The sequence below is a fragment of the Pangasianodon hypophthalmus genome, chromosome 20 (assembly GCF_027358585.1).
Source record: "Pangasianodon hypophthalmus isolate fPanHyp1 chromosome 20, fPanHyp1.pri, whole genome shotgun sequence".
Classification (NCBI taxonomy): Eukaryota; Metazoa; Chordata; class Actinopteri; order Siluriformes; family Pangasiidae; genus Pangasianodon; species Pangasianodon hypophthalmus.
The window spans coordinates 9236476-9308564 of NC_069729.1; the positions used below are offsets into that span (position 1 = coordinate 9236476).

Here is a 72089-nt window from a genome sequence, read left to right on the forward strand (position 1 = left end):
ACTGCCAGTGACTCAGCTGTTCGGACATCTAGGGGAATTTCATTCCACCTAGAATGGTGCCAGAACAGAGAAGAGTCTCGATGCATGCCTTCCTTGTACCCTGAGAGATGGTGGGACCAGTAGAGCAGTGCTAGAGGATCGGAGGGAGCATGGTGCCGCACGAGGTGTGATAAGAGCTTTGAGATAAGTGGGTGCTGGTCCGTTTTTGGCTTTGTAGGCGAGCATCAGTGTTTTAAATCTGATGCGAGCAGCTACAGGAAGCCAGTGGAGGGAGCGCAGCAATGGGGTGGTGTGGAAAATTTAGGAAGGTTGAAAACATCAAGAAGTGTAAGCAACTTGTGCTAAAATGAAGGAAAGTGGAACGTTTCATGGAGCATTCTATTAAGAGCATGGAAGAAGAACCCAAGATATACATAGCAAAAAGAATTTTCACTGTAGGATTTAGGGTATTCTAGATAAAATGCTTTGTTATAGGCCGATTGGGCTCATCTCTCTTACCTGAGTAGCAGTGTAGTATCAGTTTTAGCAGAGAAGAAGAAGAATAAAGAGAAGAATAAGAAGAAGAACAACAAGAACAATAAAGAGACCATACATGACTTATGAAGTTTTGTGACAATAGCTCAATGCTAGTGGTGTGAAATGCCTGCTGAAGGCTGATTGGCTGAAGGTGGCCATGTGTTTAAAGTAATTCTGCAGTGATTAAAAATCCAGTTACAGATCAGCACATTGATGCAGCACACCAAATTTCAGCAAGATCAGACTTTCTCAGTTTCTGAGAAATAGCTATTTCAACTTAACTCTGCTTGTTTTCAATGGTTATGCTCCAAACTTTGCATATCACCTCTGAATCCTTTGCCATACATGCATTTCATTTTGTGTAATTCTGTGCAAGCATTCATGCACTACAGCTGTTTGAGTAACCCAGCTCCACCCCACTTGGGTTGATTTGGCATTTGGCAGCCATACTGTTTACAAATTTCAACATGTTTCTGATAATTATTAAGTTTTTTTACACTAAATATGTGACACTTTCAAAAGAGTATGTTTTGTATATTATGCAAATTATTGTAAATTGGAGTGGGTGGAGCTAAATTGTTGTTGTTTACTACTTTATTAATCCCACACGGGGCAATTGCATAGGGCATAGGCAGCACATCCCAAACTTCAATTCAAATATAGATAAAACCACACACACACAAAAAAGACATTTTTACACAAATTACAACAGTACAACATGCTTCATAGTAAATTCAACCACAAGTAAGATCTAAAAAAAAAAATAGTGCAGGACAAATTAAGAACCATTAATACTCGTCAATACTCGTTACTACAATTCAGGTTACAAATACGAATAGCTTCTGGCACAATAGTAGACTTATATCGATTGGTCATAAACTTAATACTTCTGAGCCGCCTTCCAGAAGGCATTACCTCAAAATGCTTGTGCAATGGATGCATGTCATCATTCATGATACTCCGAGCTTTCTTTAATATTCATTTAGGAGCCTTAGTGGCATACCAATAATTTTTGAACAAGTCTTAACTATGGTCTGGAGGTGATTCTTATTCTTTAGAGAAAGTGATGAAAACCAACATAAAAATGAAAAACTCAAAACGCTCTCAATAAAAGTATTATAAAAATACACTCGGTATAGGTTTTTGTACACAGAAAGAATTCAATTTCCTTAAAGCAAACATTCTTTGATGAACCTTCTTAATAATAACCTCTGTGTTCTGCTGAAACTTTAAAGTCGTATCAAAAATCTCAACTCTAATCTCAACTCTACGTCATTGCACCATGTAGTAAACTTAAGAAGTGCAAGACTATCATCATCTTTGATAACCTTGATAACAAGGATAGGAAAACTGTATCATCTGCATATTTAACAACATAACAATTATCCTCATAACTTTTACACTCCTTTGTATAGAGGGTTAAAAAGAATTGACGACAATACACACCACTGTGGAATCTCGATAGACGTAGTAAGTGTATCTGACAAAACTCCATTCATCCTAACCCTTTGCTGTCTACTAATTAAAAAATCCAAGATCCATAAAACCAGCCCATGATTGACATTAAACTCATTCACAAGTTTCTTAACTAAGATAATTGGATTTATTGTATTAAATGCTGAGGAAAAGTCAGCAAATAATAGTCTGGCAAATGAGCCCCCATTTTCCAAATGTTGATGAAAGTGTGAAGAAAGAGTTTTGCATCATCCACACCTCTTTTAGTGCGATAAGCAAACTGTAAGGGGTCTAATTTCTCATTGCAAACTTTCATAAGCTGCAACTTAACTCCCCTTTCCAGAGCTTTCATAACTAATGAGGTTAAGGCAATGGGTCGATAATCATTAAAAGAATGTGACTTCTCTCGCTTTGGGATGGGTACTACAATAGAGGCTTTCCATATCCGAGGAACTATGGCTTGATCCAGTGAGACTTGAAACAATGTGTGAAACACCCCACTGAGCTGCTCTGCACAGTGGTTAAGGGTTCTGCCACATATACTATCAGGTCTGGGAGCTTTATTAAAAGGTATAGACTTCAGCTGTTTAATTATATTAGGGAGACACAGTTTCACACGGGCAGAGGGACTCAATGTCTGTTTAAACTCTTCAAGTGCAGCACTTAAATCATGTTTTTCAAAACGCATAAAGAACAAGTTCAAGTCATTGGCTAAGGAGTTCATATCATTTTTATCCATTATACCTGGCCCCTTCTTGGATGTATTTATGTCTGCCATATTTTTGATACCTTGCCAGACAGCCCTCATATCACCTTGAACAAACTTTTCTTCTGTTTTATTTCTATAATTTAATTTAGCACATCTAATAGCTCTTTTAACTTCCTTATTAATATTTTTTTTCTCCTCATTAGTCCCTAATAGGAATACCCTTTTTTTCATATTAAGAATATTTTTAAGCTCTTTGGTTACCCATGGCTTGTTGTTTGGAAATACTGTCGAGCTTTTTGTAGGAATAATAGAATCAACACAAAAATCAATATAACTGGAAACCACCAAAACCTGATCATTCAAATCAGGATTATCATTTAAAAACAAGTCCCAGTCAGTACTCTCAAAGCAATTTTTCAGTTCTTTTATGCTAGAGACAGTCCAGTTCTTTATTCTTTGTATCTTTTCCTCTCTTTCCTCACGCTTTACCACTGGCGTGTAGGTCGAAGCTAAAAGTATTGTATTATGGTCAGCCGTTCCAAGCGGCGGTAAAGGCATCGACAGGAAAAATCCTAACAACAATAAGGTAAATAAAGTGAGTACAAACAGTGAAATGTAACAGTGCTGTTACACTAAATATCAGCACTCTTAGAATGCAGCTTGTCCAAACAAATTAGGGAACTGGACTGCTGTATAATAGCTAATCCATCATGTTAATCAATGTAATGTAAGTAGAAATAGCTAATGTAAGGTACCAACTGAAAATATACTGGTAAATAGCAGTCAACATTTACAGTCAAAACAACTTATTTTTTGAAGAACAAAAATCAATGCTCTCCATGATGTTCATCTAGTTCTAACACCTACAGTGACCAATCTGAGTGGAGGAGTGTGCTCTGTTATGCGCTGGTCATTCTGTTGAAGTTTAAAAGGAGTGACTGGCTAAACTTACCAACCTACTTCAAGTGTTAGCTAAGATCATATAAACAATAGTAAATTGTTATGAAGTTTAGCTAATGTTAGTTGCCTTGGTTTATGCTATCACTTCGTTCACTCGGTTTACTAATTATAATATCATTATGACAATCTAGTTTGGACATCAAAATAAGTAACATAATGGAAAAACCTCAAAGAACTTCATGCTAGAACATCTGTTAGAATAGTTTACAGCAGAATAAGACATGGCTTTACTACAGTAAATAATAAAAAAAAAATATTGGAGGAGATTTTAAGTGAAGGTCAACTGAATTTGTAAAAATTACAGAACACTATTCCCAAAAATAATTTGTGGAGATGTAACTTAAAATGTAAGCGTGGCTCCTTAAAATGTAAGTGTGGCTCCTCGGGCCCAGACAATAAGCGGCCCCATTGCTGAGGGGATCAAATTAAATTTTTATGAAGGCACTATGTCAAATAAATGTGAAAGCTTATGTGATTCAAATTAACACAAGTGTGAGTATAAAGGGAGGGGCTTGCCCTGTATAATCCAGGAGCAATAACTTTTACTTTGAAAATAATCTGATCATTTGAATTGGCTGATTGCACCCTTGTTTTATCTGCTATTGGAAAACAAATTATATAATGTGCCATGCTCTAGACTTAAACCCATTAATTCAGCAAGGTATGTTTAAATTAAAAGCTGATGCAGAGATATAAATTGCACAGTGAAAAAATGAAAAAAAAAAAAAAAAAAACATGTAACTAGAAAATATTAAAAAGGGGTGCCAGCTAAAAGAGTGTACAGAACCGGGCTCCCAGCACAACCAAGTGCCAACATCAGTTATCTGGAAATGAAGAAACCAACCTCGTATTCAGTAACATTAGGACAAAGCTGACCCCTGCAGCTCAGCGGATCCCGCCCAACAACACTGACTGCCCAAGGACATCTGCCAATGTTCTTCAAGGCAATAACTATTTTGGCTTCATTTTTAAACCCCTGTTATGACATCCACCCATATATACAGTCATTGAGCTCTACCCAAATATATGTGTTTTTTTTCACTGGGTCTGCTCAGCTAATCAGAAAGTGAGACAACTTTTTGCTAATACCCATGTTACTTCAACCAATCACAGCAGTATATACGCTCAACAAAACAACAGGTGCCAGGGAGGGATTTCTTCAGCCCATGCTTGGAGTGGAGAAATGTCATGTTAATGTTTCAGATAAATTTAGGAAACTTTTCATGCTTGTGAAATTAAAATGTTTTCTTCACAATTTGGTCTTGCCAATTCCCACCCACTAGCTGACTCTCCACTTGACTCTCACATGACATCTACCAACCAAGAAAGCTGGAGCTAGCATATGCTTCCTCCAAGATACGTACAGCCAACCTCCACATCTTTTCAAACTGCTGCTCATGCAGTGTCACAGGGCAGCATAACACACTCAGAGGAGAGCGCTATCTACCCTATTCTGCAAGCTCACAGATGGCAGCAGTTGGCTAGTGTCACTGTGACTGATAGAGGAGAGAGAGGTATGCCATCCCTCCCAAAGCAAATGGATGTGGTATCGTCGAGATTCAAACTTTTTTATTTTTATTTTACTTTTTTTTTCAGATTGTACACATTCAAGATTATTGTGGTCAGTCAATATCAAGAAAGGATACACTGCTCCCTTTAGACAGTGCCTCTTTTCTTGTAGGGCTGCTTTAAACTCTGAGTTCTACAAAGAAGGGGAGAGAAGGATCTGAGTGTTAAAGGATAGGTGCACTTCTGAATTGGTCTTTCAATGTCTGAAAGGCTGTGTAAGGCCTCCCCAGTCCAATGAAGTGTTCAGGCTTTCTCTTAGGAGGGAAGTCAATGGGGTGGTTATGGAGCTAAAACGGAAGGACATGGTTCACATGTTCCTCTTCTGAGGGTGAGAAAATGAAAATGTCATCACTATAGACAATAAAAAACTGATTCAGGAATTTTTCAAGAACATCATTCACAAATGCTTGAAACACTGAGGGAGCACTGAACAAGCTATAGGATATTACCAAATATCCATAGTGTCCTGGACGCAGTTTCCCATTCATCTGCCTCTCTGAAGTGGAGAGATCCAATTTTGTGAATATCCTGGTACCTCTAACTTGTTCAAGGGCTGATGGAACAAGAGGAAGGGGATACATGTGTTTGACAGTCACTCGATAATCAGACCCCTGTAATCAATAGTCAAAGTCAACGTCAGCTTTACTGTCATTTTTAGCATATCACATGGCAATGGATAAAAAAGAAACATAGTACCTTCAGAAAACTTCCGTGCAACATGTAGTAGACATTGACAAGGACTAAAACACACCAATAAATACGGACAGTAAACACAGACAATAATACCCTAAAGTACACAGAATCACACAAATTTAAGCAAGTCACATAAATAGGAAATATATGAAATGTATATAAAGTGTAGCAGCAGTGAGGAGATGATACATACAGTTTAAAAGAAGTGTAATGTATGAACATTGTATCAGTACTAAGTGAATAAATATATACAGTTATTGCACATAGTAATGTCATAATAATATTGCACTTGTTGAATGAGGTAGAGTCATATTATTGTTCAGTCTTTGGTTGGTAGTTCAGTCTCAGGCCATGGTAGTGTTAAAGTGACGATAATGCAGTCGGTGGTTATGATCACAGTCCTTGGGGGGTGGAGGGGGTGTTCACACTCAGAAGTCTGAGTGCTTGCAGAAAGAAACTGTTCCTGAGTCTGGACATTCTGGCCTGAATACTTCTTAGTCTCTTCCAAGATGGGAGGGGCTTAAACCAGTTGTAGGATGGGTAAGAGGGGTCCTTCCTGATCTAAGCTGCCTTCCTCACACTACTTGTGGTGTAAATGTCCTTAATGCCAGAAAGGTTGATACCAGTGATGCGTTGTGCCATCTTCACGATCCGCTGCAGGGCTTTCCTGTCAGATGCTGAGCAGTTTCCATACCAGACAGTGATACAGCTGGTGAATGCACTCTCAGTGACACATCTGTAGAAACCAGTGAAGAGGGAGGGGGCATGCCAGCTCTCTTCAACCTCCTTAGAAAATAGAGGCACTGTTGGGCCTTCTTTATTAAAGAGGAGGTGTTTAGTGACCTCCAGCGTTTTTTTCCATGAACAAGAAACTGGTGATGGCAGGGTATTTTGATGGCTGAATGTATCCTTAAGCCAAAGCTACTTTCACATAGTCCTCCATTGCTTTGCTTCTAAGAACTGGGAGGGGATATGCTCAGCTACGTGGAGGTGAGGTGGTTCTTAGTTCCCAGTGAGGTGGTAGCTTAGAGGGTTTGGCTTTGCTAAATATCTCAGCCAATTCCAGATATGGAGATAGAATATGCACACCAGTTTTTACCTCAGGGCTCTCTCCCTGTGTAGTGTGACAGGGAAGAGAGAGACAGGCAGATTGACCGTCTTTACTGTATGATAACAACTTACCTTTTCTCCATGAAATGGAGGGATCGTGTGTGGTGATCCAGGGAGAGCCAAGCACTACTTGGTTTTGGGGAGATTTGAAGATCAAGAATGAGATGGTTTCATTGTACAGTGGGGTCCATAAGTATTTGTACAATGACACAATTTTTTGTAATTTTGCCTTAGTACCCACAATGCATTTGAAATGAATCAATCAAGATGTGATTGAAGCGTAGGCTTTCAGCTTTAATTTAAGGGGCTTAACAAAAATGTTGCGTTAACCATTTAGGAATTACAGCCATTTTTACATGGTCTCTCCATTTTCGCAGCCTCAAAAGTAATTGGACAAACTAACAATTATAAATATAAAGATTATTTTTAATACTTGGATGCAAATCCTTTGCAGTCAATGACTGCCTAAAGTCTGGAACCCATGGACATCATCAAATGCAGAGTTTCCTCCCTTGAGATGCTTTGCCAGGCCTTTACTGCAACCGCCTTCAGTTGCTGCTTGTTTGTGGGTCTTTCTGCCTTCAGTTTTGTCTTCAGTAAGTGAAAAGCATGGGAGGAGGTCAGATGTTTTGGGTCATTATCCATCTGTACTGTGAAGAGCCATCATTTTTACAGCATTGGACAGAAGGTGAACAGAAAGTATAGTTGTATACACTTTATAATTCATCTTGCTACTTCTATTAGCAGTCACTTCATCAATAAACACCAGTGACCCAGTTCCATTGGCACCCATACATACCCATGTCATAACACTTTCTCCACCATGTTTGCCAGATGATGTGGTATGCTTTGGATCATGAGCCCTTCTTTTCCTTCTCCATACTCTTCTCTTCCCATCATTGTGGTATGAGTTAATCTTGGTTTCATCTCTCCAAAGAATCTTGTTCCAGAACTGGGCAGGCTTTTTTTTAGATGTTTTCTAAATCATTTGGCCTTTCTGTTCTTGAGTGTTACCAGTGGTTTGCATCTTGAGGTAAACCCTTTGCATTTACATTCATGAAGGCATCTCTCTTGATTGTAGACTTGATTGTGACAATATATGCCTACCTCCTCAACAGTGTTCTTTACTTGACTGGATGTTGTGAAGAGGTTTTTCTTTACCAAGGAAAGAATTCTGTGATCATCCACTTTAGTTGTCTTCCATGGTCTTCCAGGCCTTTTGGTGTCGCTGGGCTTGTCAGTGCATTCCTTCTGTGAATTGAATGTGTGCAGAAAAGCGTGGTGCAAATAAACATGAGCCATTTGTGTCCTGCTTTCACTCACTGTATATTATTGCTGATAATATAATTTTTCTTAATGGAAAATGTTGTATTATCTTAGATAACTGCAAATTAGAAGCAGTTTCACTAGTGGGCTCAGACTTTTCTATAGAAGACTCACATGTCTTCTGCAGGCCCCAACCCATATATTTGACACTTGGATGAAATTATCTACTGCAGTAATGATCAATATTATAAAATATTATAAGAATAAAAACCATATTGTTTTTATCAGTCGACTAGGTCTATGTTAAATATAACAGAATCAGAAATGCACAAGATGTGCAAAGATTTGTATACACAGATCTGTGGGGGGAAAAAACACATAGAAGTCTTGATTACCATATTCTCACTAAATATAACTGGCCTTTAAATGGATGACTTATAGAAAGACACACCAAATACACCCACTATCCATTAGTCGGCCTATGTTGTTGTGGTGAGTCATGCAGTTGGTTTCTATTTTTAGACTAAAGTGGCACGTTAATTGCTCTGGTAGGGTTGTAATGAGCAGGGCGTGGTTTACTCATTGTGTGATTGGCGTGTGTATATATTCTGGGGCTTGGGGCACTGCCGGTGTGCGCCATAGCTTGGGGACCACCCACTTCCGGTATCGCTCATGGCTCCCGCTGCGTTGATGGTATGTGCTGCTTGGCTACTAGGTTAATGCTGACTGGAATAGTTTATGCTCTTGATTTGTATTACTTTCTTAGTTAATAGTTTTTGTTTTGTAGGATTAATGGTGGCTGTGTGGTCTGTCTGCTGTTTTCCCCTCGGATTGGCAATTTAACGTGTTGGAAAATCTTTGGCCTCCAGGTGCGTATTTTAAGAATACCAACCATATCGGCAAAATGACGGTAGGTGTATGGGTCACTTAATGTTAACGTAGTGCACCGTAAAATGTTTCTTTCTTTTTTTAGGTAGAGCTGCCCATATTTGAAGATTGGTTTTCCGGATATTTAATCAGGATTGCAGGGTGGTATCCAGTGGTGCTGCTGTTTTGCTCCGCGCTGGTTTTGCTCCGTTTGCTTCCGGTGTGACGCGAACTGTGCTACCTCATGGGGCTTCTTGTGCGACGTGGGTTGTGTCGTGCCGTGTGTGTGTGACATTGTACCGCATCGTTTCGCATGGAATTGGTAGATTTTGATCTTTTGTGACTTTATGTCCAGGCTTGTAAACCCGTCTTCCAATATTTTGAGTCCCATAAGGAGGGTTTTTGTGAAAGTTGGGTCACCTGGGTATTTTTATTGAAACTGTATTGTTTTCTTCCTTTTTTTGTGGGGTTAACGATTGTTTCATTGATTCTGTCTTGTTTCTGAATGTTTTGATGGTATTTTTGGTGTATGATAAATTTTCTCTTTGTCCTGTGTTTTAGGAGTCAAGCCCCCAGGGCAGGCTATAGGCTGTCCCTCCTGCATGGTGGTGGTGTTTCCGTCACAGCGTGCTGTGTGGTTGTGCGTGATTTCACCGGTGTGCTGTGTGAGTGGGCCGTGTGTCTTGGTGGAGGTACCGATTCTTATATAAAGTCAAGGAGCTGAAGTTGGTTTATCTGCCCTGGGTTGACTTTGACCCCTTGTCTAGTGTGGTTTGTGTGTTTAATTGTGAATGTGGGACCATGATATTGGGGGATAGTTCCCTCTATTTTAACGGAGTTGTGTGATTTTTGTCTTGGCTATTTTAATTGAATAAATATCTTTTTTGTTTTATGTGATTTTTTACATTGTCAATAAAGTATTAAAGTTTCATCTCTGCATTCATTCTTCTGTTTCCTACCCTGGAACAACGAACCTGTGTTCCTTTTGATGGTATAATGATGGTTCCCTGTGCCTAACAGGGTGGCATAGTCAGTGTAATTGTTTTACTAAATTTGTATTTCTGGTTAGCCTGTTCCACCATAATTCCACACCATTTGGTGTGACTGGCTCTAGTGATCAGAAAAAGCTATCACTGCTTAGTCCACTTTGCCACATTGTCATGCTAACAATTATGTCTTTCCTATTCAGTCAAAGAAAAAGCTAAAATTCAATTAATCATGAATCCTTTAGGTTAAACCCTCTTAATCCTAGGAGTAGTTACAGTATGTTTGCCTTTTTAGAATGGTTTCTTTGTAAAAAAAAATAAATAAATATATATAATAAAAAATATTAGAATTTTGAAAAAAATTAAAAAGCCACCTTTGGTCTCTTTCCAAAAAGGTTTTTTCTAAAAAAAAAAAATTATATTTATTATATATATATATATATATATATATAGTGTTGAAAAATAAATGTAAAAAGCCTTAGTTGCTTAGTTTGCTTTGTATTATTTACTATTAAAGAGATTGAATAAAGAGAAGGACTGAATAAAGACGAGTCTTAATAAAGACTAGTTAATAATTAAGACTAGCTGTGGCCTCCAACATAGGTACCATCAAAAATGTGTACAAAAAAATTAATTAATGATTAATTACTGTGAATTTGGGTTTATTGGTTTACTGTTAACTGGGACAGCATTGATCTTCTGGCCTGATAATAACCCCAAAACTTATTTTACTCAGCGCTTGTAGTGAAACTGCCAAATAGAACTAACATGACTTAATTCATAAGACAACATATAAGGGGGTGTGGTAAGCATCAAGCAGAAAGTTGACTCCAAAATCTTGAGTTACATATGTTTTTACCAGTTTTCACCCAAAACTAATTTTGTCCCCAATTATATCATCTGGCAATTCCCTCCCACTAGCCAGCTCTTCTCTATACAACAGCTACTAACCGGGTAGGGTGAAGGCTAACATTTGCTTGCTCCAAGACACATGAAGCCAGCCCGCTGCATCTTTTCAAACTGTTGCTCATGCTGCATCACAGGGCAGCATAATACACTGAAAGGTAAGCACTATCAGCCCTCTTCTGTGTACATGAGCTGAGATGCCCACAAGGGCTAGTGTTGCTGTGGCATTGTCTGGCTATTTTTTTTTATAAAGTTGTCATGACTAATACTTATGATGCATATATGCACAAGATGTACTAATACAACATAATATGCATAACATAAAGTATTAGTGGTGGTTTCTAGTGTGATTTGTACTTAACCTGTTCTCACAAAAGAATTTTAGAAAAGATTGGTGATGAATTTGGATTAGGAACACTATACTAATATTGGGTAGGGCCCCCAGTCCATCCAAACATGATAATGAGTTCAGTGTTCTTCTGTGGCCTTCCCAGTCACTGGATCTGAATCCAATAGAACACCTTTGGGATGTAGTAGAACAGGAGCTTTGCACGGATTCCACAAGACATTGGAAACATTCCTTTGAGAATATGGTACATTTTGACCTGATTGAATCACGCAATTCCTGCAGATTTTTCAGGTGCAGTTTCATGCTGCAAAGCTCCTGTTCTACTACATCCCAAAGGTGTTCTATTGGATTCAGATCCAGTGACTGGGAAGGCCACAGAAGAACACTGAACTCATTATCATGTTCATGAAACCAGTTTGAGATGACTTTTGCTTTGTGACATGATGCATTATCATTGGAAGATAGATAACCTGTGACCATGAAGGGATCCACATGGTCAGCAACAATACTCAAATAGGCTGTGGCATTCTATTGATGATTAATTTGTATTAGCAGGCCCAAAGTGTGCCAAGAAAACATTCCCACACCATTACACCACCTCCACCAGCCTGGACACCAGGCAGGTTGGGTCCATGAATTCATGCTATTGGCACCAAATTCTGACCCTACCATCTGTGTGCCTCAGGAGAAATCACGATTCCCCAGACCAAGCTAAATTTTTCCAGATTTCAACTGTCCGAACTGTCCAGCTTCAGATTTCTGTTCTGTTTCTGTTCCTGGCTGACAGAAGTGGAACCCGACATGGTCTTCTGCATTTGTAGCCCATCCGCCTCAAGCTTCGACATGCTGTGCATGCTAAGATGCTTTTCTACTCACCACAATTGTACAAAGTGGTTATCTGAATTACTGTAGCCCTTCTGTGAGCTCGAACCAGTCTGCCCATTCTTTGTTGACCTCTCTCATCAACAAGGCATTTCCATCCACAGAACTGCCACTCACTGGATGTTTTTTCTTTATTGCACCATTCTGAGTAAACTCTTGACTGTTGGCCGTGAAAATCCCAGGAGATCAGCAGTTATAGAAATACTTAAACCAGTCTGTCTGGCACCAACAATCATGCCATGGTTTAAAATCAATGAGATGACATTTTTTCCCCATTCTGATGGTTGATGTGAACATTACCCAAAGCTGCTGGCCCCTATCCGCATGATTTTATGCATTGCAATGCTGCCACATGATTGGCTGATTAGATCATTGCATGAGCAGGTGTACAGGTGTTCCTGATAGTGTTTGGTGAGTGTATTTGTTCCAGATTCCAGAACATGCAGTGTTAATTTACCAAACATGTCATTAAAAATGTTTGTGTGTGTGCCATACTTCTTTAGAATATGATATAAATATTTTCCTTCACACTGAGAGAGTCAACAACTTTGAGGACATGGGAAATGTATCATGTGTTGGGTTAATTTTGTTTAATTAATGATAAGAAAGCTTAGACAATATGAAAAACACAATACAGAGTTTACCCTTCTGAATTTATACATTATGACTTTATAATAATGACTTTAGCATCAGCACCTCCAAAGATCTTCATCTGCCAATATTTTATTTTTACTTTGTATTTATTTTTCTTATTAAAGAGAACAGGAAAGGCTACATAGAAGGTCTAGGCTACCGTGAGCGACGGATTCCTTTGAAACGGTCGTGTTTAACAATCCCTTCTCTTTCAAATGATTCTTTCTTATGGTAATCCCTTTCCGGTCAGAAGGTGGGGGCACATACTTTTCAGCTCAATTCGGCGGTTGGCAAACTAAAACTGGCTGATTTAGTCCATGGTGTTTCTGGTCTCTGTAACTTTTTGCGATGTTAAAGGTTCGTTACAGTGATAAGATGTACATTTTAAACCTTCTGACACAACTCAGCACACGTGATGTTATTACGCACCAGAAGGGTCTTTTTAATGACTGGAAAAGTTTTAGTGAATAGTGAGGAAAATACCATTTTGGAAGCGTATGGGGGGGTGAGTCTTCCACGTATTGAAATTTTTATAAAATCTTGGAACATAACTGAAGTCAGTAGATTCTGAATAGCTTACAATTATTACTGACAACGTTTTTTGGCTTCAACGATCAAATTACGTAACTACATCGGTCGGCGAGAATGAAACTGCAGGAACAGCCTCCCTGCAGTCTGTAGCTTGGTATGGTCTCCTTTCAGAGTCCTTCTTACAACAAATCTGGAATGCGATGGTTTGGAAAACGTGGATGCGATATAACTGTATATAACTGTATGTTCCAGTGTGAAACCTGAAAGCTTGAGTGTGAATCTGCGTTTGTTATGAGTGCAGGTGGTAAGTCAGCGTTTGTCTTTGTTGATAATAAGAGCATTTTAAATGAATACGACGCACAAGCAGATACACTGAGATGTACTTATAGACTGTAATCTGTTTCTTACAGTAGGCCTATAAAATCACTTGACCTTTAGTTATACCACCTTCATTGTTAGCCTATATTCTTTTAAAATAGGTACAGTACAAATCACAAGTTTTTAATACTGAAAGGATGCTACTTATTTACAGCAAAACAAAAGCTAGGGCCAAATCGGAAACTTTTTTCAAATCAGGAACTTAAACAGATTGAGTTCTTTAGTTACCACGTTTACGGATCGCTGTTAGGTCCTGCGGATCTAGAACGAGATTAGTTAACTCGAAGACATTTAACTAGGAAGTTGTTGCAGTGATTTATTTAACGAAAACAATTTCCGCAAATGCACGAAACTTGTTTTACATGACATTATATACATAAGATCGGTCCTAATCTGCTAATCTGTTCCACGAGTAAGATCTGCGTGGATATGTGTCAAATAGTCTGGCAATTATTTTACAAATTTCGGTTTGTGACTGCGGACAGTTTGGCCATTAAGAACGTCCAGTAATAAAATTCTTGTGCGGTGATATACTGTTATCATTATTTATTCAAACTGGCTCACAGTCGTAGTAAACAATCTGCGTGTTACATTCAATTCGGTTTTATTTGTGCTTTTAAGAATAAAAATTGTCACAGCATAGTTTTGCAGTTGTCCAGCTGTACACTGAGATGCCTAATGAGCAATGTGTTAAATATATAGGCTATACCAGTGGTTCTCAAACCTTTTGTAGCCAGGGACACCATTAACAGTAAAATAAATTCCAGAGACCCACACAATACATATTTATTTCATGAACATTATTTCAGTGTGTATGATAATATTTTATCTATGTATTAGATAAATAGAGTTTTCCATTCCTGACATGTCTACTGACAGAATACATTATGGCCAAGTTGACATTATTTATGAAGCTACTTGGTTTTGAGTTATTGAGTTTTGAATTAAATTAAACAGACTAATAACTGTATGAACTCAATAATAAGTATAAGTATAGTAACTTTGATAATGGTGGGTTGTCATTTCCATGACTTTAACTAATTTAAAAAATAAATAAATAAAAAAAAGAGAGGCTAAAACTGAAGTGATGTGAACCCTTTTCTTGGTCCCAGTAGACAGTATTGCTGCTATGTTCTGAACTAATTGAAGACAAGCCAGTGCTGACTTACTGAGTCCTATGTATAAGGAATTGCAGTAATCTAGGCATGAAGAGATGAAAGCATGAATGACTTTTTCTAAATGTTGTTTGGAGAGGAGGGGTTTGATTTTTTTTTTTTACAACCCCTTGGATGATAAAAAACTAATAAAAATTAAATATGATAAAAACTACTCTTGATGACAGAGTAAATTTGTTGGTCAAATCTGAAGACAAGAAGTGACAGCAAGGTAAACTGGCAGTGTGTTTGGAAGGGCTGAAAAGAATGATGTCCATTTTCTTTTCTGGTTTGTCGTCCAGCATTTGACCTCCTCCAGATACTCATTGAGACACTTTAGCAAGCACAAATTTTTGGGATTTAGAGGATGATAGATCAGCGTAACAGTGAAAAGAAATTTTATACTTCCCAAAGGTGTTACCCAGCAGAAGCATATACACTGAAGTTCTTGAAGTTGATGTGTTGGAAGCTGGAAAAATGGGCAAGCGTAAGGATCTGAGCAACTTTGACGAGGACCAAATTGTGATGGCTAGACGACTGGATCAGAGCATCTCCAAAATGGCAGGTCTTGTGGTGTGTTCCTGGTATACAGTGGTTAGTCCCTACCAAAAGTGGTCCAAACAAGGACAACCAGTGAACTGGCAACAGGGTCATAAAAAGTTAATGCTGGCTATGACAGAAAGGTGTCAGAACACATAGCGCATTGCAGCTTGCTGCATATGGGGCTGCTTAGCCACAGAATGGTCAGAGTGCCCATGCTGACAGCACTCCATCAAAAGCACCTACAATGGGCACGTGAGCATCAGAACTGGACCATGGAGCAATGGAAGAAGGTGGCCTGGTCTGATTAATCACATTTTCTTTTACATCATTTAGACAGCCAGATGCGTGGGTGTCACTAACCTGGGGAAGAGATGGCACCAGTATGGGAAAAAGGCGAGCCAGCCGAGGCAGTGTGATGCTCTGTGCAATGTTCTGCTGGGAAACCTTGGGTCCTGGCATTCATGTGGATGTTACTTTGACATGTACCACCTACTTTGACCAAATACACCCCTTCATGGCAACAGTATTCCCTAATGGCAGTGGCCTCTTTCAGCAGGAAAAAGCACCCTGTCACACCGCAAAAATTGTTCAGGAATGGTTTAAGGAACATGACAAAGAGTTCAAAGTGCTGACTTGGCCTCCAAATTCCCCTAGCAAAGAATGCTGTGGGGACTCCGTGGCCCATAGTGGCAACAGATGAAAAATAATTGCCATTATTACCTGAAAAGGTTCTCTGACAAAGCTACAAGCTGAACCAGTCTAGGAAGGTCCCCTGAAGCTCAACCACATTCAATAAGAAAGTTGTGGTCACAGCACTGAGGTCTAATAGCATTAATACAGCACAGTTACCAGTATCAACAGCAAACAAGAGATCGATAGTCACTTTTAGTAAGGCAGACTATGTGCTATGGCAAGCTTTAAAACTAGACTGAAAAGTTTCAGGGATTCAAGTAAGACCACAGCTGAGAAATAAACACCTTTTCCATAATTTCGGAAAGAAAAGGTAGTTTTGAAATAGGATGAAAATTATTGAGAACCTTTGCATCAAGGTTGGGTTTTTTAAGGAGAAGCTGAACTATTGCATGTTTGAAACATGCAGGGACAGTGCCAGGCATTAAGCAGTTGTTTATGATAAATACAATACTAGGGTGTTGATTATCTTGCTTGTAAAGAACTCAGATATGGACTCAGATATCATCGTTACTCCCCCATGTAGATATTGTGTATAATTTTATTTATCTTTAAATAATTCACCTAGAGAATCTGCAACTGTCACTTTTAGGCACAATCTTAGTAACAATCTAAGTAAGCTACCATTTGTACCACCTGGTTGTTTCTCAGAGGAAAAACTCTCAAACACTACAATTTAATTTGAATTCTTCAATTTCACTTTTAGCCTTAACTGTTAAAAAAAAGTTTTCGTTCATTCTATTGTTTATTCATCCTATATGTTTTTCTCACACATGTACACTGTTACATTATTTGTCATTCTTGGAATATTTTGTGAGGAAAGTCTGCATGATTGTTTACCTCATGAAAGAGAGATTTGAATTGGAAGGATTCAAAAAGAGGTGTGCAAACAAGTGGACATGAATGGTACTGGAATTCAGGACCTTTTTGGGTCATAGTCAGGGCTCATAGGCATATGATTATCAGCAATTTTTTGGACACTCTAAAAGAATTTCTTATAGTAAGTTGCTCTATTTTATTTCATCAGATTATCCCTATGGGGGAAATTTTTTATGGTATTTTTTTTGTAACACTAAACCTTATGATATTAGTGTTCATTCTGCATTTCTATGAATATGTTTATATCTTATTATTATTGTTCTCTTGATATAGTTCTTCAGTTTAAAAATTTGATCTGCTGCATCAAACAGGAACAAGTAAAATATATATATACTATACTATACTATCTGCTGTAGGAGAGGATCTGCTGTTTTCACAGGAATGTTGGACTTCCTTATAGGTTACAAAAGGACAAAAATATGTTTCTATACTGAAGCATAAGTAAGTGGATGGCAATTATCCTTGAATTCTGAACCTTTGGGATATTTGCTTAATCCCAGAACCCATTTTACATGTTCATTTCCCCAAAAGGAGCCCCAAAGCCTTGCAAGTCTGGAGTTTAGGGGTGTGGTCCTGCATGGTAATACTCTGTCTCCTTTCCATTGAGGCTCTGCATCCAAAGCAGAAATTATTTCAAATGATAGCCTAAATAAATTTCAAATCACTTATTACTTATGCTGAAATCACTTCTGGAGGTAAGCATATATTGGAGGCTACTAAGCATCATATTCCTCTGAGGTTGAAATATTGTTGAGATGCTGCAATATATGATATTTGCTAACACTGTTAAGGAATGTTGTTTTCACAAACTTGTGGAAGGCAATAGTTATATTATTATCAAAGCAATATCCATCCTCTATGTAACAAAAAGTCACAAAAGATTGTGTGCTGAGCACTGATTGGTCTACTCGTTACACTTACCGGTCTTTATTTATTATTGTGGGAGTTTAATTTCTACATTGGTATAATAAAGTAGTTTTTGTCACATAAAATTAAACCTACCTCCTTTGGTGAAGACAACGCCTAGTTTGAAATTATTGAAAGGCAGTTCACTGCTGGCCTCAGTGCACTTGAGTTCCCAGTCTGAAAGGACAGGAATGGTAGGCTTACGTACGCTACATAGTCACAATGAGGAGAGATAACAGATCAGCAGAACTCTACAGAATATTTGGCCTACATTTTGGGTAGACAGTCCTTAAAATAATTCCTTCTGTACCGTACTGAAATCATATGGATGCAGAACTAACCAAACACCACACTGGCTCCTAGTCATCAAAGCTATGTATGATCATATTTAATTTTAAAACAAGTGTAGGTAAATTCCACCAACAATTTGCTTATTAATGAATTAAATTTTTCATGTCTGGTCTGAAGATGTTTAAACATACCATTTAACAACCTGAAAAATGCTTTATTTATAAAAATAGTTAAAATTATGCATTATGCAAAAAAAAAAAAAGTAATAGGGTTTCATGTTAACATATAAATTGTAAAACCTTTACCACATCATAATTACTTTAATGGAGCAATAAGCACAAATGAGTTCAGGAGGCACCATGAAGCTCAAACTTGGATGTGGAGTCTTGGTCAGATGCTTAAAAGCAGTTATCTGAAGATGCTTCAATATCATAACATGTTTTTTCATGCTAATTACATATCAGTAATAAAACACTTCATACAAGATCTTATTAATTTTTGTTCAACTAATTTCTTTCAGTGTTTTGTATGATATACACTCACTGTCCACTTTATTAGGACCACCATTACAGTTACACATTCATGCAGTTATCCAAACAGCCAATCATGTGGCATCAGCACAATGCAAAAAATCATGCAGATACAGGTCAAGAACTTCAGTTACTATTCACTTCAAAACATCAGAATGGCGAAAGAATTTGATCTCTGTGACTTTAACATTGGCATCCCAGATGGACTGGTTTGAGTATTTCAGAAACTGCTGATCTCCCGGACTTTTCACACACAGTCTCTAGAAATTACACAGAATGGTGCAAAAAACAAAAAACATTGAGTGTGCAACAGTTTTGTGGGTGGAAACTCCTTGCTGATAAGAGAGGACAGAGGAAAATGGCCAGATTGGTTTGAGCTGCCAGGAAGAATATAGTAACTCATATAATCACTCTTTACAACCATGGTGAACAGAAAAAGAATCTCAGCATGCACAGAATACTGACCCATGAGGTGGATGGGTTACAATAGCAGAAGACCACATTGGGTGTCAGCCAAGAAATGGAATAGGAGGCTATTATGGGCACAGGCTCACCCAAAATGGGGAGTTGAAGATTAGAAAAAAAATCACCTGGTCTTTTTCCAGTCTTCAGCTGTCCAGTTTCGGTGAGTCTGTGCCCATGATAGCCTCAGATTCTTGTTCTTGGCTGACAGGAGTTGAACCTGATGTGAACAAGGTGTTTCAGCCTGCAGACCCTATTTTCACAGGATTTTTTTTTTTTTTTTTTTTTTTTTTTTTTTTTGCACCATTCTGTGTAAACTCTAGAGATTGTCATGTGTAAAAATCCCAGGAGATCAGCCGTTTATGAAATACTCAGACCAGCCCATCTGGTACCAACAAGCTTGCTACAGTCACAGTATCCAATATCCCCATTCTGATATTTGATGTGAACATTAACTGAAGCTCTTGGCCTGTATCTGCATGATTTTATGCATTTTGCTACTGCCACATGATTGAATGATTGGATAACTGCATAAATAAACAGGTGTGCAGGTGTTCCTATTAAAGTGGACGGTGAGTGTATTTTTATTAGTTTAGGTTGGAAACTTTGCTCATCTGTACTTATAAGTCATTGAATCACATCTGACACTTTTTTGAGTAGTAAAATAAATAAAAACCTATTCATGAATAGTCAGTTCTTTTTGGCATAACTAGTTAACATAACTATCTGCTAGTGAGGTTTAAATGAAGAGAAACATATAGAACCATCTTTTCCTCCACTGAAATTGTGTTGTTAAGTGTTTTTATTTTTTGTTTCATGTTTTTTGAGGCTTTCAAAGCACCTCTAACTCAGCTTAACTGACATGTATTTTTCCCTGCTCGATTTTTTCCTCTAATCTTGAGTAGTCTGCTGTAGAAATTTATGGGTTTTTTTTTGTTTGTTTTGTTTTGTTTTTTTACTTTGTCAGTTAAAGCCAATGCATTATTTATTATGGGCTAAAAAGTAATGTGGTATTGACGTCTCTTCAAACCTTTCAAACATGGTTAAACTGTAGTAAAAGTGAAAGGCCTGGAAATTCCTTTAGATATTTCTGCTGACCTGTATGACACAAACCACAAAATTCAATTACTTCCTATTAAAGCTATTTGTAGCTCAATAAAACAGTCTCGGGGTTTTAGTAACTTTTACCATGTTTGCATAAATAGCAAAAAAATGTTTCTGCATGTGAACTCTCCTCAAAAAGGGTAATGTAATTTCATATGGTTAGGTTGTGTTCATTTCTAAATATCCGCATTATTACATGCATCAGTTGCTTAATCTGCCTTACACTATATTAAGCTCTGAATCTCAACGAGCTGTTAGCAGATGCTAACAGTACTTTAGTCAGCGTAACAGTGTTTGTCTAAGAATACTATTTTGAGACACTGTGAGACATTTCTTGTCTACTGTGCTTTTCAAATTAGTAAACCTTTTTTGCTCACTTCTTTGACCTCAAGTGGAATTCTACAGAGGGATAATGTCAGTCAGCCCTTCTCATTTAAAATGTATGTGGAGACTATGCATGATCTCTGATATTACTGCACTTCGTATTTTGTGATGTGACCAACACAGTTTATATAAATTGACATTCTTGGAGTGCCAGTGTAAGCATAAGGTTTCTTTATGCATGTGACTGATGCATGGAAGCAACAAATGCAGGGACTCCTACAACATTCTGGAGGACAATCTGCCTGACATACATGCTTTCTAAGAGGAGGGGTATAGTATTGCATACGGTATTGCTTTTTGTATGTACAACTCAAATGGTAATTAAAACAGGCTACTGTAGATTTTGTGTTAAGTCAGGGGACTACTAATATTATACTGCAAATGTTGCAAAATATCATACACCACTCTTGGGACATTATAGTCATTATGTTATGTTAGAAAGGATTGACAGATCTTGCCTGACAGCAGAACTTCACTGTGGTAATTATAATAGGCCTAATATACTATAGACTAAGCCAGGCAGAAATCATGCGTTGCCGCAAAATCTTTGTATAAATGTGTCATAGCTGTATGTCAGAAAAACAGAACTAAAACAAGCAGAGTCATTACCGGTTTGCTTTAGGCATGTATGTGTGCCACTGTTCACACAGGTGTGCGCACGACACTCCCTAATCGAGGCTTGAGGGCAATGTTGCCAGGTTCACACCATTACCTAGGAATTGAGCTTTTAAACTTCACAGGTTGACTGATATTTTCTGTCCTCTGGCTGGAGTTGCTTTTTTACATACATTAGGTCACTTAAGTGGCGGTAGCGTTTTCAGTGAGCTCTTCTTGATACTATTCTCAACAATAGCTATGTAGATTAGCCAATATTAATTAAAGTATGCAGTGTTTTGTGCTCCAGTGCAGTTTATGTATTTTTTTTAGTACTTTCAAGAACTGATGAAGAAACACACATGTTCTAAATGCTGCTTCTCTTTTGGTGTCCTATTGAACATTACGCTGTTTTTTTAGCTGCTTTAAATGACATTTGGGCTGAATTTGTCGTGCAGAGCTGGCAACCAAGCTCAAGGAGTCAATCTGACTCATACCTACAGAGTGGAGAGAACTGCTCTGCTTTGTGTAACTTCAGCTATGGAAGTGAACTGATCTTTTTTTTGTCCTTCTTTTACTTACGATACTTGAACATGTAAGTAACAATTAGTTTTTTTTTTCAGTATCTATGACAGGACTGTAATATGTAGGTTTTCAAGTTGTTTAATTCTCCGGTAGATTTCTGTGGTGCATGTAAGGTGTTAAGTCTTCTGGAAATTGTGAACTACATTGAACTTTTACTAAACTACACACACACACATTAAAAGTTTGTGATTTGTCAGACTAGCATTTTTTAATTCACCTATACATTCAGATTAGTTTATTAAACAGGTTTTAAAAATTGTGTAAGATAGTCAAAGGCAGAAACGATTTCACAATAATAAGTTTTGTAATATGTGTAGTGATGTATCACTAATAAACAGCACTTACTTGTTAATCATTCTCCCAGCTGTGGATATAACTGCTTACTCAAGACACTGTCATTTTAACACAGACTGACACACATTGTCTAAGCAAGCTAAGCAGATATTTCCATTGGCCTGTAGCCCAAATGCTGGTACATCTGTATCACTCTGTGTTTATGTGTAGTTACATGTGACTGTGTTGGAATGAGAGAGATAGTATTTTATAGTCATTTCAATTAAGCACAATTTTGGATACAATTGCAATAATGTTGTACAATTGTCATAGAATTAGAAAATAAATTACATCCATATTGTTGCTGAACCCACATTACAGGCATCCTTATTTGTTGCCATATCATATATCATACCATAGATTGAGAGAGATTTCAAAAGCCCACTAAGCCATTGTTTGCCTGACATGGAATCTGTTTTGACCCCTGTGGCTCAGGGTCAGAAGCTCCCTGTTGTGGCTCCCTGTCCCTGTGGCTCCACAGGACTATACTCAGTTTAGCTACTAAATTCTTTGTGAAATATACTAATACTAATACTAATACAATACTAACTCTTTGTGACCATGCATTTAAATATAATTCAGTACTAATTTTATATATATTTTCTTTTTCTTTTTTCTTTTTTACATTGAAAACATAGTGTTTAGACTTGAAGAGTGCCAGTCTTGCAGACATGGAGGCCAAAGAGGAGATCAGTGACACAGACAGTGGGATTATTCTGCATTCTGGTAGGCACAGCCATAACTTTCCACAAGTAATTGCATAATTTTGTAATAACTTTTCATAGTCCTAACTCCCTAGTATACCATGGTGCTTAATGATTCTTGACCAGGTGTTGTTACAAGACAAGCTTCAACCTGCAGGAAAAAAATAAAATAAAATAAAAAATAAATTTTGTGTGTGTTATATAAATATATATAAACTCCTAGCCCTAGTCCTGTGAGTACTGCTGCTACTGAATGAAATGTGTGATCAAATGTGTGAAATGTCTGTGCCTATTAGGGTAACATCAACACTATATTTTAGAAAATTTAAGGGGAAAAAAATCTACCATTAAGAATGAGAGGTTTTATGAGTTTGAGTTACAAAATCTTTTCTCCTTAATCACTGTGCGCACTTGTTTGTCCATGCCACTTAAGGAAACCTATGCATTGTCCTACCCTGGGTGTATGTTTTGTGGAATGTGATAACACTGTGTTCATAGTGCCCATAAGTATAGCTGTGTATTTTGGAGTTGAGGACACATTCTTCCCTAAGGATGTAATAGTCACACTCCATCACAAAATTCTATAAAAATCTACAGTGAAGTTGGCATTTTTGTTTTTGGTACAGCTGGGTCAACTCTGCTGATGCACGGCTGTATACTACTAACACATAGTCAAACGTCTCTTTGTGTGCTGTTGCACCTATGAATGCAAATGCATTGAGTGTGTGATCTCCTCAGACATTCCTAACACAATCACTTTTGCCTCAAGTCACTGCTGACCTGAGAGAGTGAACTTAGTCCCCAGCATTCTTGTCAGGCCAATTTCCTCTGCTGAAAGGCATTAGCAATCACCTTTTCACAATTTGGGCACATTATTCTTGTATAAATATGCTTTTTTTTTTAACCTTACACACTATATGCTACCATACTTGAACAAGTTTTCAGAGCCTGTCATCTTGAAACAATGCAAACTAAATCTAGGAATAAGCATCTGATGTTACTTCTATATGCAATAAAAGCCATGCAATTTACTACTCATTATTATGTGTACTTTGTTAAATAGACACTATGAAAACAATAAAGTAAAAAGAACAGAGTAAATGACTGAGAAAAATATATATTTTTAGTTACTTTAACTTTAACCTGACTATTCTGAGTATTTCTGTGTGTTGTAGGACTGGACAGTCCTATTATTGTAACCAAGGAAGTGGGTACACACACTCGGGCTGTGAAGCTAAAACGGCAGTCATTACAGGACAGGCTTGAGCTTTGTATTCTGGAGCTGAAGAAACTCTGTATTAGAGAGGCTGTGAGTAATGTTCAAAACACACACATGTACACTCTTCTAACAGACATGCTCTAGTTTGTGAACAAAACTACAGAGAACTTCAGCATGGAAAGCAAGCCCGCTAAAATCTCTATTTACCTTTGATTTGTGTGAATGACAGAACAGAACTGGTAATCTAACAGAACAGAACTGGTAATCTAAAACTGATAACATAATATATTTTTATACTTAATTAAAAACATCCTTTAACTTCAGTTATTAACTGATCTGTAAATACATTTGATCATTGTATCAAAAAAGTATAAATATTTCTAGATTTTATGACTTGACTGTATCAGGTATGTTAATTGGAAGTAGTGCAGATTTTTTTCAACCATGAGAAATACTTTCCTTCCACTGAGTGACTTCCTGACCACTAAGTTAACTTTGCTTCTTGTAAGAATAACCTTTGCACTTGTGTGGGCTTGTCTCTGATGACACCTCAGCCCTCTGTCACAATAAGGACTGAAGTCATTCCGTAGTGACTGTGTGTCTATTGTCTGTACTTGAACAGACACACCCCTGATGTGGTTCACCAAAGCTAGCCATGTGAAGATTATTTCCTCAGTTAGAGAGATATCAGCACAAGCCTTACTCTGCATACCTCAAACAGAGCTGATCTTGGGAGGGACAGTAGGATTGCCTTAGGAAGCAGGATGAGAAAGAAAAGAAAATCTTCATATAACCACATTGTGCAAGCTTACAGGGGTTGAGAATACAAACTTGTCTGGACTTGACTGGACTGAATGCAGTGATTCATACAGGATAAGCAGGAACCCCAGTTAAAGCCACATTTCCAATAACTTGTTAGTTTATACACCTCTGCAAAAGTTTTGGTTACATTTCAGCTATGCGCCTGTGGGTGTGAAGTATGAAATTACGTAAAGTATGAAATTACAAGTATAAGCATGCCCTGATACTCTGTCCTTTTTGCCAGTCTTTTAATTTGCTCACCCTTTATAATAAAATGATAGATCTTCCACTTCATACAGGAGCTCACTGGACATTTGTGTTCTGACTACCCTCTGCTGCCTGGAGAGAAACCTCCGCAGATACGCAAACGCATTGGGGCTGCTTTTAAGTTGGATGAGCAAAGCATTCTGCACAGAGACGAGGTACAAAATTAAACCAAAGGCCATATCTTGTCATAATTATCTCCAATAAAATCTAAGACCTACATTAAAAGAGTTAAATGTATATTCTTTAGGGTTGAAGCCAAAAATATTGTAAGGTCACATTTCACCTCACAATTTATCTTAGATAAACCTGATTTGTGGTAATAATTAGTGAATGAATCAACTTTATTTAATTTTAAATGAATTTAACACTACTGATCAACCTTCAGGACTCAGAGCTATGCTCAGTGGAAGCTAAGCTGGCCCTGCAGCAACAGATCTACACAGCAGCGCACAGGCTGTGCCATGAAGAGCATCTGAGCAAGGCAGTAAAGAAAAGCAGAGTGCAGCAGTGCAAGCGTGAGGAGCAGAAACTTAAGGAGCTCCAAGATTCTTTATTCCAACTACGTCTCGAATACGGCCGCTCCTCACCACGACCTTGTATAATCACACAAAAACGTGAGGACCCTTTTTGTCAGTGGACCTAGTATAGCTAGCTTCTTCGCTGTAATACTCACTGGTACTCGCCTCTTGTGTCTCTGATCTCCAATGTGTCATATATCACATTTAATGACAATATCATTGCTTGTGTTTCCAGATCATGCCACTTCGGATAACAGTTCATTGTCAGATTCTGCAGTGTTGGATGAAGGTAAATGTTAGGGGTGTAACACAGTGCCGTTATCTGTATTTGTCTAGTGCTCAGAATATTTGTATTGATATTTCTATCTATCTGCATTCTTATTTAAACTGGAAGTGGGCATGGTTTATACCAGAAGTTTCTTTTTTTTTTTTTTTTTACCCTTTCACTTTGCCCTTCCACTATACCCAGGAAAACGAAGTTAATCTGAATTTTCCATTCACAAATTAAAAAAAAAAAAATAGCATTTGCAGAACATAGATTTGCAACCAGACACCCTGTCGAACTTTCTGGCACGCTTTGTGTCAGCCTATACCCAAACAATTAGTTTCAAGTCTTTTTGTGTGGTTTTTGAGTTGTAGCTGGCAATCCTCTTTCTGAGAGTTGACAAACTGTTCTTTAACGCTCCACATGAAAGTAAAAACTTCATTCTTGTGTGACTTTTTTGTTTTGTTCTGTGGAATCCACATCACTAAACCTGGCAAGCTTTCTACAAAATATTGTTTGTATCTGTATTCGTATTCATTTAGGATGCATTTTCTGCTCGAGTCGAGTAATATATTCGTATTTGGTTACATCCTTGGTAAACGTAAGAGCAAATACATAAAGCTTATGCTGTCCTTATGCTATGTACAGTAGGACATGGAAAAGTCCACTAGCAAGCTGAATTAAAAAAAAAAATTTGTTTTTATTAAATAATAATAATAATAATAATAATAATAATAATAATAATATACTATTAAAACAAATAGAACATTTCAGTCAGGTAATATATATTATTAGATTTGTGTGTGTGGCTAACGCATTGATTTGTTTTTCCCAATTTATTTTTATTGACAGTATCTTCTTTCTTGTCTTTGTTTCAGAAGAGCTGACAAGCCAGTCATCCCAGGCTTCCTCTGAGCCCCCTTCTATTACAGAGCTTCATTCTGTGGCCCCAGGCCCTTCCCTTCTTTCTCTAAATCCCTCTGGTCCCCTGCTTCATCCCCCTGAGCCAAGACCCAGCCCCCATCAGCCACCTCTCGAGCATTTGCACCTATGTCATGGCCCCTCGCTGGAGTATGACCCTGCCCCAATCCAGAATTCCCCTTGGAAGGAGTCCAGCCTTGATCAACCTTACCAGAAACAGAAGAAGTCTCACTCCAGTAGCACTAGCTCCAGGTATGTCAACATAAGAGATTTGTTAATGGGAGCCTGCAGCTTTTGTTTATAAACTGAATTTTCAGACCCTCCCCTCAGCATTTGAATGATAACCCTCTCATGTGCTTTTTGATCATTATAAAACACTAGTAATTTTGGGGGGTAAATAATTACATCTCCACTTTAATAGCCATCTTAAACAAATTATAGAGGTGGCAGGAAATTATTTGTAACGCAACTAAAGCCTCTTTTCCACTGTAGGGCTGAATGGTTACCACTACCATTTTATTACTGGTGCAGTCACATGTAAATGGGACAAGGAAGTGTTTTGTGCTGTTTAGCACAATTAGTGCAAGTATTTACTATACTGCACAACTACACTGTCCCACGAATTCAACATGATAAGGACGTATCATCGTAAAAAACAATAGATGGGGCATCAGAACAGTGACCTTAAGGTATTAAACCATCACACCAGAATGGTTCTGCTGAACTGAGCATGGACATTTGTAAGCGTTCCACTCCAAACTATGTCCAGATGGAAAGGCCATTGTAGCAGTTAACCATTTGGCCCTACATTGGAAAAGTGGCTGAACTCAGGAAAAAAATATTTTCTGTCACAAAATCACTGTAATTGTTTAAGTTGCAGTCCTGCCTCCTGTTCTACATTGCCCCCACTGGAAACTTGTTTAGAAGAGGTAGACCTGAAGCTGCAGATACCCAAACATACAGCACCGAGACACACACAGTCCAGCAGTACCCCCTCTACCCCAGAGATGCATCTTCGAAGAGTACTGTCCCTCAGGTCAGGAATTGCTTCAAAAATTGCTTGTGTGAAAAATTGCTTTTCACACATTTTGGTCCTTTGCCACGCCCAAATCGGACCAAAATTTATATATATTTTTGCCTGCAACCCAAAATACACTGCATATTTGATTCACTTGCTGCAGTTCGGTTGATTCAGGGTCAAATTGCTTTGTCACTGCAATCAAACTGAGCTAGATTTCACTTGGAAGCAGTTCAGGCAGTCTTGGACCAGTTGTATTGGTCCACATTCCAGTGCAATTGCTGTATCCTTACCTGCTCAACAAACTGCACCAAGGAACCAAATGCACCAGGGTTCGAATCAAGCACATTGAGCTGCATATGTAAAAGCACCCTTATATATTTCTTTATTTCCTTGACTTTGATGATTTTCATATTAATTGATGTAAATGTCTGCACTTTGACAGAGTTCCCAGTAGTGATCCAGCAAATAATGCAGAGCGTGACAGAGGCCGGTCGCGTGGTCCCAGAAGACGACTGACCGATGTTATTTTGAAGACACCAGAGTACTCCCCTATAACGTTGGCTGTGGGAAACCCAGTACACCACTCCAGCTCAGAGGACAGTAACTCTGAGCACTCGTCGGCTCCTTCCTACACCAGCTCACCATGCCAGGAGCTTTTGGCTGAGCCAGAGCAGCTATGTCAGGCACAGCACAGATACCACTACTCTAATCACAGCTCGCCGTCCTATGTAACCCACAGGTACTACAAAAACTCCTCGGCCCAGCTTTCCCCCAAGCTCTACAGAGGCTATATAGATGAGGGAAGGGGCCATGATATGGACTTGAGTAGAATGTATATCAGGCACCAGCCTTCTCCTTGCATCAATGGTCACTACGAGTACTGGTACGAAGAACCGCCACTATACCAACAAGGGGGCAGACTGATCCCCCACCACCTGAAGCTATCCCGGGCCCCATCACTCAAAGAGTACCCCCAGCACCAAAGCAGAGCTCTACCACGACAGGTGGTTTCAGACGAGCTGAAGTCATGGCATCAGCGCTGTCAGCTACGGCCACGGTCTCTAGACAGACAGGGTGCTGTGCGCATTCGGAACCTGCCCTTACACGAGTCGCCACTCTCACATCACCATGACATCTATGATCAGGTAAAGCAGCTAGATTAGTATTTCCTGACAAATCAATTAATAAAGGAAATGTTTAAGTTAGTGGGTAAATAGATAAATCAATAGTTACATTATAATTTGAAAATTAAAAATGAGTGAACTGAAATTAAGTCAGTTGAGAAAACAATAGCAAATTAATCATATAATGGAAATAAAACTGAAAATGTGATTTTCATAATTAATACAAACATGTAAAACTGTGATTAATAATTATTTCTTTATTTGTTGATTGCATAATTTATTGCTCTTTTTACTTATTTATTAAACCACTTTGCCACTAGGTGGAATTGAACCTGATGTGAATCATTTCACAAAGTGGTACAGAAGCTGTCAGTGGTTTAGGGTTCTCTTGATTGGCATCACACTAAGTAGTGGTGATTAGGAAAACCCAATGTGGTAATCATCTGAAAGCAATTTACAAGAATGTCTTTTATTAAGGGAATTATTATCTGTTTTCAGGACCTAGGCAGCTATCATTATTATTTGCCACATCATCTAACTATGATCTGATTTTATCATGTGGTCAGCAAGCTAGAGTTAGCTTGCATTAACTATGTAGCTAGCAAGCAAACATGCATCAAATTTACAGAACAGAAAGCAAACATTGCACATTAAGCTAGCTGTTATTTTTGTCCAAAGCCACAAGCACAAATAGTGTTAAGCGATTTTCTATGCAATTTGTTCATCCGACTTTTGAAAAAAGAAAAAAATTGCTTTATTTTATCTAGATTTTATTTCACTGATTGACCTGTTCATCAATTATCCATTGCTTTATTAAAGCATTACTTGATTATAGATTTGTCAGTTAGTTAATTGATGGATTAATTAATTAAGTGCCACAAACAAACATCCCTCATCTTTTCTCATAGCTGAGAGGTTAATGAAACAGAATTCCTGAAGCTCAGCTTACTGTCATGTTTTTGTCTGTTGGAGGAGGAAAGAATTTACCGAAAATGCACATCAAGGGATTCTGGCACTGTCTGGGCCTGTTTGTGTAGCCATGTCTGAAGAAAAATTCAAGTGTTAAAAAACCCAGTATGACTAAGATTATTTAAAAGTAAAACAATCAATACCAAGGAAAACAATTGTAAACCAAAGATTTGCTGCACATACTCAAGTAAAATGACTTAGTAAGATGATAAATGAATGGGAATTCCCCCAGAATTGTATCCAGCTCTAAAAGGAAATGCTTTGCTTGGACAAGTGAAATAAAAAATCAGTAAATGTACCTAACTTTACATTTTTTTCATAATTTTGTAACAGTCAAAGAAATCTAAGAAAATTGCCTCTTTGTTAAAATAATACATGATTTGGTTGTTTTCAGATTCTGCACTGCACTGCAGATTTAAGGTTTAGCTAAGTCTGAGTTTATGTGTGCTTCAGTCTTCAGGAAAAGCCTTGGATGTAAGACTTCTCTGTGTTTTCAGAGTTTATTCAGGGGACAGGATGTGGGAACTCTGACTCCGCTTGACACACATAGCTGCTGCATTCCTGTATCACATGTCAGCCATTACTAATGATTTAGATGGTTGAGTTTCCTAAAGACAGCTGTTGGGGTAATTTCCAGCACATAATATGTCCAAATTAAAAAGAATGCTAGTTTTACTCATTTAACTTAAGTATTTATAACCTCCCACAGTGTTCCCTTTGAGCAGTTAGCCTAATAATTAGTAAACAAGCCATATTTGTTTCTCCTGAGTTGATTTCCAGCACAGTGTTATTTTGACACTAATCAATCTTATAAACCACATATACATTATCCGTCCATCATCCGTTCCTTTATTAGGAATACACAGCAAACATCAGAATGGGTAAAAATGTGATCTCAGAGACTTTGGCATGGTTGTAGGTTACAGCACCAGAAGCTCAGGCAGTGTTATTCCAATCTTCAGCTGCCCAGGCCCAGCCTCAGATTCCTGTTCTTGGCTGAACCCGATGAAGTCTGCTGTTGTAACCCATTTGCTTCAAAGTTTGACTTGTTGTGCATTCTGAAATGCTTTTCTGCTCACCATGGTTGTAAAGAGTGGTTATTTGAGTTACTGAAGGCCTCCTATCAGTTCAAACCATCTGGCCATTCTCTCCTGACCTCTCTCATCAACAAGGCATAACTGCCACTGTCTGGATGTTTTTTTGTTTCTGCGGATTCTATGTAATCTGTGGAGACTGCTGTGTGTGAAAATCATGCGAGATCAGCAATTTCCTCAAACCAAACCATTTGGCACTAACAACTATGCAAAATCATATTCTTGACTTGTATCTGCATGATGTTATGCACTGTTACTACTTGATTGACTGATTGAATAACTACATGAATGAGCAGGGGAACAGGTGTTCCTATTATAGTGTAAATACCATAACAATAAAATAAGAAACCAAAAAAGACAAGAAAGGAATAACATTTCAGTGAATCTGAGACAATATTGGCCACTGAGTCACTGTGTCACCCACACGCTGAGTGTGAAGGCATTCCCTCTGTGTGAAGGCATTCCCTCAGAGTTCCAGTGGCAATACGTAATACAGGATACTTGCATTCTTTTTCTCTCTCACTCTCTCTCAGCAGTTTGCAGGAATTAGGCACTCTGTGCATATTTTGCAAATCTTTTCTTTTTATATGCTCTGTTCCAGGTCCCCCAAAGGACTGCAGACAGAACACCAGTGAAATGGTATGAAGAAGACGACCAAGAGATTGTCAGCCAGGTGTAGCAAAAGGACCCTCACTGACAAAAGTCCTATTTATGTTTTAATTTATTGAATAATTAGATGAAAATATCAGTGGTTGTATCTGTAGTTTGGCTAAGCTTTTATATTTTCAAAAGCATTTTTATATAAAAGACATTACAGTAATTTTTTTTTTACTTTTTGAACTTGTTGTTGAAACAATGTTGTTAACAGAATAGATTTTATTTCTATATTTCTTTTTTTTTCTTTTTTTTTAACAAACTGTAATTTGTTACTAAGAGTAGCTTTCATGCGTTACATTTTCCCTTGTCATTCTGTGTTGCTACTGATGCAAATAAAATGGAGAGGAGTGTGGTCTTAGAAATCTCAGTGTAACTCAAGATGTTTTATTGTTTTATTTGTGTGTTTATTTTCTTTTTTAATTTAAATTTAAATTTTACTGTTGCTGCCCATACACCCAAGTGTACAGTATGAGACATTTTTCTGAAAAGTTTTAGGTGCAATGAGGACATTTGACAAATAAAGGAAAACACATCATATAGTACACTGCATAATTATTAGCACCCTTCATAAAAATGAGTAAAGATTATCGTGTTAAAACATTCAAATAATATAAGAAAGCATGTATATTTATTCTAACATAGAATATGCTCATAAGAACTGCTTTCTTAAATAATAGTATGTTCTCTCCAAAACATATGTGCCAAAATTAGACAACCATTAAGAAATATTTTAAATAAATGCAAACAAATGATCATTCTTGAATTTTTTTCTTCATTTGCTCTCAGTCATCATGCCTTTAACCATGACCTGTTTCCCTAATGAATAAATATGAGGTTGCACACATGTAAAACCCATTTGTCATCCATTCCTATGGGAAAAGGCACAAAAGAGACAGGTAGTTGTTGGCCTGTTGATGTATATAAAAAATATACATAAGCAGGTAAAATTCATTAAGCATAATACATTAAACATAGTGGTGGATCAGTGATGCTTTGAGGCTGTTTCATGGCTGATGGTTCAGAGGCTCCTGTGAAAAAGAGTGGAATTGTGAATTCTGATTCGTATCAGGATATTTCATCCCAAAACCTAATTACCTCTTCTAGGTGGTTCAGGCTTGGCCATAGATAAAGTGAACTTCCAAATTAACATTCACTGTTTTGCAATGATCATTGAAGTCTCTGGATTTTAAACATACCAAAAACCTGGGGTCTGAATTGAACATGCACAAACCTAAAAATATAAAAAATATAAAGGAACTTCAATTGTAACACTGTATGGAGGAGTGAACCAAGGTCCCTCCATTAGCATCTCTAACATTAGACATACTCTAGACATTACTGGAAGAAACTCTGTGCTGTTAGTGCTGTTATTCTTTTCGCAAAATAATAATTGTAAGGGTGCTGATCATTTTGAAACCAGTATTTTGTAGAAAAAAAATGCACTACTTAAATTTTTTTTGTTTTAAAAAATATGTTTAAAAAAATAATAGAATGATCCTGTATCATTGAAATGTTATTGATGTTAAGCTCGGGTTACTGTGTGAGTGGAGTTTCACCTTCTCCCCATGTCCATGTCTAGTACCATTCAAAATAGAGATTCTGAACTTGCTAGGAGTAATATTTCCCTTTAAAAACACAGATTTTTAAATAATTTGAACCCTAACTACAAATCTCAAAAATACAAATTTTATGTAAAGGTCAAAGGTGAAGCATCTGAGATTTCCAAGGAAAATTAGGTGCTTTCAGAGTGATCAAACAATTGAAAAAAATGATGTTCTACTCAAATAGCTAGTTTTCTACAGTTTTTTGAAGATTTGCTTATATGCTCAGTATCATTCTAGCTAGTTAGGCTATTCTAATGTTCGTCTGCTCGTAAACGTTAGCTGCTTAAATAAGAGCTTAGCTATTACGTATCTCATGATGGTTCATATTTTACATTTTGACTTGACTGTACTCCTTCTCTCTTCACTTCAGCATCAGCATGGCAGACTGATTGGTTAAATGCTGAGTTTTTTCTTACCCTGCTTTTCCATGGGAATCCTAGATGTTTCACCTCTGCCCTAATTTGCATAAAATCTGTATTTTTTAGATTTGGAATTTTGAGATCTGTATTTAGGGTTCTTTTTTTTTTTTTATCTCAAAACCGCAACACAGTTTTCAATTATATGTTTTTAAAGTCAAATCATACCCTTGCAAGTTCAAAATAAAGAAAAAAATGGGACAAAATGTACTTTTATTAAATATACCACATAAAAAACTATACTTTAATACTTCAATACTTTTAATACTTTTGTTAGCTTCCAAGCTCCATATAAATTGTGTGGTGAAATGGGCTGGTGTCCCATTCAGGGTCTATTCCTGCCTTGTGCCCAGCATTCCTGTAATAAGCTCCAAATCCACCCCTACCCTGACCAGGAGAACAAAGTTAATGAAGACAAATGAACAAACAAGGTGCGCACAAAGGAATAGGATGTAACAGAAGTGTGCTTTTTAGAACATTAAACTGCATCAGCCAAATAGTATACACTACAGGCCAACAGTATGGAAGCGATCAGTAAGTTATATATTTACAGTGGTGGTCTATATACAGTCAGATCTGTAAATATTTAGACATTGACAGAGTTATTGTTATTTTAGATGACTACCACAGAATATTGGAGTTGAAAATGATGATATGATCTCAAATTGACTTTCAGACCAAAACTTATTGGACAAACTAGCATAATCATAAATTAAATTGTCATTTTCAGTACTTGGATGCAAGTACTTTACAGTCAAACACTGCCTGATGTCTGGAACCCAATGCTGGGTTTCTTCCCTGGTGATGCAGCTGTCTTCAGTTCCTGTTTGTTCTTGGGGTGTTTTGCCTTCAGTTTTGTCTACACCAAGTGAAATACATGCTCAACTGGATTCAGACCAGGTGACTGGCATGGCCACTGTAGAAGATTCAACTTCTTTGCCTCTTAAACAAAAATGTCTTGGGTTGCTTTTGAACTATGTTTTGGGTTATTGTCCATGAGTTCTGAAGAATTTGGCTGAATCTGAACAGATAATATAGCACTGTACACTTCGGAATGCATCTTGCTGCTTTTGTCATTAGTCACATAATCAATAAATACAAGGGAAACGGTTCCACTGGCAGTTCCATATAGGCCCATGGCTCTTCTCTTCCAATCATTCTGATACATTTTGATCTTTGTCTCATCTGTCCATAGGATGTTCCAGAACTGTATGGGCTTTTTTAGATGCTTTTGGCAAACATGAATCTAGTCTTCCTGTTTTTGAAGCTTACCAATAGTTTACATCTTATGGTGAACCCTCTGTATTTACTCAAGTGAAATCTTCTCATGATTATTGCCTTTGACTCAGATACGCCTACCTCCTGGAGGGTGTTCTTGATCAGGCCAACAGTTGTGAAGGGGGTTTTCTTCACCAGGGAAAGAATTCTTCTGTCATTCACCACAGCTCTTTGAATTTCATATTGAGAGTTAACAGCAACAGATTTCAAATGGAAATGCCACACTTGAAATCAACCTTTTATCTGCTTGCTTGTAAATGAAGTAATGATGGAATAACACACACCTGGCCATGGAATAGCTGAGCAGTCAATTGTCCAATTACTTTGGTCCCTTAAAAAGAGGGGGACCACTTATAAAAAGTGCTGTAATTCCTACACTGTTCACCCAATTTGGATATAAATCCAAATTGCTTTAGCTCATGTACATGACTTAATTTCAACTTCAATATACTGTGGTAGACAGCTAAAATAACAATAACTTCATCAATGTCCAAATATCTATGGACCTTCTTTTCTTTAATGAGTAAGTTAGATTTCCTCTGTTGTTAATAGATGTTTTGGCGGTGATAGTCGCAGAAGCAATTACGTCTTTAAAATAAACTACTGGTTAATACTTCTGCTTGATTCTCTTGTTTTGGGTCTTGAACCAGGAGGTTGGGGAGACACCCTTGTTTATGTTGTGGCCTAGCTAGATGGGTTGTAACATAAAGGGGGTGCTCGTTTAATTCATTTGTGTCTCATGGCTCTTCTGGAAATAAATACTGTAATTTGTTTATGGCTGGTGTGGTGTTGTTGCAAGAAGGCCAAAATGAAATTGAGCATCCCAACATTTTGAAGTGTATCTTGGCTCAAGTTCCTTCCCAATTGGTGTGTACACCTATCACAAACTATTAGTTTTTAATTGTATGTGTAATTCAAACCAACAGTTGATGAGGTGGTCATTGTTGGGGCAATCATTCCCCTGAAGATAAGGCATAAGGTTGTTTCTGATGTGTTATCATGAGTGCATTTGTAGCCAAACATTTGTTTGATTTTCTTAGTGTGAGAGTGTTGTGTCCTGATTATTTTCGGTGCGGGTACAATACCATACTTTTGGCGGTTCAATTTTCCTGTATTTCTACGTGTTCGCACTGCCATTCTGTTCTTCTTGTAGCATGCTGAGTTGTTGGTCTGTTCAATTATAGGTGCACTGATGAAAAGCATGGCATGTGAGATAAAAGGTAATCGCCAACGTGCTTCATGGCTGCTCCTCCTCTTCGCATCCCTGCCAACCAGGCCCACATTCAACACCATTGTTTGGCTATGTGTGTTTTCATCAGGTTATTTTTTTGCATTTTCTTTTCTTTTCTTTAACAGGTAAGTTATATGTCCGCTTTTGTTAATAGATGTTTTCGCTGTGAGCATCCATGAAGTGATTGCTTCTTTAAAATAAACTATTGGCTAATACTTCTGCTTGAGTCTCATGATTTGGGTCTGGTGGTTGGGGAACCTGAGGGTTGTACCAGCAGTATTGCACGATTAGTGAGCTAACTTTGGGTCAAGTTCTAGCTTATCCATACCACAAAGGTGGTTATATTTTCAGTTGGTTACATCACCATGGCAACTTATGCTATCTTTGATGCGAACTTGCAACTTTTAATTCTCCGCCTACACCTGGTAAAAGCCACAAAAAAAACGACCTCACCTCTTTATGGAGTGATGTCAAATCAACATTGCCTCAAATTTTTTAATTACTTTTAGATATTTTATAGCAGTATTGGCTTTAGATCAGTTAATATGCAAAGTACTTGGTTAAATCTATAACTTCTACCATACTAATCCCTGTTTTAAAAAGGTAATAATCAACATTAACATTATCACTAACATTAGCCAGCTAGCTTGTTGCTAACGCTACTCGTGATTGTCCTCTGTTGTTGCTGTACTGCAGTACAAAATTTTGCATAAATGAAGTTCACTATAGTAGAACAGTAGCAATAGCTACCCAGGCCTATACCTCTAAAAGCACAGTTACAGTAGCTTTCTATGAGCTTCACATGATTGGACAGAGCAAAAAAAGACACTTTCGTAGAGGCATCCATGTTTTTTTCCCATGTTGAACGTGCTGAGGTGGGAAATGACATTATTACCACTTACAAGGCACCACGATCACAGCATTACTCGACCATTACATGGCTAGCGTACTCCGCGTCAGGCAACCACATTGAGCAAGTATAAAGCCTGTCTCCTCTCTAATGAGAGCCCTAGGAATTATGACTGCATCACCTTTCGCCACTTGTATTGTGAAAGGTTCTCTACAGTGTGCTAGAGTATTAAGGAAGAGACAAATCCGTTAGGGTTTTCCTATTCTTCACAGAATGACAGACAAAATATTGGTCTTTAACATTATATGTTTTTATAATGTAACTGCCAATTAGGATTTCCCAGAGTAATCACTGTATTAGACTGCACAACACATCACTATTAGAGCATATAGGGTGCAGGAATCTACAATCCTACAGTCACTCTCCGAAGGTATTGGAAGGACAAGGCCAATTCGTTTGATTTTGCTGTACATTAAAGACATTTGGGTTTGAGAGCAAAAGATGAATATGAGATAATAGATCCTAATTTCAGCTTTCATTTCCTGATAGTTACACCTAGATTAAACAGCTTAGAACATGGCACCTTTGTTGACAGATCACTTCATTTTTGGGTGGGCAACAGTATTGAAACAGATAGTCTTAAAGTAAATAAAAGTAAATAACACATAATATTTGGTTCTATATCCCTTTCTTGCAATAACAATAATAATAGCATCAAGCTGGCAACCCACTGACATCACCAAAGTGTTGCATTCTTCTTTTGTAATGCTTTTCCAGGCTTGTACCGCAGCTTCTTTCAGTTATTGTTTGTTTTGGGGGGTTTTCCTTTCAGTCTCCTCTTCAGGAGGTGAAATGCATGCTTAATTGGGTTAAGGTTTGGTGATTGACTTGGCCAGTCTAAAACCTTGACTTTTTCCCTTGATGAAGTCCTTTGTTGTGATGGCAGTGTGTTTTGGGTCATTGTCTAGCTGTATGATGAAGTTGTTCCCAATTAAATTAGATGCATTTCTCTGTAAATTGGCAGACAGAATGCTTCTGTAGACTACTGAATTCATTCTGCTGCTACCATCATGAGTTACATCATCAATAAAGATTAGTGAGCCCATTCCAGAAGCAGCCATGCAAGCCCAAGCCACGACACTACCTCCACCGTGCTTGACCGATGAGATCTATTGTTTTGGATCATAAGTAGGTCCTTCTTTATCCACACTTTGGCCTTTCCAACACTTCGTAGGGCTTAATATTGGTTCCAGAACTTCTGTGGCTCATGTCTGTATTTCTTTGCAAATTCCAATCTGGCCTTCAGATTCTTACTGCTGATGAGTGGTTTGTATCTTGTGGTATGGCCTCTATATTTCTGCTCTCAATGTGGCGGATTGGTGGATTGTGATACCTTCAGCCCTGCCCCGTGGAGGTTGTTGGTGATGTCACTGACTTGTTTTGGGGTTTTTCTTCATCTCACAATGTCTGTCATCAACTGATGTTGTTTTCCTTGGCCGACGTGTTCAATGTATGGTTGTTAGTACACCAGTGGCCATGCCCAATGCTTGTGCAATGGCTCTGATAAATCTTCCCTCCTTTCTCGGCTTCAAAAATACTTGCTCTTCTCTCATAGATAGCTCTCAGATCTTTGTGTTGGTTTGTTCTTTTTAACAACAAATGCAGTGTCCACAGGCGAAACCCAGGGTTCAAATCAAGAGTAGATGTTTAGAGCTATTAATTGTTTAAACAATCAATATAACAGGGCACACCTGGGCAACGAGAAAAACCTATCCATCACATGTTCCAATATTTTTGATCACTGGAAAAATGGGTGGGTTCAAACAAAAGGTGCAATGTTCTAAGTTGTTAAAACATCAAGATGTAAATATCGAGAAATGAAAATTGAAACTGTCTCATATTCATCTTTTGATCGCAAACACATATGTCTTCAGTGTATAGCAAAAACAAACGAATTGGCCTTGCCATTCCAACACATTCCACACAACTGGCCTTGCCATTCCATTTGGAGGGGACTGAATGTTTTTTGTTTGTCTTTTAGAAAATACACTGTGAAGCTGAGAGAGAGGGACAGAGCTGACATATGCCAGAGTGTGAGCTTGATAAGTGTTGGTGAACTTGATTGAGGCAAAAGCCCCGAAATATTGGGACTGTTTTATTTCATTTTCCAGTTGAGTTGTTGAGAGTGTGCCGAAACGTTTCTGTTAGAGAAATAAAGTGAGCCCCGAAGCTCTGTGAAAGTCCATCTGTCTCCCGAGTCCTCCTTCCCACCCATCTTGGGGTCTACAGTGGTGCTGGAAAACCTGGGAGGAAGTACCAGACGCTGAGGGAATTCTCGATCTGGTGGTGCTGGAGATGTTTTTAGCATGGCTCCCAGCAGGAACAGCAGAGTGGGTGCAGTGCCACCGACCAGCATCCCTGGAAGAAGACATCCAGTTAGTGGAGGATCACCTGGCAGTGTATGCGGCTGCAGGTGGCTCTCCTTTTCTCTCTCTCTTTCTCTCTTCCCCCTCTAGTTCCAGCTCACTGTGACCGAGGTGCCCGGATCCCAAAACTGGCCCCCCGAAATTGGTTTCCACCCTGCCTTTCTTCCCCTCCCTCTCCTCCTTCTCTGATGTCTACCCAGCTCCCTCTCCACAGGTAGAACCTTCCATGCCCACCAGGACATAGGCAAAGCCTGTGCAGGCTTGCTGCCATGGCGGACAACCCGGGCATTTCCAGGACCAGCATTCGCTCAAGGAAGCGGGAATACCGATCCGGATCCCTGATGCTCCACAGGCCCCCCCCCAATCAAACAGGAATGTACCGCATGTTGGTGAGTATACAAGGGAGTGCACATCAGGCCTTGGTAGACTCGGGGTATAACCAGACCATCATCCATCAAAGCCTGATGCAATGTGGGGCATTAGGAAATGCACGAATAGTGAAAGTGAGGTGTGTGCATGGGGATCTTCACAAGTATCCACTGTTACCAGTCATTATTAAATTCTGGGGCAAAAGCATAGAGTAGAGGTGGCATGTAGTCCTCACCTCACTCATCCACTAATTCTTGGGACAAATTGGCCAAGGTTTCACAATTAATACAAGAAATGTTTGTGGGTGGGTCCTTCAGTTTGGAGGCATGGTGTGGAATGTGCACAGCGTTATATGGGGAGGCAGTGCTGGGGCCACCATCATCAGCTTCACATTAGGGGGACAAGGTAGGGTGGAGAGGGCCCCTCCACCCTTTGCCCTGCAGAATGTCCTTTGGAGCAGTCGCATGACAAAGCCCTGAGGCACAGCTTCGACCAAGTGAAATTAATTGTTATTGAGTTTAATTAAGGATAGGTTATATCGAGTGACACAGGACACCAAGGAAGAGATAACCCAATTGTTGGTACCAAAAATGCTGTTCCATGAGGCTCGTAACAATCTCATGGCTGGGAATTTGGGGCAGGATAAAACAGTAACCCATCTCATGGACTGGACATTCGTGGTGATGTTTGCAGATGGTGCGAATGTCAGCTAGTTAATCCACAAGAAAGAATTGCTATGGAAATCATCATGCCATTAGAACAGACTGTACGACGGCATTGCTTTGTGGTAGTTTTAGTGGACTATGCAATGCAATGCAATACCCAGAAGGAGTGGCTCTTCGCAACATCTCACCACGCAGTATTCTAGAGGCACTTTTCTCAGTTACCTCCTGAATCAGGATTCCAAAAGAAATTCTGACTGACCAAGGCACTTCTTTCATGTCACACACTATTCACCAACTGTACCAATGATTGGTGATTAAATCAATTCACACCAATTTTTACATCAGATGGGCAGGTCGAATGGTTTAATCAAACCCTAAAAAACATGATTTGTAAGTTCGTTCACAACGATGCTCAGAATAAGTGGCTTGAACCCCTGTTATTTGCAGTACGAGAGGTCCCACAAGCCTCCAAGGGGTTCTCCCCACAATTACTGTGTTGGACCAAACCCCACAGTGTTTTTGCACATCATTATGGAAAATTGGGAAGCGGGACATTGACCTAGTAAAAATGTCCAGTGAACGGAGCCGTGTGAATAGGCTTTTTGTCAGGTAAAAGCAGTTTTGTATGGGGGCCTGCTGTTGCATTCTTGTGACTTTTCTCTCCCTTTTGTTGTGCAGACTGACTGTTTTGTCCCAGATGGTGGAGGTCGAGGAGCTGTATATCAGCCGGAAGCTCATGATGAGGGAAGGTAAGTATAGCAGGATTGAGAAGGACTGGCTGGCCATCAAGATCTACCTACCTACAAATACTACCTACTGGGGTGCCCCATTACCCTCTATACCAATCATGCCCCGTTCCAGAGAAGAGGTGGGTTGAACCACCAGGTGACGCGTTTTTTTTTTTCTACTTGACTTGTTGAGAGCATGCCAAAACATGCCTGTTGGAGAAAGAAAGCAAGCCTCAAAGTATCTGTCTGTCTCCCGATTTCTTCTTCCCACCAACCTTCACACATAGCGTGCTCTACAGAAGGCTTTTCACTAGATTTTGGAGAGTGGCTGTGAGGATTTTTCCATTCGGCCACAAGAGCATTAGTGAGGTTGGGCACTATTGTTGGGCGAGGAGGCCTGGTGTGCAGTCGATGTTCCAATTCATCCCAATGGTGTTCAGTAGGGTTGAGGTTAAGGCTCTGTACAGGCCACTCAAGTTCTTACACTTCATCTTTATCTGCTGCCAAGACCACCTAACACAGATGGAATTGCAGCTGCAATTAGTAAAGACAATTTACTGTGTTATTTTATTTGCAATTAGAGTTAATTTGTGTCATTTGAATTAAAATAAAATTCCAAGGTATCTATTATAACTTATGCATTTACATGGTCAGCTGTTTTTTGCCATGAGCCTTCACACGCCTTGGCAGCAGTGAAAGTATTGCTTTCTGCTGTTAATGTAGGCCTATGTTGGAATTATTTAAAGGAATTCATTATTATTGTTTGTTCTACAGCTGTAATTTATTCACCCTTAATCCACTCCATCTCCAGCTTTTCCAACAAGTATTTGCGCTGGTGGCAAATAATCGGAATTACATCAAACCAGTGTCTACACATATATGCTATGGCAAAGGGAAAATTTAAATGCAGACAGCGTAGACCTATCTACAATGTACAGAACCATTTCTGCTTTCTATGCAAGTCCAGAAAGGCCATGAGCTTGTTTTTCTTTCTCGAGAATACAACTTATTTTTCTCATGATGTCTACATTACCTAAATATACAAGAATGTTCAAAAAAAGTTAGAGAGAAAAGAGTGTTCAACTTTTTCCATTTGGCGGCCCTTAGTAACACTGCTCAAACCAAGCTGCTGTATGCTGATGACTGTATGCTGTCAACACTCAACTGCCTATTACAGGGTTTCTCTCAAAACTCACTAGATAGTAGCCTATAACATAGGTGTGATAGCCTCTTGACTTAATTTTGCTTAAGGCTATGTTATTATGCCAGTGCAATGGGAAGTGTTGCTACCGCATTGCCAGGGTCCCTGCCTCTGCAGAGTTTCTGTGCATATTCTCTCCATGTGTGCATGGGTTTCTTCCGGGTTCTCCACTTTCCTCCCACCTCCCAAAAACATGCCAGTAGGTGGACTGGCTAAGATTAATTGCCCCTAGGCATGAACAAGTATGTGAATGTGTGTATGCATGGTGCCTTGCAATTGACTGGGGTCTCATCTATGGGGGTATTTTTTTGCATAATTTGCAAATAAATAACGAGTTCTACAAAAATAAAACAAGATCCACAAATAAAAAGTAAGTGATTCACAAATATAAAGTAAGATCCTCAAATAAATAAAATGAGATGAACAAATACTTTGTAATTCACAAATAAATATTCTCGTAAACTAATACACATTAGTAAATTCATTAATACAAGATACAACTATTGGGACTTGGTTTTTGTCTTTCAAAAAGACTGCAGTATCATCTGCCAGTTGAGATCATTTGAATTCCCTTCCCACTGCATTTATTCCTAAAAATGTTGAATTTTTGAGATGAGAAGCCATTGTTTGAGTAACTAACAGAAACAAAAATGGTGATACTGGGCAGCCTTGTCTGATACCACGACAAATATTGAATCTTCCAGAGGTACCGTATGTTAATTTAACATTACTGGAGCAACTTTTGTATAATGTTTGAATTGCATTTTGGAAGTATTTTCCAAAACCAAAAAAATCAATGGATTTAAATATATACTCATGTTCGATTGTATCAAAGGCTTTATAAAAATCAATAAACAAGATAAAACTTTCATCAGGAATCAGGTAACTATAGTCAATCATATCTAGTATCAAACGAATATTATTACCAGTGTACCTTTTTTGCATGAAGCCAGATTGTTCTTCATCTATTATTCGCTGTAAACCATCTTTCAGTCTTCTGGCAAATATTAGAGCAAATAATTTAGCATCATTGTTGAGCAGACTAATTGGTCTCCAGTTTTCTATGTAAAGTCTGTCTTTATTTGGTTTCGGAATTAATGCAATTAATCCTTGTTTTAATGTGGGAGGAAGTTTACCCTTTTGAATGGATTCTTTAAACATGGCTAGGTGAAATGGTGCAACTTTTGAGGTAAAACATTTATAAAGTTCTCCTGTCAACCCGTCATTACCTGGGGATTTGTTTTCTTTTAAACATTAGATGCAGTCAATAATTTTCTTAGTATTTGCTGAAATTGTCAGGAAAATACAAGGCAGATTCAAGTGTGAGTTCGGTGACACTTTAATGAGATAGTGAGAAAACAAACAGACTGAGCACTGTGAGTGGAAAAGCGTGGGTGCAGTGATGGCAGGTTTCGTTGGTGGCACTCAGCTGCAACGAGGAATAAACAGTCCAGTAGTCCTGGCTAGACGACGGTAATCCACCAGAGTGCAGAGAACCAGAATAGAGAGCAACCGCGGAAACTGTAGAGAACACAGACATGAGAACAACGAACTGACAAAGACAGGACAAACACTGAGGCTTAAATAGAGCTGTAAATGAGTGGCAGCTGAAACAAATGAACTAATTAGTGGTAGTACATAAAACGGCCAGAAGAGGCCGGTGAACCCATGAACGTGACAGAAATATTGCATAGGAAGCTATCAATATTAGATGGAGGCTGAGAAGTACAAATTCTGATAGAAGAGAGTAACATACTGTGAAATTATCTTGTGATTCTCAATTAAGGTGTCACTGATCATTAGTTTTCTTACTGTTGCGAATTCAGCATTTCTCTTTTCTAACCCAAAGAAATATTTTGTATTTTTTTCACCGTGTTCAAGCCATTTACGTCTTGATCTGATGAAGGCGCTCCGAGCTTTCTCCTCATAAATGGGATCTAACTGGTTTCGTAACATGTTAATATCAAATTTTTCCTGCGTGGAAAATTCCCCTTTCCTTCCTTTGTAAATTCAAAACTGCTTTTATACTTTGCATTTTTTTTTAATCACTTTTTAGTTTGATATTTTGATTTAAAAAAAAAAAAAAGTCAAATGCAGCATTATCATCAACCTTATTAGACAGCAAATTCCAGTGAGATCATTCTTCCGGTTTTGATAAAGCCAGCCAGGTTCCTTAAAAGAGACATGATTTCCCCATTCTTCTTTTTTAAATGTGGAACTCCATAGAACATGCATGCGCTAACATGTGCATGTGATTAATTTTATATTATCTTGTGCAGTTACTGACAGTTCATTTCCCATATTTTTGCATGTTTACAATTTACATTTACAAAATTGGACAAATTAATCTTAAACCAGTAATCTACAGTACATTTAGTGTATTTCAGAAAATTTGTTCAAAATGTCTGCTTGTTTGCTACTATACACTTACACCCTGGCTTCTCCATAGATGCCAGGACTGGAGCCAGAGCAGACAGCTGACAAGAGATTGCAGTTCCTGTACGCCTCAGGTTTTCCTGTGCTAAATCGGAGTATGCTGCTCACCTGGTGCATGTATATTCTTCAGGTGTGCTGGCTGGACCAAGAACAGACTGCAGGAAGGGTCACGCCAATCATTTTTACCCAAGGCCAGGTTGTGCTCAACTGCTGTAAAAATTCTGCATTCTGCAGCATTAAAGGTGAGTCATTATGTACCCAGACATAGATAGGAGTTCCACAAATCTTTTTACTTCATACATGTCTTACTTTTTAAGACTGTTTAATATATGTCAGTGTACCAAAATACTCTTGAGTTCCACAATGGCATAGTGTGTGTTTGTTATAAATCAAAATCACAATTAGATCATTAACCTGATTTACAATAAAGCCCCAGGAATGAGCTCCAGAGCTGAAAGATCCCTTGTCAGTGATCAGAAGAAAGGATGTGAAATTTATTTTTATATAGTGTACATGTTGTTTAAAACTATATGACCACCAATCCTCCTATCAGCTCAAAATCTTCCAGATTTAAGAAAGAAGAAACAGAACAGACAAACAAACAAAACCAAAATGAATGGTTTTGAAAAAAGACACATGAGGTAAGACTGTGGATATATAATGTCATCACTCATCAGGTGCCTGAACACTACACAGTGGTTATGAGTGCCACCAAGTGGGAACACTTGGAATCAGACAACAACTTCGTATTCAGAATGGATCAGCCCATTCCTGTCTACTTTGTGGCACTGGCTGTAGGAGACTTGGTATATGCTGAGGTGGGCCCCAGGTTAGCAGCACACACTCAAGATAATTTGTTAATTCTTATATTGTGCTAAACTAAATTTATTGTGATTATACATTTAAACTGTAGGGACTTTCAAAGAACATTTAACTTAAAGAAACTACTATGCAGAGGTGGGAGGCATAGTGGTAAAGTGATTAGCACTGCCGCCTCACAGTTTTCAGGTTTGATCTTGAGCTTGAGTTCTGTCTGTCTAGATTTTCCTCTGGGTTCTCCTGATTGCCCCTCTGTGTGAATGAGGGAGTGAATGTGTGTGTGAATGGTGCCCTGCAATGGACTGGCATTCCATGTGGGGTGAATTCTGCTGGCATATACCCAGTGTTCCCAGGATAGAATGCAAGATCCATCTCAATCATGACCAGGATAAAGCAGTTTATGAATTAATTAATGAGTAGATACTAAGAATACAAAACTGAGTGGAATCATAATGAAATTGAAGCTTTGATGTGGCTGCTAAAAAGGAGTATGTTGTATGTGATTGAGGAATTTCTGTTAACAGGTGTTTGGAGAAGGTGAGATACCTGTGACAATGTTTTCAAGTACATCTTAAGGTCAGTAACTCAATTGCACAACAGTGGACCACCCCTGAATGACTGTAATACATACTGCAATGAATTAGCAATGAGATTTTCTTTGTTAGGTATGATGTGCTGTTCATGCCTCCATCATTTCCATTAGGAGGAATGGAGAATGCCTGCCTGACCTTTCTCACTCCATGTATTTTGGTGTGTAACTGCTCACTTGATGATGTCATCATCCCTGAGATCTGCCATAGCTGGTTTGGAAACTTGGTTATTAATGCCAGCTGGGGAGATTTCTGGCTCAATGAGGGCTTCACAATATATTCCCAATGCCGAATCAGCACAGAGGTAAATGGTAAGGAGAAAATCCAATATGCATCCTGTAATTCTAATCGTTTTTAGGGTACACTAGGTGCATTGCATATTTACATTAAGTTAAAAGGTGCTAGCCAAGTGGAGGAATGGCCATGACAGTAGTTTATATTTGCTAATAGCTGATATGCATTACTCCTCTTAAGTTATGAGACTTATTTTTTAGGGGAGGCCTATACCTGTCTACAGGCAGCAACAGGTAGAGCTTTACTGAGACAACACATGGACAACACTAAAGAAGTCCGTCCTCTTAACAAACTACATGTCACGATTAAACCAGGTCAGCAAATATGTTCTCATCTTTTCCCCCTGTAATAAGGATCTAACTTTTTTCCCAGTGGAACACGTTTTTAGCTGGTTTGAAGAAATTTATCAATGTCATTTTAGTTTTTAAGGCTTCCTCTCATTATCAGTTGTTGATGCTTATGGCACATACAGTGAAACAGCTTGTGAAAAATTCAATTCAATTTTATTTATATAGTGCTTTTAACAATGGACATTGTCACAAAGCAGCTTTACAGAAATACAGAAAAAGGCTGCTACTTTGTGTCCTACCTGGACCATCTTGCCAAACTCACTTTGATGATTTCCTCAAGGTTCACATATTTAACAACAAACATTCTGCTATTTTGATATATTATTTACATAGTATAAATATGTATTTTCTATTGAATATTTATGATGTAAATTGCAACTACTGCCCCCGGAGGGCATATGTGGTCAAGTTTAAGTTTTGCAGTGTGATTGCTGAGGATATTCTCGAGTTCTTCCTAGATTATTTCCCTGACCTCAAAATGAAGATCCCCCACAAAGCTGAAGGTATGAAGAAAGAGGCAGTTAGACCAGACTGTGTGCATAGTGTAAGTAGATTGTGATGAAGTCTGTACTCTCTGTGGATACACCATTAGGTTTGGACTTTGATAGCTGGCTGAACATTCCTGGTTGGCCCCCATACATACCAGATCTCTCTTTATGAAGCCAGCTGATCAACTGGCTGAACTCTAGGGAAACAAAAATGTAGATATTATTACCATCTGTAAAACTAACATCCAGTTGTGTTACACTTATTAAACTGTCTACTTTTGGGACAAGATCCTTGAGAAATCTCCACTTCCTGATTGTACCACTAATATTAACTTTGTTTAGGCCATATTTATAGCTGATGTATGCTCTTTTTGAATTAGACTTGAATTGATATTGGTATTAATGACGTGATGCGTTTCCCGTGTTTACCATTTTGTTTGTTTATGTGAGCCAATCTTGATTGTTTTGATTCAAAAGTGTTTGTGACTGTACTGGAGTTGTTGGGATTTTTCTTTCTGCGTCTTCTTTCTATTCTGTATTCTAAAATATAGATTTTGACCAAAAAGTAACAAAAAAGTAAAAACAGACCTGCCTCCCCACCTTGAGCCTCTATCGGATTTTCCGCTGGAACAGTCACGTGCTGATATGTTAAAGCATGCATTCGAGCAGGTGGAGGTAACTGACAGGGAAATGATGGGGCAGCTCTTACCTTTCCCCATTTTGCTATAATTAGAGATTGTTTATTCTGAGTGAGCCAGGACACTCAGACAGGCGAAACAATGACCCAGTTGTTGGCACCGAAAAGCTGCAGGGAAATGCTTTTCCACTTGGCTCCTTATAACTCCATGGCAGGGCACCTCGGGTTGGATAAACCACTAGCCCAATTAATGGCTCACTTTTATTTGCTGGGCATCAGCGGTGATGTACGCAGGTGGTGTGTGTCTTGCCACAAATGTCAGCTGTTGAATCCGCTGGCCATCTCAAATGTGCCATTGCGCCCTCTCCCTGTTTTCGAGATCCAACAGAATTGGCCTGGATCTCGTCGGGCCATTAGACTGGTCAGCATGTGGATATCACTTCATATTACTTCTGATGGACTATGCCACATGATATCCCAAAATCGTGCCTCTGAGAACAATCTCCACAAAGAGCATAGCAGAGGCACTGTTTTGAGTAATCTCCCAAGTTGGGATCCGAAAGAGATCCTGACTGATAAAGTCACATCGTTTGTGTCTACGTACACTACGCAAACATTATGAATTATTGAGGATTAAAGTGCTCCACTAACTCGTCAGTTTGAGGATGATAGATGCTGGGTCTATCATCCTCAAACTGACAAGTTAGTGGAGCACTTTAATCAAACGCTTAAGAATATGATTTGTAAGTTCCTGCACAAGATAGCTGGAATTGGGATAAATGGTTGGCAGCTCTATTATTTGCAGTCTGGGAGGATCCCAAGGCCTCCATGGGGTTTTCCCCATTTGAACTATTATATGGGCGGAAGCCCAATGGAGTGTTGAACATGATTAAAGAAAACTGGGAGGACGGTAGCAACATCCAGTAAAAATGAAATTCAATATGCCATGGACCTTTGAGAAAAACTCCACACATTAGGTAACATTATGGGAAGATTTGCTCCAGGCCCAGGAGAGGCAGCAATGGCTCTATAATAGGCACTCCCAACTGGGAAAGTTTACACTGGGAGATAAAATCCTCGTATTACTTCCCACCTCCAGTTCGAAATTACTGGCCAAGTCATACGGCGAGTGGGAGAGGTCGACTATGAAGTTCTGCACACAGACGGCAAATACCACCTTAACCTCTTCAGACAATGGAGGGAGACAGTCCTTGTTACACTGGTGACATCAGAGGCAGAGAGAGATGAGTTGATCTCAGCTGATTCCACTCCGGTCCCAGACCATCTCTCACCGTCCCAGAGGGCAGAGTTTGCCAGGTCGTAATCCAAATTTTTGGACAAGTTTTCTCCCCTGCCTGGTCACACAGACCTCATAGAACACCACACAGAGACTTCTCCTGGTGTGGTTGTGTGCAGCCACCCATATCGCCTACCTGAACACAAAAAAGTGGTTCAGGACAAATTATGAAAAATGCTGGAGATGGAAGTGATCAAGGAGTCCCACAGTGACTGGAAGAGCCCCACTGTGGTGATACCCAAGGCCATTGGGGTGGTCCATTTTTGTGTGGACTTCCATAAGGTGAATGCAGTTTCTAAATTTGATGTCTGTCAAATGCCATGAATTGACAAGCTCCTAGATCGGCTAGGCATGGCTTGTTTTTATTTGACCCTGGATTTGACCAAGGGCTATTGACAGATTCCCTTGTCACCAAAGTCCAAGAAACAAACGGCTTTCTTTACACCATTCGGTTTACACCATCACACTTTTGTTCAGGCCTTTCGGGGCGCCGGCCACGTTTCACAAACTAATTGACCAGGTATTATGGCCCCACATTGCATATACCGCTGCATATTTAGACGATTATAATAGTCTATAGTAACGATTGGGGACAGCATATGCAGCATGTGAGGGCAGTCCTGAAGTCTTTGAGGTGAGCCGGGCTAACAGCGAACCCAGCGAAGTGTGTAGTTGGGTGGGTGGAGGTATGGTATCTGGGCTTCCACTTGGGTCATGGGCAGGTGGGTCCCAAATTAATAAGACGGCTGTGATTGCTACCTGTCTGAGACCCAAGACCAAAAAGGAGGTAAGACTGAGGTTCCTGGGGCTGGTGGGATATTATTGCAGGTTTGTGCCTAATTATTCGGACCTCACCAGCCCACTGATTGATCTCACTGGAAGTCCAGTAGTCGGGGCAGTGCCAGCGGGCCTTTGTGAGGGTTAAAGCTGCTATCTGTGGGGGCCCTTTGCTTCACTCCCCTAACTTTTCTCAGACAGAGGGCTACGGGCTGTTCTGTCCCAGGCGGTGGAAGGGGAAGACCGCCCAGTGCTGTACATCAGCAAGAAGCTTTCAGCTCTCACGAGTCTAAGTCTAAGTACAGCACGGTGGAGGAGTGTTTAGCCATCAAATGGGTGGTCCTCACGCTCCGGTACTACTTACTGGGGTGCTCGATGATGATTGGGGGGGGGGCTTCTCCCTTCAGTCTTCTCCTCAGAAGGTGAAATGCATGCTCAATTGGGTTAAGGTCTGTGATTAACTTGACCAGTCTAAAACATTCAGCTTTAATGGAATGTTTGATGGAATAAAGGATGAAGTCCTTTTTTGTGTTGGAAGTGTGTTTGGGTTATTGTCTTGCTGCATGATGAAGTTCCTCTCAATTAGATTGGATGCATTTCTCTGTAAATTGGAAGACAGAATGCACTCATTCTGCATTCGTTCTGCTACTACCATCATGAGTTACATCATCAATAAAGATTAGTCAACCTGTTCCAGAAGCAGCCATGCAAGCTCAACCCTTGACACTACCTCCACCATGCTTGACTGATGAGCTTGTATGTTTTGGATCATGAGCAGGTCCTTTCTTTCTCCACACTTCAGCTTTTCCATCACTTTGGTAGAGGATAATTATGGTTCCAGAACGTTGCGGCTCATCTCTGTATTTCTTTTCGAATTCCAATCTGGCCTTCTGATTTTTATTGCTGATGAGTGGTTTGCATCTTGTGGTATGGCCTCTATATTTCTGCTCTCGGAGTCCTCCTTGAATGGTGGATTGTGATAACTTCACCTTGCCCTATGGAGGCTGTTGATGATGTGTCTGACTGTTGTTTTTGGGGTTTTCTTCACAGCTCTCACAAAGTTTGTCATCAACTACTGTTGTTTTCCTTGGCTGACTTGTTCAAGGTCTGGTTGTTACTACATCAGTGGTTTCTTTCTTTTTCAGCACATTCCATATGGTTGTATTGGCTATCCCCAATGCTTGTCCAATGGCTCAGATTTTCTATCTTTTCTAAACTTCAAAGTGGTTTGCTTTTTCTTCCATAGACAGCTCTCTGGTCTTCATTTTGGTTTATCCTCTTTAACAACAAATGCAGTCTTTACAGGGGAAACCCAGGGTTCAAACCCAGAGTAGATATTCAGAGCTATTAATTGTTAAACAATAATTTAAACAGGGCACACCTGGGCAACAAGAAACACCTGTCAGTCACATGTGCCAATATTTTTGATCACTTAAAAAATGGGTTGGTTCAAACAAATAGTGCCATGTTCTAAGCTGTTCAACACATCTAGATGTAAATATCAGGAAATGAAAGCTGAAATTCTATCATCTTATATTCATCTTTTGAGCTCAAACCCAAATGTCTTCAGTGTATAGCAAAAACAAAAGAATGACCATTCCAATACTTTTGCAGTGGACTGAGCAACACAAGTAACTAAAAAACAAAAGTAAAATTCACTGCACTGACTTACCAGTCTAGTGGGACGTGTTGTGTTGTAATAGGAAAATAATCCACACCGGTGTGGTGTGATTCGGCCCAACACAAAGCAGCCTGGTTTATACTTGATGCATGATTTGGTGTCCGCGTTCAGAAGCAACAGCAGTGAGAGTAGCATTATTATTCACATATTCACTGTGTACTTTATGTACAGCCATAAGATTTAAAAGTGACATTCACTAGATGGCACATCAGAGCCAAAACATGCCTGTTGATCAGGTTTCATAAATATGAAGTACATAAATATGCTATTTGAGACACAGTGCTAGTTTGTTTATTGTAGGTAGATGGATGAAGAAATGTGCCCTTTTTTGCTGAACTAAGCTACCGCAGTGTGTCAGGATGTGTGAAAATGACAATAGCATGTATTAATTTAAATGTGGCTTGTCTGAATGTGACTCCTAGTTACATTTCAAAATATTTACACACAAAATCTGTCTTTGATATTTCCAATATTAATTTGTAAAATAAATGAATGAGTTTGGGAACCCGTGGCCAAGGTACAGCACAAGATGCTGAGGTCATATGCAAAGTTAGGGGTGTGGGTGGATAACTCGGGAGTCATAAACTCCTCAAACAGTGAACCATATAATCAGTGTTACAGATTTAACAAATTAATATGTCTGTATGTTGATGGATCTAAAGCAAATACATGTATATGCAGTATAACCCATTTAAAGGTAAGAAGTGCTACCTTGTTTATTTGTGATGCTGTGCGCAGCCATGTTGATTTGAGATCACTCCATAACTGGGGAAGGAACTTGTAGTTGAGAAGACAACTCCAAGCTGACGAGTAGTAATATCAAGTTGAAGGGGTATTTTCTTTGGCTTTTACTAGTTAGAGTTGGGGTATTACAAGCTACAACCTTGAGTCATACACAGCATTAACACTGAGTTATCATCACAAAACTTGAAGCATAGGCTGTTTAGAGACCCAGCACAATCTGATGCATTATCACTCAAATTGGCTACTGGGGGGCACTATTTGTGTTTATGCCCACAAAACTAAACGTATCTCTTGGAAAATAAGGTATACAGTGAAATTTCTTTTTTTTACCTTGATTCTTTTGCTCACATTATAAATAATTGCCTTTTGGACCATTTAGCTCCACCTACTCTAATTTGTGACAATTTGCATAACATGCGAAATCTACTTCTACAAACTAGTCAAACTACTCAGAAGAGTGTGAACCTCAAAACTATCAAAAACAATCAGTTCTTTTGATTGCTTACATGGCTTGACACAATACTTGAAAAGAATATACAGGAAAACATTTTGAGGTCATCTGCACAGTTTGGGGTGTAGTCATACATTGAAGGGGGGGGGGGTGTTTGTTGGGGGGACAGAGCTATGGTCAAATAACTCTTTCTCAGGAACAATAAGTTCGATCAAGCTGAAATTTGGTAGAATGCATCTATGTACTGATCTGTAGGTGGATTTTTAATGATGACATAATTACTTAAAAAACATTGCCACCATCAGCCAATTAGCTTTCAGCAGGCATTTGACAGGGTTAATACTGAGCCATCATCATGAAACTTCTGTGATAGGTTTGGTGAAGGGACCCACTACTATTTGATGCAGTCTAACTCATGTTTGTGCTATTCATGTTTGTGAACACGCAACTAAACATATCTCTTGGAAAATAAGGTGTAAAGTGAAATTTCTTTTTTATCTTGATTGTTTTGCTCAAACCATACAAAATTGCCTTTTGGAGTATTTACCTCTGCTCACTCAAATTTGTGATAATTTGGATAATATGTGGAACCTACTTTTGCGAACTAGTAGGATTATTTTTTTTTTTTTGCCAATCTTCACAATACCGATGTCAAACTGCTCAGGAGAGTAAGAACAAACACACCTGAACAAGCTAATCAAGGTCTTCGGGATTACTAGAAAATTACAGGCATGTGAGTTTGATCAGGGTTGGAGCTAAACTCTGCAGTACAGTGGACCTCGAAGGCCAGAGTTGAGAAAAGACTAGAGTGCAGCTGACAATTTAGTGAGGGAAGTAAGCTTACTAACACCCCTCACTGGCTTGTCATCCTGGTTTCTTTTGCTTCCTCTATTCGGATCACTGAGAACATCTAGTTGGCTCAGTTTTGTGTAGGTTCGAGTTGCTTGGGAGGTGGGAGAGTTAGGCTGTTCTTCAGTGAAGCAAAACGGTCAATCACTTGATTGTAACTCAGAATATCCACTGCATCTCTTTCAATTGTCATAATGGCTAAATGATGGAGTCTGTCCCATGGTGGACCTTAACCAGGTGTGGAGCTGGCATAAATCTCTTCTGGCTTAAGGTCAGTTTTGTAATGACCGGCAATCAGTCTAAGATTGAAAGGACGTAAGCTGAGGAGGACTACAGGCCTGGATCCCCTTCAGAAGCTCTGTGTTGACAGATGAAAAGCATTCATCAATCTCAGCTATCATTCTGTCAAGGCAAGGCAAACAGAGCTTTCTTTTAAGGTGTTCAGTGTTACAGAGATCACTTGCAGCCCAACAAGTAGATTCAGTCTTCCATGTGACTCCGTTTGCATCTCTGTCTCACATGAGTCAGCAATATGACTGTCCCTACACAAGACGCTTGTTCTCTCAAACACTGCTGTGACCTGTTCATCAGTGAGTTTGCTCCTCAAACGCACTGATGAACAGGCCACAGCAGTGCGTTTGCTCCTCAAAATGTCACACACAGCATCTTTTTATTCAACTGCCTGAGCAAGGTCTGCACCTTCCCTTTGTAAGAATTTGTGTAGACCCTCAGTAACTGAGAGAAGAGATTGAAAAGTGATCAGAACATATATGGTAGAGAATTTGCCAAGACTGGAATACAGCCCCAATGCCATGGGCATCTTGATGCTCAGAAGGCACTGAAGGACAGCACTCTTTCACTTTACCCCCTGCAACATAATGAACACAGATCGCAAACTGCTCAACATTCTTATCTTTTGCCTCATCTGCAATCACCGCACACATTCCAGATTCTTTTATTTCCTTAATGATGCTGATCGTCACTTCTTGGGTGCAGCATTTAATCATTTCATTTTGTGAAGAAGGTGAAGGGTATGTGCTGTGTGATTGTGTAGTGTGTGTTTGTAGGACTGGGTCAAATTTTAAGGAGTTTCATGCATCCTGTGAAGTCACTCTGGTTGTGACTGTTCTCTCCTTCACTGTATCCACAGAAAGGAATTCCTTGTTTTCCCAAGAACTGCAACAACACGGCTGAGGTATTCTCTTCTTTTATTTCTGAATCATTTGCTACATGCAGCTGTTTCATAACACTTTCATGTACTGCACTGCTTTTGTAACATCTCCAAGATTTTATGCTAGCCTTATGTGCTGGTGTTTTATCATGTTCCCTATAATTCCAGTGCTTTCTTCCAGTTTGTGAACCCACAGCTAGCCAGTGTACTGTGCTTGACATTTTCCCCCAAACATGCAGCCTGCAAAACAAAACAGAGCAAACAGAGCAACTAACACATTTTTAAAAACCTATAAATACAACTTAAATCCACCACTAGCGTTTTCGTGAGCAAGCTAACTAACTAGCCCCCTAAATGAACAAATCACTTCAAAATTCTTTCATTGCTGATGACTAAATCACATCGTTTGTGGCAGAATGACAAATTAGAAGAGATCAGCATACTACTCATTAATACAGTGATAAGCGTTAGCCTGGTAGTTACCTCTCCTCGGCTACAATGCCGTATTATGAGTTATCGTCTGTCTGCAATTTGAAGTTTCCAAGGGAAAAATGAAGGGAGGAGGAGCACAGCGAGGAGGGCGAGGCGAATGATTGAAGAGGATGCGCAGGATATTTTCGCTTCAGCTGGCAAATCAGCTTTCATGTTTTAAATAATTAAAATGATGTAACGTTCAGTGAATAGGGAAGCTTATTAGACGTATCTGCTGTAATCTACCTCATCAGACAATGATTTATCAGGAAAATTTTACTGGGGTACTGCAAAATTTTACTGGGGCTCGTGCCCAAGCGAAAAGGGTCTAGCGACGCCCCTTGTGGAGGACAACCGTGCCAGGAAATAGAGTACAAATGCCAGTTGACATTGCGCAAATTAGACGCAGTGATGATTTTCTTCGACACCTAGTTTACAGCCGAAGGCGTCTCCTGTTCCGCAGACTACGCAGTCTCAGTTCAGCCGCACCTACTTTTTTGTACGTATATACGTTGGTTTAGTTTTGCGCATTCCGTAAATAAATCTCATTTTGCTGGTGATCCCAGTTATCTGTCATGACGTACGCCATGGTAAGTAACCAGCTATCTGGATAGATAATATAAGTAGCCAAAATATACAAGGCAGAGGATTAGAGCTAATTTTGAGCGATCACACTACTTTTTGGCTTTAAAGTAATGTAGGGTGACGTTTACAGACCGCTTGTTTTCACAGGCACCATGTTAGCTAGTCAGTATATTCGTACTTGTAACATACTTTTCGCTAACTTTTAACGATATTTTGCTATATACATATTCTGAGCCGTCTATAAAGACTTTAATTGCAGGGGTATGGCCAAGATAGATGCAGTATATCCCGATAATATGGAAAAGTAAAAATGAATGAATAAAGTTTTAAAAATCTAACGGTTATAAAATGTATTATACATCGTTGGATTTCTGTTTTACTGAATACAACGCTTAACCTAATTCTCTTGCAAGCAATGTTTCTTCTTTTACACACTGTAAAATCAAAACTTGTTGTCAAACACAGCTAACCGTTAAAATAGTGTTAATTTGCAATTAATATTGTTTTTCGGGAAATTACTACATAGCTCTGCAGTTCATGTGCTCATACATCATAAGCTCAGCGGGACTGTGCATTAATGTCATTTGCAACAGGCTGGTTTTTACGACGGCGTTTTAGGGCCACCGTTGAAAAAAAAGATTTCGAGAATAAACTCGTAATATTTAGAGGAAAAAGTCGCAATGTTACGAGAATAAAATAATCCTTTGACAAATTAGTACATATCAGCGTATGATAAAATGCTGGACTTATATGATTTTATTCTCGAAATCTTGTAATTTCTTTTTTTCCAACATGGCCCTAAAACAGCGTGGTAGGTTTCTACTCCTGCGCCAAAGTATTTACATCTGTCGCTACTAGTGATGGGTCGTTCTTGAACGATTCGTTCATTTTGAACGAATCTTTAATGTGACTCGGGAAGAACGAGTCGTCTCGGGGAGTGATTCGTTCAGTCGCGCATGCGCAACATCCTATAGGTTCTGTACTGGAATTAGTTCACCTGTTTCGAGTCTTCGGGTCTGAGTCGTTCGTTCATCACGTGACAGCCCCATAAGCTTAACCAATGCAGTCTGAGCCGGAAAGAGAATTGATTAGTTCATCTCTCGAGTCTTTCGAGTCGTTCGTTCTTCTGTCAAGTGACATGACAGCATTGGATAGAGAAATTAGTTAATTTACAACCTTCCTTACAAACGCATAGTAATTATTATTATTATTATTATTATTATTAAAACATAACACCACAGATCTTCAAGGAACAGTAACAAAAACATAGTGACAGAAATGGACAGACCTTTTTTATTTCTAGGAAAATGCTTATTATACATCTTTTGATAATTTTATGATAATTCCTAAATATGATCCAACATACAAAAAATACAGTTTTATGTTATAGTATTACTGACTGAGGTACTGATCCGGGAAGTGGTCACGTGACAAAAGAACGAAAGACTCGAGAGACGAACTAATCAATTCTCTTTCCGGCTCAGACTGCATTGGTTAAGCTTATGGGGCTGTCACGTGATGAACGAGCGACTCAGACCTGAAGACTTGTCAGATAAGAGGTGAGGTGAGCTTATCATAGACTAAAGATCCAGGTAAACAATGAATTAATGTTTTCTGTTTCTTATAGCATTATAGTTTTGTCTTGTTTGTATTGTGATCAACGTTTGCGTAAGTAGCAGATGTGTTAGGGAAGTAACACGTAACATTTTAATTATATTTTGCTAAAATGAACGAAATGACTCGAAAAAAGATTCGTTCATTTTGCTGAACGAGACTCAAAGGTCCGAGTCGGTAAAATGATCCGAACTTCCCATCACTAGTCGCTACCAATGATTGTGTACGTTGTATGGGGGTGCACGTCATAACAGGGATTTAAACATGAAGCCAAAATGTGTCTGAGGCCCTCTAGTGGCTGGCTGCAGTATTATTTTTAACCCCGCCCATTCCCAAGTTAGTCAATACGAAAAGACCAAAACTTGCAAGTTACATCTCCACAAATTATTTGCAGGACCAAGCCTCGAAAACGTTCATTTCATCAATCCCTGGCTTTTTGTATCCAGGTATAAAATATTTCTGTTAAAAGGGTGAATAATGTTGGCAATATTTCTGCATATTTTTCGAAAAGCATAACTCACATATGAATGATATGAAATGTATTATATAGCAATAGCATCTTATAAACATATGTATTTCTCATGTTACCGATCTTGTATATCGCAGTGGCAGCAGCAGCTTACAAACACAGCCTAAAGTATTTCTTAATCACCTACTCATCTTGGTTTTTTAAATGTATATACACTATATGACAAAGTTTGTGGATGCCTGACAATCACATCCATATGTGGTCCTTCCCAAACTGTTGCTACAGTGTGCTTCCAACTTTGTATAGGATGTCTTTGTATGCTGTACCATTACAATTTTGCTTCACTGGAACTAAGGGGCCCAGACATGTTCCAGCATGACAGTGCCCCTGTGCACAAAGCAAGGTCCTTGAAGACATGGTGTGCCACAGTTGGAGTGAAAGAACTCAAGTGGCCTGCACAGAGCCCCAACCTCAACCCCACTGAATATCTTTGGCATGCCGACTCTGCCCCAGGCCTTATCACCTAACATCAGTGCCTGACCTGCCAGCATTCTTGTGGCTGCTCTTGGGGCTGTATGGGCAGATCCCCACAGCCATGGTTTAAAATCTTGTGGAAAGCCTTCCCAGAAGAGTGGGAAAGTATTGGAATGGCAAGTCCAATTCTATTGTAGATTAATCTCTGCCAAAGTGATGGAAAGGCCAAAGTGTGGAGAAAGAAAGGATCTGCTCATGATTCAAAACCTACGAGCTCATTGGTCAAGCATAGTGGAGGTAATATCATCACTTGGGCTTGCATGGCTGCTTCTGGAATGGGCTTACTAATCTTTATTGATGATGTAACACATGATGGTAGGAGCAGAATGAATTCAGAAGTCTACAGAAACACTGTCTGCCAATTTTCAGAGAAATGCATGCAGTCTAATTGGGAGGAACTTCTTCATGCAGCAAGACAATGACCCAAAACACACTGCCAAAACAAGAAAGGACTTAATCAGGGGAAAAAAGTGGAAGGTTTTAGACTGGCCAATTGAGCATGCATTTCACCTCCTGAAGGGTGAAACCCCACAAAACAAACAATAACTGAAAGAAGCTGCAGTACAAGCCTGGAAAAGAAGAACAAAAGAAGAATGCAGCAGTTTGGTGATGTCAGTGGGTTGCTGGCTTGAAGCAGTTCTCTCTTTTCCCTCTCAATGCAAGGTTTCAGCTGGCTTTAGACATTCATAGTGATGGTCCCTTGCTTCAAGTATTTCTCTTTGATCTTGTTGGCTTCTTTCTGGAGAGAGTACCTTACTTTGCTGGCATCATGATCTCTCACTAGCCTAGTGAACTTGTTTTTGCATAGCTTGATGTACTTGCTTAGGCTGACAATGGCTGAGTTGCAGAATCCAGTTTGACTGGTCTACGTCCTCCGTCTCTTGATGTAAAGTCTTTCAATGTCAGCCTTCGGGTGATGGATACTCCCTATTGTTAGGAATTTACATATCGTACGATCCATCCTCTGGATGTCTGTTCTCACCCAATCGAATACTGCGAAACTGTAGGCCACAACTGGGACAGCTAGAGTGTTGATTGCTGTCACTTTGTTTTTAGAGTTAAGTTTTACCTTGAGTATCTGGTGCACTCTATAGTTATGTTGTTTCGTGATGCCCAGGTACTTATATGATTCATCGGTGTCCAGATTCCTGATCACTGTCTGGTTATTCAGCTGGATGTTTTGGATTTTGGCTAGTTTGCCAGGTTTGACAACTGTAGTAGGACATTTGTCTTGGCCAAAACCATTTTGATGTCATCACTGAGTGCTTTCACACTCATAAGGGCTTGTTGCAACTGATCTTCGTCCTTGGTGAATAGCTTCAGTTCGTCCATGTAGAGCAGGTGGCTAACCTTGCTGTTGTCATAAATCTCAAATACCATGCCTTGACTGTTCAGTATATTGGTTAGCGAAATCAGTGCTAGAGAGAACAGCAACAGAGACAGTGATTCACCTTGAAAAACTGATGTTTCCTGTTCGGATGTGATCTCAAGCATACTACAGCCACATCTTGGTCTTTCATTTTTTCATAGACTCTTCTACAAGCCAAGTGATTGGGCATACTCGGTAGATGTTCATGACTGCAACCATCCAGGTATGGGGCAAGCTGCCGTATGCCTTTCTGTAGTCTATTCATGCCATACCCAGGTTCCTCTTGTGTTTCTTTATGATTGTTACAGCCATCCTACTCACCAGCAGATGATCATTACAGTTTTCTCTTCTTAATTCCATTCTTGAGCAAGTGACTGTAGCTTTTTTCTTTTACCTTTTAGTTTTATTTTTGATTGAGGCAGAGTGTTTTTCCTTTGTTACATAGTTGATTATTAAGTTTTTCCAATGCGTGTTATTAAGGTTATTCTTTGATTTCCAGTTTGTTAATATGGTTTTCTTGGCAATGGTTAGTGCTGTAAGAAAAGACTGTTGTGTTTTCCTTTGTGATGCTGATCCCAGATGTATCTCTGAGTAAGCATAGTGAAGGGAGAGTGGGATGGATCTATTTAGAAAACGAGATAGTTCCTAAGTAATTTGTTTCCAGAAGTGCTTCCCTGGTGTGCAGTCCCATATGGCATGTATGTAGTCATCTGGTGTATTTTGTGTGCACTGTGTGCAGATGTTGGATTCCCTGTAGCCCATTCTATACATCCTACAACCTGTGTAGTGAGTTCTGTAGATTATTTTGTATTGTATCAGGTGTAGACTAGTGTTATTAGCTATGAGGGACATATTCTGTAATATGTGTGGCCAAAACTCTTCTCTGGGTGTGATTGCTAAGTTATCTTCTCATTTTTACATGTTATGGTAATTGAGTTGGATTTGGACATTATTTTATATGTTTTGGATAAGACTTTAGCTGGTGGTGAGAAATTCAGTAGTTCTGATACTAATGGGGGAGGTCAAATGATGTCCTTTAGGTTGATTTTAGAACATATAATGGAACTGAGTTGCAGAAATTCAAGGAAATTATTTTCTAGTCCATGCTTCTCGTCTAGATATGGAAATGATGTAAAGGTGCTGTTTTGCGTTTAAGCTGCTTAATGCCTTTTTCTACGCATATGGAGATGTTTATCTTCACGGTGTTTGCAAATTCGGGGTTGTGCCATATGTGAGTGTGTTCAGGTAGTCGAAATGGTGAATTTATAATTTTATAAAATTTCCACCAAGCTGTTAAAGTTGCTGCAGTTGTTGGACTTTTGAAGCAGGGGTGGCCTTTGATAGCTGTACTGATGAATGGTAGGTGTGAGATTCTGCTTTCATTGCATAATGCCTGTTCTGCCTCTAGCCGAATCTTGTTTGTCTGACTGGGTTTTATCCATTTGATTATATACTGGAGTTGGTTAGTGAGGTAATATTGTGGCTGACTGTTTTTAATGAATCAGTTTGATCTGGGTTGATTTATTGAAGGAATAACTGGTTCATTTCTATTAGTTGGGTCTTGCTTATTATTGGTCAAGCACTGAAGGGGTGAAGACCCCCCTTGTATTTGTTATTTAAGGGCCAGTCATCGCAGGTGTGTAGGCACCTATTGCTTCTTCTTCTTTTTCCGCTCTTGAGTCTCTGGCAGCCCATAGAACCGTACATCAGAAAGTTATGAAATTTGGCACACAGATAGAGGACAGTATGAAATGTTACCATAGCAAATTTGGAGTCGCTATTTCAAGCCCTCTAGTGCCACCAACAGGTCAAAGTTTCAGTCATGTTTATGCTACTATCTTTTGAAATAAAGTAAAGGCTAGAAAGAAACTTCTTTTTTCCTCGGATATCTGCCCAACTAGATTTTCTGCCATTTTGAATTTTCTGAAAAACATACTTCTTCAAACTCCTCTTTCAGACCACGTGGACAAAAAGTTATGGAATTCAAGTCGATTAGTCAAATCGTTCTTGAATAACGCACAACTGACTTCGCAGACGAGCATGCCAAAATGTACATGAGACTATATCTCCGTAACACTTTAGCATTTCAAACTAGTGATGGGAAGTTTGGATCATTTTACCAACTCGGACCTTTGAGTCTCATTCAGCAAAATGAACGAATCTTTTTTTCGAGTCATTTTGTTCATTTAGTTCATTTTAGCAAAATATAATTAAAATGTTATGTGTTACACGAGAGATGAACTAATCAATTCTCTTTCCGGCTCAGACTGCATTGGTTAAGCTTATGGGGCTGTCACGTGATGATCGAACGACTCAAACCCGAAGACTCGAAACAGGTGAACTAATTCCAGTACAGAACCCATAGGATGTTGCGAATGCGCGACTGAACGAATCGCTTGCCGAGACGACTCGTTCTTCCCGAGTCACATTAAAGATTTGTTCAAAATGAACGAATCGTTCAAGAACGACCCATCACTATTTCAAACCAAACTTAGTACACGTCATAGACATCATGACTTGAGGGTACCTGCCCAGTTTCGGAACAGCACCACCCAGTGCTCACAAGATATGAAAAAAGCATATTTTCATATAACTTGTGAATGGTTTGTAATAAAATCTTGAAACTGGTCTCCATAGATTCTCTGCGGCATACCAAGTTGAATGATATCAAATGTTCCTATGTCAGCCATTTTGTGTGTCAGCCATTTTGAATTTAGACGTAAAATGCAGTATTTTACAAATGTCTTGGTGTGTCATTATGAAAATCGTTATGCGTCATAGGCACCATGCCATGAAGGTATACAGAAAGTTTCAGGGCAGCACCGCCTTGTGGTCAAAAATTATAATTCAAAAAATGCTAATAGCTTTTGATTCCTTTTGTTGATTGTCATGAGGTCTTGATAGATTCCTTGGATCATGCCGAGAATAATGACCAGTTATGTCATGGTCAGCCAAACTTGCTGTCTGCCCTTTTGAATTTCCTGAAAAATCTACTTTTTCAAACTCCTCCTAGACTGTTCGTCCAATTTTCATGGAAATCAAATTTGATTAGACCATCAAATTTGACTTGAATCATCTTCCATCCATGCCAGCAATAAGTTATGGATTTCATGTTGCTAGACCAAACTGAACTGTTGGTCATGCTCTGATGCTTCCTCAGCACCTACTTTGCCTATGTTGGTATTGACTCTATAATTGCTGCTTGCAGCTATATTTATTTTTGTGTCTATTTTGATTAGTGATTCAGGACAGTAACTAGAAGGTAATGTGGGGTCTTTATTGGGTTTTAGGTGAAGTGATATACTGGTGGTATTCATCTCTGTTGGTAGTGTCATATTCTGTTTAATTTCAGAAAATAATCTGTTAAATAGTAGAGCCAAAATAGTCCAGAACTGTTTATAGAATTCGGCCGGAAAACCATCAGGACCTGGCACTTTTTTATTAGGCATGTTGTTAAGGACCTTGCAGATCTCTTCTGGTTCTACTGGTTTGTCTATGGAATTTGCGTTTTCTTCAGTTAATTTTTGTTGGTTGATATTATTTAGGAAATTAGTGATGTCTTCCATGTGTGGATCTGCAAGTGATGAGTACGGGTCTTGAAAGAATGATCTAAATGTGTTATTAATTGCCTCTGGGATTTGTATGGTCTTTCCTGCTTTTTGATAATTGGGATTGTTGTTTTTTCTTTATTTCATTTTAAGAGGTTTGCTAGGCATTTTGCAGGTTTATTATTAAATTCAGAGTTTTCATGCCTGAGTCTTTGTAGTAGGAATTGAGTTTTTGTGTTTATAAGGTCATTGTATTCTAGTTTGAGTTTCCTTAATTCCGTTTCTGTGCATTCTGTGGGGTTGATTGCTATTAGTTTCTCTAATTCCCTAATCTTTTGTTCTAATTTACTTTGATTTTCAATATTTTTCTTTTTCTTACATGATGCATAAGATATGAGCAGGTGAAGGTAGATGCAGTTGGTCAGTGCAGCCATGAGTAGCTTGTAGAAAGTGGGCTAGCATGTGATTGGATGGTAGTTCTTTGGGTCCTTTGTGTCCTTTCCTTTTGAGAGTAGGAAGGTGGTTCCAGATATTAATGACTGTATCCTAGATTGTATCATTTATGGCCCTGGCCCTGAATGTAGGGCAGAGAGTTACTTGAGCCAGAATCTTGCAGCTTGTCTGGGCCAGGTGACTTCCATTTGTGAAGTCTGTTTGATGACTTTAGCTATCTCTTCAAATGTGAAGTGTGACTGAGACTTATGTGCTTGTGGTTCTTTTCTCCTTCGCAATACAAGACGCCTTATCAGTGTGGACTACTATGAGGCTGGAGGTGAACAGTGACAAATTTCTCAATGTTATATTTACTTTTAAGTTATATAAAAAACTTTATACACTTTTAGCACGAGTCAAACATAAGTCCCGCATAAACTTCTAAAAAATTAATACAAAAATGGCTAGTAGTACACTACTGCTCAACATTTTCACACTATGCAGAATTTACCGCAGATCTGTAGTGTAGTGACGTCCATTATACAGCGTGCGTGGGCTCACATCTTGCAGTGCTGAAATGCGGCTTAAAATCAATGCCTGTATGCTCCGCTTGATGTAAGTCACACTCTAAAAATGGTAAGCAGTAAGCAGAAATTAATTTTGGTGGGACGAGGAAATATACAAAATAAAATCACAACTGTACAATTAAACTGATAAGTGTGATGCACTCGTGTATTTCAGGTGGATGTCAGACCATAGTAGGAGCAGTGATGACAAATTTGTTATTTAATCATTTAAGGCACCAGTAAACAGTCTTTCAATAATAACATTGTCATAAAATACATTTATGACAGTTCCACTGAAAAAGGTTAAAATAATGTTAATAATCAGGGAAAATTACACCTTATATTTTAAATTCTGATCTACTTTTCTTTTGCACTAAACTCCAGCAGGCTACTTCACCAGCTCTCACCTCCATACCTGTGCTTGTAGCTATATGACTAGTAGCTTTCAAACAGGATGAATGCAATTCCTTTCCTATTTCTCATCACAGCAGCTGGTGTCTAATAAAATGTGACTAAACAAAGGAATGGGTTCATTTAAAAAAAAAAAAAAAACTTGTATTATAATCAGTAGGCCTATAAGAAATTTTATTAGCTAATAGTGCATACACTTTAATAGGTCCTATTGTAATTTCAGAGCTTAGGTTATTGTTATTAATCAATAGAATATGTTAAATATATATTATTATTACTCTTATAATAATAAAAAAATCATAGACTTTGATTATAGCCTTTCAGGGTGTCACAAACATGCTGATGTGGCCCAGGCAGAATTTGAGTTTGAAACCTCTGACCCCTGAAAATGTGAGGTGCGGCCTCCATGGATCAGACTTTTTGTCCAGCACATCTCACAGATGTTTGATCGGATTGGGGAATTTGAAGGCCAAGTCAACACCTTGAACTCTTTGTCACGTTCCTCAAACCAAATTCCTGAACAATTTTTGCACATCAGTGAGCCTTGGGTGCCCAAACCCTGTCGCTGGTTCACCGGTTGGTCTTCGTTGGACCACATTTGGTAGGTACTAATCACTGCATACCAGGAACACCCCCACAAGACCTGCCATTTTGGAGATGCTCTGACCCAGTCATCTATCCATCACAATTTGGCATAAATCAAAGTTGCTCTGATTCTTATGCTTGCCCATTTTTCCAGCTTCCAACATATCACCTTCGAGAACTGACTGTTGCTGCCTAATATATCCCACCCCTTGACAGGTTCCACTGTAACAAGATAATCAATGTTACTCACTTCACCTGTCAGTGGTTTTAATGTTATGGCTAATCGGTGTATATACCTAACATAACATAAACATAAGGGAAACTTTATGTTGAATCCCTTTGCATAGCAAGCTGTTTAAACTAGAATGCCTGTGTATCTATCTCTGTGAGAAAATCTAAGCGCTAACACAGCTCTCTATTTCTGGAGTTTGCTATGCTGGTGGTGATTTGCTGACTAAGAAAAAAAAGACAATGTGAGACCACTGACTGGTCATTTTTTTATTTAGTAGCCGATGGTGTCTGCCTGAATAGCTTTAAAACATTATAGAGTTTACAAAAAATATCTATGAAAATTCAGAATGCCAACAAATCACCATTGTAATCACAAAAAAATTAAGTATGTATGAGCCAGTTTTTACTCAAATCAAAGCCAGGGATCATTCAACTCAAAGACTAAGACAAATGTTGAGACTTAGGTGGCCCACCACCTAAAACAAGTTATGGGTAGAAAGCACTGAGTAAACATTGTGCATAAATGACTGTATATACAGTCCATAAGTATTTGGACAGTGACACAATTTTCGTAATTCTGCCTCTGTACACCATCACAATTTATTTGAAATGAAGCAATCAAGATGTGACTGAAGTGTAGACTTTCAGCTTTAATTCAAGGGGTTTGACAAAAATATTACATTAACCTTTTAGGAATTACAGCCATTTGATGAGTCCCTCCATTTTTACAGGCTCAAAAGTAATTGGACAATTGACTAATAAGCAGTTTCAGGGAAAGCTGTGGCGTGATACTGTGTTATTTTATGACAAATTAAGGAGATAAAAGGTCTGGAGTTGATACCAAGTGTTGAATTTGCATTTGATAGCTGTTCATGGGAAATCTCAATTTGCGGTCCAAAGAGGTGTCAATGCAATTGAAAGAGGCCATCATTAGGCTGTAAAACAGGCCTATCAGAGAGAAAGCAGAAACTTTTGGAGTGGCCAAATCAACAATTTGGTACATTCTTAAAAAGAAAGCATGCACTAGCAAGCTCAGAAACACGAAAAGGCCTGGGAGACCACAGAAGACAACTAAAGTAGATGAATGCAGAATTCTTTCCATGTTGAAGAAAAACCCCTTCACAACATCTAGCCAAGCCAAAAACACTCTGGAGGAGGTAGACATATTATTGTCAAAGTCTACAATCAAGAGATGCCTTCATGAATGTAAATACAGGCAGTTTACTTCAAGATATAAACCACTGGTAATATTCAAGAAGAGAAAGGCCAGATTAGAGCTTGTTTTTAAAAAAAAAAAAAAAAAAAAAAAAAAGCCTGACCAGTTCTGATGCAAGATTGGGTCACTGGTGTTTATTGACAATGTGACTGCTGATAGAAGTAGCAGAATGTATTCTGAAGCGTATAGAGCTATAATTTCTGCTCAGATTCAGTCAAGTGCTGCAAAACTGATAGGATGGTACAGATGGATAATGACCCAAAACATACCATGAAAACACCCCAAGAGCTTCTCAAGGCAAAGACATTAAATGTTCTTAAATGTCAGATGACCTCAACCCATGAGCATGCTTTACACTTAAACTTACTGAAGACAAAACTGAAGGCAGAAAGACCCAACAACAAGCAGCCACTGAAGGCAGCTGCAGTAAAGGCCTGGCAAAGGGAGGAAACTCAGCATTTGGTGATGTCCATGGGTTCCAGATTTCAGGCAAAATGTAGGGACTGTTATTTAAAAAAAAAAAAAAAAAAAAAAAAAGGCTGTAATTCCTAAACGGTTAAGGCAATATTTTTTGTTAAACCCCTGGAATTAAAGCTGAAAGTCTACGCTTCAATCACATCTTGATTGCTTCATTTCAAATCCACTGTAGTGATGTACAGAGGCAAAATTATGAAAATTGTGTCACTTTCCAAATACTTATGGCCCTGACTCTAGTTAAAAATCTGCACATGTTCATCCAGTCCCTATTAGGCCTCACTCACGTGGGGTGGGCAGCACATCCACCAAGCAAACACAAATACACATACTGGCATAAACGTGCTCCTTTGTTTAGTTTGTTTTTGATACATTGGGACACCCTGCAGTTTCCTGCCTGTTGCAAATGTTGCAAATCCAAACAAGCAAATGGTTCCTGTGTTCAGGTGGATTGCTTATGCAAGTGAGCCTGACATTAAAGTGCTTTTTCAGACTACTGCTGTAGCAGTGACAGCTGGAGTGTTGGTGTTCTCAACTGTTGCTCTACTAGGATACTTGTACCTTGGCAAAAAGAAGAAACCACTGGTCACCTTGCTTGACCCCTCTGAAAAATACAAACTGAGACTTATTGACAAAGAGGTACTGCACCATCTATAAATTTTTCACTGACTATTTGTTTTTCTTTTTCTGTAACTCACTGAATGTGGCATTTCAATGCCTAGACTTTTTTTTTTTAATAAGATACATACACCATATGGCCAAAGGTTTGTGGATACCTGACCATCACACCCAAATGTGGGCCTTCCCTAAACTGTTGTCACAAAGTTGGAAGTGCACAATTGTATATGATGGCTTTGTATGCTGTACCATTACGAAGCGTGGGCCATTTGCCAAGGTTGGAGTGGAAGAACTTGATTGGCCTGCAAAAAGCCCTGAATTCAACCCAACTGAAGGCTCACTGACATCAGTGCCTGACCTCACTAATGCTCTTGTGGCTGAATGGGCAAATCCCCACATTCATACTCCAAAAGCCTTACCAGAAGAGTGGAGGTTGTTATAACAGCAAAGGGGGACTAAATCTGGAATGTGACAGCACATATGGGTGTGATAGTCAGGTGTCCACAAACCTTTGGCCATATGTGGTAGATGCATTTTGTGTCATTCTGTTGTGCTGTACAAAATGTTTCTGTCTCAGGTTATTAGCCACGATACACGCAGGTTTCGTTTTGCCCTGCCAAGCCCACAGCATGTCCTAGGCCTGCCTGTAGGTAAGTGTTGACATTGTACCACTTTTTATAAAAATGTCTTGTCACACTGTAGTTTTGTGACAAAACACCTCTTGTATTTCAAAGGAAAACATGTGTACCTCTCTGCCCGGATTGATGGAGACCTGATTGTGCGTCCTTACACTCCTGTCTCCAGTGATGATGACAAGGGATTTGTTGATCTGGTTGTTAAGGTAATGTTCACTCATTTCTACAAGCTGATCTCAACTCAGTGTTCATGTGTATATTATATATACCATATAGTAATAGAAATTTAATAGGTTTACATTACTTTACAGATCTACTTTAAGAATGTTAACCCTAAGTTTCCCGAAGGAGGAAAGATGTCTCAGTACCTAGAGAGCTTGAAGCTTGGAGATGTGATTAATGTTAGAGGACCAGGAGGCTTACTCGAATACAAAGGGAATGGTAAGACTTATTACTATTTATGTGGATAAAAGTGGTCTAATTGAATATTCCAAAGCACTGTGCCCTCACTTTATACGTGCATTCCTAACTAACAGGGCAGTTTGCCATACAGGCTGATAAGAAGTCCCCAGCTGAAATCAAGAAGGCCAGTTCACTGGGTCTCATCGCTGGTGGAACAGGTACAGTATATACAATACATGTACTATGTATTTTGCTTTCTGTACAAAGAAACAGAGTGAATGATTTTGGAGCTGAATGTTTTACGGCAAGTCCTCATTCTCCATTTATATAGGCATCACCCCTATGCTGCAGCTAATCCGTGACATTATGAAGAGCCCTAGTGATTCTACTAAGTGCAGGTTGCTGTTTGCCAACCAGGTGTGTTGCCTAATGTTTTTTTTTTTATACTGGTGATTGTTTAAACTGGACCTAAACATTCAATCTAGATGTGTACTTCATCACTTATCAGGTTTTACAAGGTTTTACTCATTATAAAATGAGTAATTTTTAGTAATGGAAACATTGGGCCTCATTTATCAATCTGGTACTAAAGTTGTGTGTGAATGGCATCACAAATTACCAAGCATGTAAATGGCACAGCTGATTGGCATCTAGTGTCACCCACAAAACACCATAAAAGGCAAAGCTCACAAAGCTGATCCACAAAAGGCAAAATATACTTTCTAACTGGTAAAAGTGATACTTATTTGACAATTTTTGTCAATAAAAATTTTGTCAATAAAAATACACCGATCAGTCATAACATTAAAACCACTGAGAGATGACGTGAATAACATTTGATTATCTCATTACAATGGCACCTGTCAGAGCTCTGCCCATCAAGGCATGGACTCCACAAGATCTTGTAAGGTGTGCTGTGGTATCTGGCACCAAGACATTAGCAGCAGAGCCCTGAAGTCCTGTAAGTTGAGATGCTCTGACCCAGTCCTCTAGCCATCACAATTTGGCCCTTGTCGAAGTTGCTCAGCTCCTTATGCTTGCCCATTTTTCCTGCTTCCAACACATCAACTTCAAGAACTGACTGTTCACTTGCTGTCTAATATATCCCACCCCTTGACAGCTGTAATGAGAAAATCAGTGTTATTTACATCGCCTGTCAGTGGTTTTAATGTTATGGCTGATTGCTGTACGTACAATTTAACAGCATAGCAGCACCTGAAAAGTCAAAATCTGGAGCCAAATTACAGAAAAAGTGAATTAGATGTGAATTAAGAGAGGTGAAAAGAAAATGGTTTGACATGAAAACAGCTACATATACATAACAGCTAAATATATAGCTACTGTACCCAGGTGATCATGGACATCAAGCACATCACACAGAGAAACTGATATGTTTAATTTTATTTTTATTATTATTATTGTTATTATTATTATTATTAGGGGCCAAGCACCGAAGGTGCATAGGCACCCTATTGTTATTCTATGTTATTCTTCTTCTGGCTTCTTCTATGGCAGCCCATAGAACTGTCTTGTAAAAAGTTGTGAAATTTGGCACACTGATTGGGGAGGGTCTAAGGAACATTTTGACCAAATTTGGGCCAAGTGTTGCCAACACTCTAGTGCCACCATTGTATCAAATTTGACTGACACAAAACTTGGTAGACATCTTCAGGACCATGACCTGAAGCTCAGCAACAAATTTCCTGATGGCGCCGCCTACTGGCCAAAAGTTACAATAACATGCCAAAAATGTTTACATCTAACTCCCATTTTTGCCACTTCTCCAAATTTTGTCCAATCTTCAGCACATTTGGCTCACATCATCTTGAAGTCTGCCTGAACAAAAGATATCTAAGGAATTTTGATATTCTTACTCATTCTCCTGTAACACACTGGCAAATGCAAAAAAAAAAACAGGATGTGAGGGTGTATCTCAGCAATGCATCTACGTATCATCACAAAACCTGATAAGTATCTTCAGGACTATGCCCTGAATGTACCCAAGAAGTTTTGTGACTGAGCCACCTTGTGGTGAAAAACTATAACAACTTTAATTTTTTTCCTTATATCATTTGAAGTTTGTGTTAAATTCACAGTTCATTTTTCCCATAATTCCCTGGAGTATGCAGAAGTGAACACATTCCAACATCTGAAATTAAATTCAAGTGTACTTCCTGTCGACCATCTTGGATTTTGTTAAAAACTGTTTTTTCGCTACTCTTCCTACAAATTTTCTCCAATCATGCCCAAATTTGGCACACACAATTTTCAGAGTAAGCCTTACAAAAGTTATCAAAAGAATTTTGAATACTCCAAATGGTTTGTCTGTAGTGGGTCAACGAATCTGACAGCGAAGCTAGCAACGACTTTGTTCACTGACACAAACCTTGGTATGCATCTTCAGGACCATGACCTGAGGCTATGCAACAAATTTTGTGGCAGTGCTACCTACTGGTCAAAAGTAACAATAACATGCTAAAAATGCTTTACATCTAACTGCCATTTTTGCTACTCCTCCTCCAAATTTTGTCCAATCTTCCCAAATCATCTCACATCATCTTGACACCTGTCTAAACAATGCTGCAGCAATGCCACCCTGCTGCCCAACTGACAGGTCATGTAGACTTTTCCTGCTACAGTCAGAGAATTCCACCACTGTCCATGTTCAAAACATACACATCATGAGTGAAACTACAAATCACTCTTGAATCCCTTTGCCTAAAGTTATGGCTGTCCTTTTCTGTGATTGCTT

At 38.9% G+C, this 72089-nt stretch overlaps 3 protein-coding genes and 1 long non-coding RNA gene across 9 annotated transcripts in view; all 4 read left to right on the plus strand.

The window, feature by feature from the left end:
• Positions 1 to 8919: 8919 nt before the first annotated feature.
• On the plus strand, positions 8920 to 10210 carry LOC113539732 (uncharacterized). The gene is made up of 3 exons (XR_003403966.3): positions 8920 to 8971; positions 9066 to 9147; positions 9252 to 10210. It is a non-coding gene; the product is annotated as an uncharacterized LOC113539732 (long non-coding RNA).
• A 2946-nt stretch (positions 10211 to 13156) lies between these two features.
• On the plus strand, positions 13157 to 32187 carry inavab (innate immunity activator b). Of its 5 annotated transcripts, none has more exons than XM_026935590.3 (10): positions 13161 to 13736; positions 22904 to 22991; positions 24145 to 24278; positions 25289 to 25411; positions 25642 to 25870; positions 26010 to 26063; positions 26918 to 27212; positions 27841 to 27996; positions 28424 to 29126; positions 31770 to 32187. In XM_026935590.3, exons 2-10 carry the CDS (start codon positions 22937 to 22939, stop codon positions 31845 to 31847), a joined length of 1827 nt encoding a protein of 608 aa, XP_026791391.1. In that variant the 5' UTR covers positions 13161 to 13736; positions 22904 to 22936; the 3' UTR covers positions 31848 to 32187. The 5 variants fall into 5 exon arrangements, with proteins under 5 accessions (XP_026791393.1, XP_026791391.1, XP_026791390.1 ...); XM_026935589.3 differs by having other exon boundaries at positions 13162 to 13736; positions 26921 to 27212; positions 27835 to 27996; XM_026935587.3 differs by having other exon boundaries at positions 13166 to 13736; positions 27835 to 27996.
• A 12870-nt stretch (positions 32188 to 45057) lies between these two features.
• Positions 45058 to 48521, plus strand: rnpep (arginyl aminopeptidase (aminopeptidase B)). Its single transcript, XM_053227281.1, is given in 8 exon segments — positions 45058 to 45271; positions 45366 to 45400; positions 45662 to 45885; positions 46514 to 46749; positions 46933 to 47077; positions 47476 to 47585; positions 47675 to 47734; positions 47737 to 48521. Coding segments are annotated over 8 exon segments (990 nt in total). The 5' UTR covers positions 45058 to 45126; the 3' UTR covers positions 47772 to 48521.
• A 7464-nt stretch (positions 48522 to 55985) lies between these two features.
• LOC113539578 (NADH-cytochrome b5 reductase 1) overlaps positions 55986 to 72089 on the plus strand; it is a 21193-nt gene continuing 5089 nt past the window's right edge. The window contains exons 1-7 of one of the 2 annotated variants that reach the window (XM_026935410.3): positions 55986 to 56238; positions 68175 to 68321; positions 68878 to 68950; positions 69035 to 69141; positions 69247 to 69376; positions 69472 to 69555; positions 69669 to 69754. In XM_026935410.3, the coding sequence (XP_026791211.1) occupies positions 56224 to 56238; positions 68175 to 68321; positions 68878 to 68950; positions 69035 to 69141; positions 69247 to 69376; positions 69472 to 69555; positions 69669 to 69754 (642 nt within the window). In that variant the 5' untranslated portion in view covers positions 55986 to 56223. The remainder of the gene's footprint in view (positions 56239 to 68174; positions 68322 to 68877; positions 68951 to 69034; positions 69142 to 69246; positions 69377 to 69471; positions 69556 to 69668; positions 69755 to 72089) is intronic. The other variant, XM_034314301.2, reaches the window with a different exon arrangement.

Bases quoted from the DNA above. Each gene is read 5' to 3' on its own strand.
- inavab (XM_026935587.3), top strand. From the start codon at position 22,937: ATGGAGGCCAAAGAGGAGATCAGTGACACAGACAGTGGGATTATTCTG. The intron at 27,997-28,423 runs GTCAGGAATTGC...GCACTTTGACAG, and splicing joins CGAAGAGTACTGTCCCTCAG to AGTTCCCAGTAGTGATCCAG. The intron at 29,127-31,769 runs GTAAAGCAGCTA...GCTCTGTTCCAG, and splicing joins ACCATGACATCTATGATCAG to GTCCCCCAAAGGACTGCAGA.